Here is a 72089-nt window from a genome sequence, read left to right on the forward strand (position 1 = left end):
CCCAAACCCCAAGCTCTAAACCCTAAACCCTAAAACCCTAAACCCCAAACCCTAAACCCTAAACCCCAAACCCCAAACCCCAAACCCTAAACACTAAACACTAAACCCCAAACCCTAAACCCTAAACCCCAAACCCTAAACCTTAAAACCCAAACCCCAAACCCTAAACCCTAAACTCTAAACCCTAAACCCCAAGCCCTAAACTCTAAAACCCTAAACCTTAAACCTCAAACCCTAAACCCAAAATCCCTAACCCCCTACACCCAAAACCCTAAACCCCCTAAAAACCTTAAACCCTAAATCCTAAAAACGCTCGATATATATTTAACTAAACACTACGTTAAGAATGAGAGAGTTTATCTCTACAAATTTTGGCAAGTATGTTTTGGTACATTAGTAGAAGATACCAAAGATTTTTAGTAACAACAAAGCAGACACTGTGTTAGTCAAAGATACAAAGAATTTAGGTACACTTAGGTAACCACTGAATAATAAACTGGTGGATGAATTGTGAATATAAGTCCTCTAAAGCTCAACTAGTGGCAAATGAGGATGTTAGACACAATTAACAAAAATCATACTATTGGGATTAAAACCCAAAAAGCAAGACATGATGTAACAAAGTTAGATTTAACCATCCCTTTATTATCTCTTTGGTATATTGACATTGATTTAAGCATTCAATCCATGTCTTTTACATTGTACATGAGTTGGGTGTATTAGGAGTTGCATAGAAGATACAAGTCATGGGTTTCTTGTAAGTAGATAAGTTGTCCACTATCAGTTCATGGATTTGGACAATCCAATAAAGACTATAGTACATCACCTCCTAATTGGAGGGATGACTTATCTTGGCCATTGGGATGGGCTTCCCATGGTGACTGTACTAGTGTACGTGATGCACATTTGATAGAACCTACGATGATTCATGACGCAAGACTATCAATTTTCATGATTCATCAAGCTACTATACTGCATGGAAAACTCTCAACCTTGAGAAGATATTGAGCTAGTAAATTGAACGATATAATGTATTTAGATGGAATATATTAAAGAATACAAAAAAAATGTTTATATATATATATATATATGCATTTTATGAAACTAAAAGCGTCACAGGTCTATTGGCAAGGGCCTTAAATTTCATTATGGGCCTTAAATTCCATTTAAAATATCAACATTCAAGTCTTGGTAGTGTGCACTTGGGTTTGTGATTTTTCATATCTTTGTGAAAATGAATCCCGTATCGAAAATGGAGAACAAAATGATGCCATATTTAATAAGGGGTGTTTCTTGCCTATTCACACTTGAGGTTTGGGTTAGGCTTCACCGAAATGAGTTTGTGGTAGAACCAAAGTGTTTTCAACAAATACTGCATGTTGTGAGGTGCACATCTTATTAGTGGAGGGATCTAGACATAAATAGGCACTCTAATAGGTCAAGCAGTTTTGTGCTAGTAAAAAAAGAGACATTAAACAACAAAAACCAATGACTTTTATTGAAAATGCAAGAATTACAATATAGAGTATGAGAAGTAGATAAAACTTGAATATTTTTATGAAATAGTAGATAGTGTAGAGTCTTGCCAAAGGGATGGCCAAGTTGTTTTTTCAATCTTAGAAGGAGACTTGGTATTGATATAGACTAGTAGTTTGGAAATTTGTGTAGAGGAATGCTTAGGCCACTTATATACTTTCTCCTTACTTTAGCCTTTGCACCCCTATGGTCAAATCCCTCACAATAAAATGAAAAAGTAAGAACCTAATAGAGGTATTGTTAGTCTTGTAGAATTGAGAAATGAACACAAGCCTTTTTTTCCATGGATGGAAGACAAAATATTGTGGTTAGTGAGGTGAGAATGTGGAACCTATGTGAGAAATTGGAAGGCTAGTACTATCACTAATGATAATTGAAAAAACAAATATTCTATAATACTTAGAATGGGGTGAATAAGTGTTTTTACTCTTAATAGCCCAAAAGTTGAGATTTTTAATTCAATTAATTCCTATGAGAAAATAGAAAATATTAAAAGCAATCCAACACATAGGACACAATATTTTCTACGTAGAAAACCTCCACATGAAGTGGAGAGATAAAAAACCACAGGGTTAGATACCTCAAGTCAACAATTCACTATATAAAAAAGTAGTACATAGAATTACTTGGTAGATGTTACCCTTAGACTTGTTGTCCAAAACATATATATACTACAATCTACACTTGCGATGCAATACTTTGTGTGCTCTTGTGGATCTTGTCTTAGTGCCTAATGAAATGTAGATCTCCTTCACAACCTAACAAAAGTATGATAATCTTCTTTAAGAACTTTGGTAGCGAGAAGGCAAAGTAGGTTTTTCAAAATTTTTGCATCTAACTAGAAAACCTATTTAGGCAAGGTATTTATAGGATTCAAATACCTAGTGGGCTCAAATTAGGATTCCTAAAATAAATTCAATAATTATTGTAAAATAAATCTAATTACAATTATAAAATTAATTCGATTACAATTGTAAAAAGAAATCCAATTACAATTTTAAAATTAAATCCAATTATAATTGTAAAATTAATTCAATTATAATTATAAAATTAATCCAATTGTGCAAAATTGGAATTCTGTTTTCCATGAGCGCTTGAGTTTGCCTTTAAATTTTTTTAAAAAATATTTTTGGTTAATTAAAAAACCTTAAGTCCACTACAAGCCTTAGATAAATCATATTAACATTTCTAGAACCTTTCTATACTTATCCGTGTCATTCCGATTAATCACGCAACAATCTTAAGTCTTCAATGAAGAGTAAGACACATAATCCAAAAGTCTTATGCAATGAATGAAATAAAATTGCCAACTTAAATTACATAACTTAATGTACCAACAATATTCATTCCCATTGTACTCAAAATGAATTCCTAAGTTGCTATGGTTAGAGGTGATATGGTGAGATGTCATGGAGTTGATCAACCAGTTTTAAGCATTTGACTTGTCTTGCAATATAGTATAATTGGGCTCGTGGTACTTTAGGTGGATATCCTTGAATTTGGTAGCAGTTCTTATGAGTTTGCCGCAAAATCGCCACACCACAATAAATCATGACTTGGAGTAGTTCTGGTTGAAGTTTTGTCGTCCTTATCCATGGTAAGAAGATGAGTTCATGATGCCTTTAGATTGACAAACTGTGTAGCTGTATGGGCACTTAAATATGTTTTTGGTGGGGTGCCCAAATCTTTGAGAGAAATTAGTTGCCAATTGTGAAGGAGGGAGGTGTACTGATTGTGCACAGTCCTTGATCGTCTTAAAGCATCCTTCAACCATATGAGAGAATCAAATACTTATAAGTTATACCTTAGGATTGATGTAAGGACAGGTATACCATGTAAATTCATGCACCTTAGCTGTAACCCCCATCGTGCACACAGTCCTTGATCGTCCTAAAACATCCTTTTAAAGTATTTTTAGTATTTCTTTTAGAGACATATCCGTCTATTTCAGTTTAATATAACATATAAGTGCATCCCATGATACTATGACAAAGTGAATAGAAAAATCTAGGCTAATAAAATAAACAATTGGACAACTATATGCCTATAGTAGGGAGCAATATGGCTACCCAACCATTAGCCATTAATCCAAATGTCTTGGAAAAGACTTGATGAGGACAGTCAACACTAGTTAGGGTGACCCTCATAGCCCCTGTAGTGCAACTAAACGACCAGGTACAGGTCCCATAAGAGAAGCCTAATCCTCAGAAAGACCCCATAAACCCTCCCATGTGCCAAGCAGCTAGGGCTAGCTAGGCCTTCTAGGGGTTGCTAAACTCCTGGAGAAGCCTGAAATTTGAGAGAAAAAAAAATCCAAATAGGTCTATAGCTGGTGGACACATAGAGCATATAAGTAGGAAAGAGATACCCTTCTAATTAATTTTTCTCATGCCCTTATCTTTCCTTCCTTTCTGGGAGAATTGTGTTTTGGGATTAGATGGGCCAAAAATTAATATTTGATCCATATATCATGCATATTTAAGCCCAAGACCCAAATAAAGTATGAAAATTAAGGTGAAGGATATTGTCCTTCATTAATGCTTAAAATGTCATAACCCTTACAAAGGCACAAGTGAGTATGAATTTCAATTTTTTTGTATTTTTTTTTTTCCCTTTTCTATTTTTTATTAAGTATTACTCATTTCTAACTTTTTTTTTTATTCCAATCTATATTTCTATTTTATGTCAAATAAAAAGCAATAATGTTTTTTTTTTTGTTTTTCATTTTTAAAGATATTGAATTTTTTGCTCTTATTATAAGCAATGATAAAAATTTTGGGATTTTTCATACAAATATTTTTTATCTTTTAGTTTAATTTTCAATTTTTATTTTAAATTTATATTACTCTTTCATTTATATTTTTCTCTTATTTTTAATTATTTTTATATTTTCTACATTAACCATATTTTAAAAATTTTAAAAATTGACTATCACTTCACTTTATTATATATATATATATATATATCCTTTTAGCTTTTTAATTTTTAATGTTTTTATTTTAAAATTTTTAAAAATATAAATTTATTGAAAAAAATAACTAAGATATGAAGTTCTAATATTGTATTAATAATTTTTCTTATGTAGATAGACTAATGCAAAGTGTTTTGACTCACAACAAGAAAATTGTCAATACAATTTTTTAGTTAAACTTTAGAAATTAAATTTCAAATAAAATATATTATATAAAATTTTATCTAAAAGTTATTGAAAGTGGTATTTAATTTTTTTTATTGACTTTCAAACTTGTCTAATTTTTTAATTGAAAGGTAATAGAACATGTTTACAAAAAAAAAAAAATTAGTTTTTAATTTTTTAAATAAATGAGTATAAATATATTAAAAGAATTAAAGATAATCTTAGTAAAAAATTTGATAAATATGATTATAATTTTAAATATAGATTCATTTGGATAAAATTTCACAAAAAAAAAAAATAGTGGAAAGAAAGAACATTGCTAAAATTACAAAAACAAAATATGCAATTACAAATTTTGATGATGAAATTTAAAAATAAAATTGTAAGCAATTCTTGAGTGAGAAAATTTGAGTGGCGAAAAAATCTGAGTGGAAAAAATGGGGAAAGTTTTTCAAAATCACTTGAAATCCTTGACAAAAAGTAGTTTTGTATACACTTGTACAATTAGTAAATTTGTCTTGTACAGTTAGTGTAATACCCTTGTACAATAACTCAAATTTCATACATCATCTTATAAATATCTGACAATAGGTCGGTTAACCATGTTTGCATTGGTTTGGTTTTAAAAAAGAAGAAAAATTGTTGTATAATTTTGTTTTACAATCATCATAAGTGAGGTACCTATTCAAATGATCATATACAAGTTAGATAAAGTGTATGAGATGAATGTATGCTTAACCAGTGTAAGGAATGTCATTTATCCTCGGTTAGGGGAAATAAACAAACAAGTTTTTCAAAATCACTTAAAATTCTTCACAAATAATAGTCTTGTACACCCTTGTACAGTTAGTATATTTGTCATGTACACTTAGCGTAAATACCTTGTACAGTGACTCAAATTTCATATACCTCCTACTCAATGTGTAACCATAGGTAGATTAACCATGTTTTCATTGGTTTGTTTCAAAAAATAGTGGAAAATGGAAAAACAAAATTTTCTCTCAAACATCATTAATGGGATAAGTATTCGAATTATCATGTACGAGTTAAATAAAGTGTATAAGATGAGTGTGTAATAGAGGAATGTATACCTTAAGAGTGTGCAATCCTTAGATGACAAGACAAAAAAAAAATGTTCAAAATTGATTAAAATCTTTCACAAAGGATAGCCTTGTATACCCCTTGTATAATTAGAACATTTACCTTATCCAATTGAATATTTACCTTGTACAGTTAGTATAACACCCTTGTACAATGATGCAAATTTCATCCATATGCATACATTATGTGTCACATATGATGTGTGAACCATGTTTCCAATGGTTTGATTTAAAAAATGATATAAAATGTAAAAACAAAATTTTTCCTAAACATCATTATTAAGGTGAGTATTTGAATTGTTATATGCAAGTTAAATAAAGTACATGAAATAAAAGAATTTGTGATAGGAGAATGTATAATCCTTAGATGACAAGAAAAAAAAAATTGTTCAAAATGTATAGTTTTGTACACCCCTTGTACAATTAGTGTAATAACCTTGTATAATGGTATAAATTTCATATATATGTATAAATTATATCCACATAAGTGTGTAAACTATGTTCCCAATAGTTTGACATTTAAAATAATTAAAGCAAATAAAACGTTATTTTATTTTATTTTCAATGCAAAATGTAATTAAAAATAAGACAAAGAAATTACATAAAAATTATTATTTAAGCCAAGTTTATTTATTTATTTCCTTTTATTTTTGGAAATAAAGAAAAAAGAATAAAAAAAAAATATTTAACCATAAGAAATATGAATATAAGATCAATTAGAAAATACCAAATTTATTTATTTATTTTATTTTATTTTTGGAATTGAAGAAAAACAAATAATAAAAAGTTTTAACCTAAAAAATATTGATATAAGATATGTTAAAAAATAGAAATAAACCCAAATTTATTTACTTATTTCATTTTATTTATTTAAATTAGAAAGTAATTTATTTTAATAGATTAAAATGTGCACAATTGATTTATTACTTTGTTAATTATGAATATATTACAATTTTCTATTAGAAAAAAAATAAATAAAGAAAATAAAATTAAAAAGAGTAATAAATATAAATAATTTAGTTATTTAATTATTTTTCATGTAAAAGATAGTCCCACAAAAAACACATAATTGATTAATTTCTTTATTTAATTGTAAACATACTATATATATATTTATATTTATTATTAAAATAACTAATGGAAAAAAAATAAAAATGGATAATCAATTAATGAAATTTAATTCTTTTTATTATTTTCATATAAAAAAAATTGTACTAAACAAGGTTTTCAATTTTATTTTTAAAAATAGTTTTCAATTTTTAATTAAATGTTTTTTCAAAAAGAAAATATAAAAATATAAATCATATTATCATTTGTTTAGAAAGTATTTTTTAAAATAGTTTTTGAACATAATTTTTCTTTATTTATAATTTAAAATAGAAAATAATATTGATTTTCACTTATTTATAAAAAAAATTAAAAACAATGAAAAATCCAAATTGTTAAAATAGAATTATTATGGTTGCATGAATAGTGGTGCAATAAAGACAAAAAAAAACTTATATGAAAGGTCATTGGATATTTTAGTCCATCACTATTTTATATCCTTAAAAGGTAATATATAGAAATTTAAAGGATATATTGGTCTTTTAACATCTTATATCATTTCTATCAATTATGGAAGTTATATAGACCAAATGTTAATTTTTGGGCCCAAAACACAATTCTCCCTTCTTTCTTCTGATGCTAAAAAGACTTAAAAGAATGGACTTAATTATCTCTCGTAAAATCTATGTACTTTGGATTAAGCATCTCCTTTTAGAGAAAGGTCAATGAAAAGTTATATTTGTTTGTTTCTCTAAGTCACTACTCATTTTGTTCATGAAGTATAATCAGTAGTCCAATTCTTATCCACTCAAACTAATGAAAATCAACCCCTTGTAAAAGAAGAAGAAAAAAAAAGACGTTGTGTGTATTTCTTCACTTGTTCAAGAAAAATGAGACTACTTTGGGATTCTCTACATTTGTTTATTACTGAATAAAATAGGTAAATAGTAGAATAATGAAATAAAAAACTTGCTCATTAGCTATCTTAGCCGTTTCATGGTCATAGAGGGTTGCAGTAGCAAAGCCATTGATGTGCCCTATATATGAGTAAATAATGGCTAATTTGGCATTATATATTACTACTATTAAAGAAAATTTACAACATTCAAATGATTAGCTTCGCATATCTGTTTTGCAAGGAAACAAAATGAGAGAAAAAAGTTGATTACCTACTTTCCCTTGGTGATGACACTATTGTACTGTAGCTTCCAGATATATATAGCGAATGTAGTCGATGTCCACATATGATCCGGAAAGATTGTGAAATTAGGAATTGAGTGTTGATTTAGTTCATTGCTCCTATTGTTTCCATTTTTTTTTTTCAAGTTCATTACTTCAAGCTTGTTTATTAAATCAATTTAATAAATTAAAGTGACTTAATTTAACTTATTAAATAGATTAGTATGTTTGGTAAAACAACTTAATATTATAATTTAAAATTAAAAATGACTTTAAGTATTAAGTTAAAATAGTTAACTTGTTTTTAGTTCCAAATTTATTGTCTTATTTGCCTATATCTAATAAGAACATTTCCACAATCATGACTAGGGATGGCAATGGGGTGGGTCATTTCGGGTACCCGCCCTGCCCCGCCTCGCCCCGCCCCGCCTCGCCCCTAATGGGATGGGATATTATTTTCCTAAACGGGTATGGGACGAGTTTGGGATTTTTTTTTAAACCCGGGGCGGGTTCGGGTATTGCTCCGTCCCACCCCGCCCCGCCCCGATTATATATAAAATTAAAATTAAAATTAAATTAAATTTAAATTTTATTTTATTTTAATTTAATTTTTATTTTATTATTTTTAATATATAAATAATAATAAATTATTTTTAATAAAATAAGTTATAAAAAATATAATAATTTAATTATTTATCAAATATATTTATTTTAATATAATTAAAATTTTTAAAAGTAATTTAAAAAAAATTAAAATTAAAATTAAATAAAAAGTTAAATGAGGCGGGTATGGGAATATAGCATACCTGCCCGCCCCGCCTCGCCCCGTTTAATTTTTTAAATGGGACGGGGATGGGAATCGCTTTAAATAAACAGGGCGGGGTTGGCAAGGGGGCGCCCCGCCCCGAACCCACCCCATTGCCATCCCTAAATTCATGACTTCAAACTATGACTCGTTTATTATAATAAATATGTTAAGGTTATCTTATAAATCTACAATACTTTTAAGTATGAAGGTTTATTAAACAAATTCATTATTTAAGATTAATAAAAATAAATATTGTATAAAATTTTCAATAATAAATATCAATTACAACTAATGAAGTAAATCTATCAATTTAATAAATTGAAATAAATTTTAAATTAGTTTTACAAAACAACCTTAATACTTAAAAGGAAAAAATAAGTAATAAATTTTAAGTTAACAATTTAAGAATAATTTAACTTAAAGTCAATTTAAATCATTAAATAATAAACATTAATTTTTACAAAACAACTACTTCATTAACATTGATAAAAGGATTTTATATTGTAAACTAGTGGAAAATGATAGTATATGTCGAAGGGCATCTCCACTGTTTTCTTGTGAGGTCCTCTTCTCAAATACATGCTAAAGAGCACCCATAAAAACATAGGGAAAAAATAAAAGAACACTAAGAAAAATATATTTACCTAAAAAAGAATTAACCGCCTAGTAAAAATGGACATACTAAAAATATTTGTTGAGAATTTCTTAATTGTATGCTGAAACTTTGTGGATAATCTGATGTTAATATAAATTAGTCGTACTTAAAATACTCTTAAATTTTTAAAAAAAAAATTATAATTTCTATACTAATATTTAAAATTTTCTTAGATCAATAAGTAAAATTCAATTGAAAGTAGTTAGATCTTTTACTTAAAAACCAATTATCTATCGTACCATAATAAGAGAGTGACACCTTCAATAACATATCAGTTATCCTCTATGTTAACCTCACAAAACATATCAGCATAGAAATTCATTAAGACCTTGGTGAATTTGTCCCCATGAACAAGTTTTGGCTATCTAATGGAAGTGAAAGTGAAAGTAAAGATGGAGAAGACTAGGAATACTAGAAAAACTAGAAGTTACCACTAGTTTAACGGTTCAGCATTGTTGACAACATTTACTTATATATTTTAATCTTGAATTGATAATCTCTCTTAATATTCTCTTTCCATTGATGAATATCTCTTTGTCTATTATAGTATCAAATTTCATTTATAAATATTTTTGCATGCATGAAAAACCAAGATGGTATTCATAGCAATAACTAGCACATGAAGAAGAGAACCCACCTTTACTAAACAAATCCATACTTTCAAATATCCATAGGAAGGTCTTCCTCCTTTCCGTAATTCATATGGAGTGAGTTATACTTTTTTCATGTGGTATTTTGTTAAGAATGTAATTTTCAAAAAGAATTACTTCCCCATGTTATCAACATAGTTCTTATGTTCAACAAAACCATTTGATTGAGATGAATAAGGAATGATTTTTTTGGTAAATAATACCATGTTATGAACAAAATGCAATAAAAGGTCTTTTACATTCTCCCCCTTTACTTTTTACCATTTTTAATTTTTTTTTCTAAGTTGATTTTCAACCTTGTTATTGTAGTGTTTAAACACTTGTAAGGCCTTGTTTTTGCTTCTTGGTAAATATATATAATATGTCGCACAATCATCAATAAAGTAATGGATTTTTTTTTCTTTCTCTAGTTTCACACAAATTTAAAGTCACAAATATAATTGTGAATTACTTTTAGAGGCTCACTCAATGTTTCTTTCAATAAAATGACTTGATGCTTTAGATAGTTTAGCTTCCATACATTTTTCTTATTTATGATTAGAATCAGTGTAAAAGTTAGGCAAAATATTTAAATTCATTCATTTTCACTTATGATTTTTCCTTAAACTTGATTTATAATCTACGAACTTTGATTTTTTTTATTTTTTTTTCAAGTTAACTATCATCTTTTTTTCCCATAATTCCTTTATAGTCATTATCAAACTATCATCTTTATTATCATAATTTAAAAATACATTTCATCCTTTGTCGCAACAATGCTCCTCTAACTACCTACAATTTAATTTTTTTTCTTTTTTGAATAAAATATAATAGTCATGCTTGTTTGAGAACATGTAATGACTTACTTTAGGTAGCCACTATCATTAGCCATAACCCCCATAAAACATATATTTTGTGACTAGCCACTATCAAATGTTAATTTCTTAACCACATCTTCCTTGGTTGTGCAGTACCTCCGTTTCTTGAAGTCAAGGAGTTTTCAACATGTATCATTCCCTAAGAGCTTAATGTTGATACCAATTGTTGCTCTATCTCCAATTGAAGAAATTCTATCTGTGGAACCAACAATGTTGGAAAACTCAAAAGAACACAATTTTCATCATGAAATTAGCTATAAATAAAATTTTAAAAATATGCATGGGAATGCATTTGAGAAAGGGCATGCATCATGTTAATGTGTTGCACATAATCACATTCTCCTAGGTGGGATTTAATCTAAGAGTTGTGAAACTTACCTGAGCAAAGAAACCCAAAAAGTAGGGAACAACAAGAGGAAATACATTTAGAAATATGAAAAACAATTTCCTCTCTTCTCCACTTGTTGTTTCCAATCAAGGATATTATTTTGATGTTTCCATGCTCCTGAAAATTAATAACATAAAATAAATTTGATATTGTTATGGACAAAGATGTATGAATCAATTACAAAAAAAACAAACAAAAAAAACAAAAAGTGAATGTTTTTACCCATGCTAAATCATTGATTTGATCAAAGGTATCTTTTCGATTCTCTCATTCTCTTCTTTTCTACTTTCATGTTCACCTCCACTTTCGAAGTGTCCCCAAAAGTTACTTATGGTAGTTAAACATATTAGGGCCTTTCCCACCCCCAGGGGATTTAAATAAGTTGTGCATTAAAAATTCCATCCAATCACCTATAAAATGATGAAGGAAAGAATATTGTCTATGCCTAGTCTAATCTATTTACCATTTTAGGACTGTTTTATTTAAAATATTTAATTATAAATTTATTAGTGGCAACATTTCTTTAGTAATTTATTTTGAATTTCCTTTCACTTTTAAAATCAAAATAAATGACTAGCTATATTTATTACCAAAAAGAGGGTATTTACCTTAATTTTCTAGAATCAAAATAAATGACTAGATATGTTTATTACCAAAAAAAATGTATTTACCTTAATTTTCTAGAATCAAAATAAATGTATATTTTGAATTTGTTTCCAACAAGGATAATTATTTTTAAATTTTTTTGTACTTTCTTTAAATTTTTAAAAATTTAAAATAACCCATAACTTACTTTACTTTCAAATTTTATTTGTTTTAATTTTTTTAGAATGAAAAATGCATATTTTGAATTTAATTCTTAGAAAAGCAATTATTTGAAGTTCACAATTTAATATTTCATTTTGTTTGTTTTTTTTAAATTTAGAATCAAATAAATTCATACTTTGGATTTAGATCTAAGAAAAGCATTTCCTTTAATGTTTATAATCAAAATAAATGGAATGTTGAATTTACTTTTAGAAAGTAAATCTAAATGTACTTAAAAGTTTTTAGAATCAACTATTTATGTGTCTTTAGTAAATAAGTTATTTGAAAAACATTAAATTTAATTCCAAGAAAGGTAAAAAATTTTGGTCATCCACTATTTAGTAATTTATCATATATTTTTTTTTTATTTTAAGTAGCAAAAACAAATTTTTCCCATTTTCCCTAACTTATAAATTTTATATTAAGGCAATGTTAGAGAGATTTTACTTTGAACTAGGGAGCAAGAGATAGAATACTTTTAACATTAAATTTATTTTAGGTTATATTTACTTTGAATTAGAAATATAAAAGAGAAAAGATAACTATACATATCTAATCTACTAAATTTATGAAGTATTCAACATTTGTTTGCATTGATCTCTCTTCAAATATATGCATGTATTGGTAAATCCTATTTAAATTTAAAAGAATCATGATCATTGAATAGAGTTTTTGACTTAAAATATATGATTTCCTAACTAATTCAAAGGAAAATTTGGGACCCTACAAGTAGATACAATATTTTTTAGGACTAAGGACTTGGTCATCTCATTGAAAACTAATAACTACCAATGAGGTCAAATTAATTCTCTTTATGTGGTTCAACTTATCTCAAGGTTTATAATGGGGTCAAACCATCTTCATTCTTACACATCCATCTGAGTTATTTTTCAAAATATTATTGCATGTCTAACAATCTTTTCCGCAACATATGGACACAACTTTTGTTAGGACTTAGGATATAACCATCTCATCTTTTCAGCCATTATTTTACATTGTTGCATGCCTAACAATCCCTTCCCCAATATATAGCTCTTATAACTCGAACCATGACCCAACTCTAATACCACTTGTTAGGACCAAGGGCATATGAAAAGCAATTATTTGTCAATAAAGCATCATTAATCATCTTTATATCATTTTATGTTACTCTCATTCACACTCATATTAAGACTTAACCGTTTGAAGGCTAACAATGGAGCTTGAAGCACTCGGATGCTGATAATGGGGCTTTAACCATCCCGCATGCATATTCATCTTGAGGCTTATAATGGGGTCTAACCATCACAATGGGATTTTGGCCATCCCATAACATACCCATCTCGAGGACCTTTACTTATCTTGAGACTTATGGTAGGGTCTAACCATTTTCAACTTTACACACTCATCTTAGAGTAATTTCTTCAACTGTCATTTACATAGAAAGCAGCATTGTTAACAACTTTAGTTAAAAACTCCTACTATAATTAAAATATCTATATCAAACAAATTTAATTTTTTTAACTTTAAAAATTAAAATAAATCCACTATTTTTCATAAATTTCAAACTTTTCATCATGTTTAATAAAGATAAAAAAAATTTAACCAACAAAAATAAATATATTCGTTAAACATCAATCTTCAAATATGGAAGTACCAAATATACAAACTTACTAGTATAAAAGATAAGTCTCAACTTATATATTTCACACAATACTCACCTCACATATTGTCACCTTTTTTTAAAAATATTTGATATTTAAAACCATCTAAAAATCTATATGTCTTCTATCTATATTTTGTTTTAAAAAAATGTTATTCATATCATCTTTTGACTACATGTTTATTAATATTATAGTTTGTTATTAGATTTTAAAAAGTATATAACTATTCTATTAATTAAGTCTTATAACCATTTTTCCTATTATAATTACTTAACTAGTCCTATGACTCATTTATGTAATATAATTGAAAATGATCAATTTCATCCATAAAATAATGTTATATCCATATTTTATGATAATTTCTTTCACTATTTTGATATGAAATATAATCATTTCAATTTTTTATTTTTTTATTTTTTTAGCAAATCATGATTTGAGGTTTTAAAATTTAAATTAATAAAATATCAAAAAGGGATCCTTAACTACTCAAAACACTATCTTATTATTATTATTTTTGTTGTTGTTGTTCATCTCTTTTATCTGACTCATCTTTTCTTAATTTCAAGGGGAAAATGGAAAAATAAAAAGTTCATCTCTTTTATCTGACTAATCTTTTCTCAATTTCAAGGGGAAAATGGAAAAATAAAAAGTAGAAAGTATATTCTAAGCACTAAATATTCCCTTTTTAATGCCCATATATTTATATTTGATTAGCTTGAAATTCAAAAATTTTATTTTTGAATTTAATGTTTTTTCTTCTAACTTTATTTTGATTTTCTTCTTTAATTTCACTTTTATTTTATTTGTTCTTTACACAATTAAATATCTTATTTAACATTAAAAAATTCAATTTATTTGTAAGCTCACCATAATAAATAAATAAATAAATAAAAATATATATTGAAATTATAGTATTTTCAATCATATTTTTTCTTGATTGACACCTAGAAGTGTCACCTTGCACATTATCTTCAATCATATTTTAAATTTAATAGGCACATAAAATATAGTTTTAACTATTTCTTATTTTTTTTAATTCATGATTTTTAACATATTTTTTTCTATTTATATAAAATAATATTTTTGATAATAAGTTTTTTCATACACAGCATGCATTGTCTGTGCATTGTAACTAGTATTAATTAAGTCATTTCTATAACTATCTTGTACATCCTCCAAGCACATTATATACTAATGTGGTAAAAGGAAAAATTAACATGAGTGACATTTCCTTTCTTAAATATTTTATCAACTATTTATATTGAAAATGGCATTATTTTCAATACATGTAAGTATTTTATGAAAAGTACTCAATCTCTATTTTATAATACTATGCATCTTGAACTAAAATATATTGAATTCATATTAATTACTTAATCAATACTTTTCTTTCACATAAACATGCCTAGACATTCCTTTGAGTACAAGGTACGTATGAGCTTTCATTAATTGCACACATGATTAAAACTTTATCATTATATAAATAAATAAATATATATATATATATATGAAAATTTTAATATCTTTTCATTAATTTTTTACTTTTAAAATGGGGGTGTAAAATTAATATATGATTTACTATGGTTTAAAAGGGATATATTTTGCATTCTAAGTAGGTGGAAAGAAGCATTGTTGTGTTGATATGTAATTTTTTTTAAAACTTATGTGTGAAAAGATCACTTAAGAAGCTTAATCCTTGAACAAATACAACAACCACAAATGAATCCAATCATGTTAAAAAAATAAAAAATAAAAAAATAAAAAGACATTTTCTCCATCTAAGTAAAGATCCTCTTTGCTATAAAGCTTAGGATTCTAGAGTTGATTGTGGGTCATTTTTCAAAAAACTATGTTAATTCTTTTAAAGAATGCTTCATGTTTTGTTTATATCATGCAATGTTGAGTTGTTACAAAATATAACTTTATTATTTTAATATTATTAATTTAATGATAAATAAAATATTTATTTATTATATTATATTTATCAATTTATCTTTACTGAAGTAATACTATATTCTTAATTTTAAATATAAATAATTTATTATTAAAGTATTTTTTTTTTTTCAACAATAATTTGTAATTTAATATTTTTTAATTAAAATTTAAAGTTAAAAAAATTAACTGAAACCTCATTTGTCAATTGAGGCTTCAGTTAAAAAATGAAATCTCAATTGAGAATTGCGGCTTCATTTCAAAAATGAAGTCTTAGTTGGCAATTATGGTTTCAACTTAAATTTTGAAAAAAAAAATTATATTTTTTATGACATGACTCCTATATAGCAGTAAAAAGGCTAATTTGAATATAAGTTTTAAAAAGTGGTTAGATCTTATATTTTTTTTTTTCTATAAAAGGATTATTTTGCCCCAAAACTCGTTGAATGTTGCTATTACTTACTAAAGGGCAATATAATTACTTATATCGCTTTGGAATAGCATGATTCACGGTCTATTTTTGATCCATCTAATGAGGATGAATAGTTAAATGTCATATTATTAAGAGATTTTTTCAAATGTTTTAATGGTGCAACACTAACTTTTTCTCAAATTTATGTGTCAGCCTATTGTCTAGTTATTCATCAACGATATAATGTATTGCATGTTTTTACTACATATTAGGATAGATATCCCATTGTAATATAAATAATGTTTATCATCTCAATGACATGCTGATGCATGGTATTTGAACCATCAAACTTAATGGTGGTCAAAGTACCCATTAATGTCCTAGCAAGTGACATATCAACAGAATCAAGCTGAGAGCACTCTTCCACAAACTTCATATATTCCTTAGCACTTTTAGTTTTAGGAATTGTGGACTTGATGTTGTTTGCTACAGTCATTCGCATAAACATTAGCTAGCTTAATCTATTTGATATTTCCCAAGCTTTATAGAAAGACTTTTGTTCATCACTGCTAGAGTCAAGAATAGCAACTGGTTTCATAGTTTGGAGTGCCAAATCAAGACCTAGAACTCCTAAATGAACCTGGACTTATTCACACCAATCAAGAAAGTTAAGCCCATTAAACATTACAACAGATGAAGCTTGTGAATAAAGAGAAACAACAAATGTTGCAATAAATATAAAGTGCTCATACCTTAATGCTTTGAGTTATAAACTTGAACACATAATTCAAATTCAAACAAAAATCATTTAAACATTAATATGCATATTGAAGTTCTCCTTTGGTGATACAACAAAACATAGCATAAACATATTAATGCTTAATTTTAATTTTCACGTAGTTGGCAATTATATACACTCTACATGACATGTCTGCTATCTTTGGATATGTTAAACACATCAAATTAAGCATACTAATTAACCACAACCATGTCCATAAATTATAAAAATAGTTAATCAACCTTTGGGAAATTCTTAAATATTTTATAATAAATGAACTTCAATGTACCCATAATAAAAGTAAATATACATTATCATGCCATCCCATTCATAAGTATCACATAATTATGGGTAATTGAATTTATTCAATTTGATATCCATGAGACATTTTGTCTGATCACATTGGTGAATAAAAACAAACATAATATGAATTTCAAATTAAATAAAATTTCATTCATACTAGACCTTCATATTACCAATATTTGAAAAAAAAATGAAACATACCCAATTAATGACTCAACACAATATTCTTATATATATATATATATATATATATATATATATATATATGCTAGCATGAAATGCCTATTAACCCTTTTCAACCCATAATTCTTATTTAAGGGGTTGAGATAACAAAAGACTCATGCATATAACATGTTATAAGCTGCTTATTTGGTGTTAACATAAATTTTCAAGGCCATAGAAATCAACTCTAAACACTAAGAAACATGATGACATAAGGGCTAAGCACAATAGCTTCTTTTAAGACCAATAAGAGTAAGTCAATATGTTAAAATAAATATAATATATATCTGTACAATAAATCAATATGTTATAGAATGCTAAAAACTAAAATTAAAATATAGTATTTATTTGTAAATTAAATAATTTTATCCGTGAAATGAGTCACTGTGACCTAAGAGTTGTGCTCTATCTCAAATACTCAATTTTACCTTCATGTGGTATAATCCATCAACAATAAAAGTCCCTGTATGTTTAAAATTAATTTTATCTAATAAAACGATAAAACAAAAATAAAACCTTATCTTTCAAAAAGATATTATCTTTAAAGGAAAATCATAAGTTCTTAAACTATAGGCTCTCATACCAAATGTTAGTAATTTATTAAATTATCATCATGCAAAATAAAAACTCTTAACTTTTTCATAAATCATAATATTTGAAGATCTTATAACAATATGATTTTCAAATATTAGTAATTTATTAAATTCTCATAATACAAAACAATAAATATGATTTTCAAATATTAGTAATTTATTAAATTCTCATAATACAAAACAATAAAAACTCAACTTTTCCATAAATCATGATTCCTGAAGATCTTATAACAATATGATTTTCAAATATTAGTAATTTATTAAATTCTCATTATACAAAACAAAAAAAAAACTCTTAACTTTTTCATAAATCATAATGCTTGAATATTGTAGACCAATATGATTTTCACAATAGAAATTTGAGAGAAAACATATCTTGATTCATGAGAGATTTATTGAAGAAAAATCAAATATAAGGGCAAATTGCGTTTCTCTCTCTTGACCCCTTAAGCTTGATGGATGTTTTTTCGATGGAGAGAAAAAAATGACATCTCTTTTTTGGATAGAGAGTGGAGCAATTTTTATTTTATTTTTTAAATATACTCATTATCTCACTTTCCATCAAAGTGGGCAATTAGTTATTAACATTTTCTCAAAGATGACTAGTAGAATTTTAGCAAATGTCATTTATTTATTAAACCATTATTGATATAAAACTAAATGACACGTGGGCCACTTCATTAAAAAAAAAATGCTAACTACAAATGTGATCCTTTCTTATGATAAATTTATGAAAAATGAAAAGAATTAGTTATTTTAATATTGCTCAAAATATTCGACTATAAGAAAACAAATGTATAGCCACTTTTGCTTCAAATGATATAATGATCTATTTTGATGGCAATTAGTCATGAACATCATACTAAAACATTTGATGTTATATGATCCCCACAAAGACATGATCATTGGAGCCGACTTCTCATATTGGGCAGTTGTCATTGCCTAATCCATGCCTGTCGATCTGGTGGTACTGCTCATGAACAATTTATGATAATTAGTAAATAATAATATCATAATTATTAAATGCTAAAATAAGTTTTGTAGGCAACCACACCCTTAATACAACTTTTATATTTATCATTTTCTATTTAGTCAAAGATGTATAAATTTGATAGGCAACAATAAACATAGTTTATTTCTCATATTTTAAATTTGTGATCCTTTAAAATAAATCTATTTTTTATATACCTACTTGAAATTAGACTAGGGTTCTAATACTTCCCAAGAAAAACCTAGAGATTGAAGAACAATGTCTTTTGCTCCTCTGCTGCTTGCTCATGGTTGCTTATAAGTCACCATAAAAGAATAACAAATGAAATTTCGTCCTATTAAGAAGAATGGTCAATAATTCAGTGAGAATATAAAGAAGAAAGATTAATTTCAAAAATGAAAAACCCAATAAAACCGATTTCTCGTTTTCTATTTTTAAAATTAGAAAATAATAGTAACTTTTATATAAGATACAAAAAAATTTAAAAACTTCTATTGAATATTAGTAACCTTTACATAAGATACAAGAATTTTAGAGGCTTATATTAGAAAAGTAATGGTTTAAAAAAAATTATTTAAAAAAGTGAAATATCAAAAAAGAAAAAATTATTATCTCAAATTTTAAAAGACATAAGAAAATCTATACTTATTTTACAAAATGATCTCTGTTTATATAGAAGTTTCTAATTTTAAAAAGAAAAATAGAAAGTGTATTCAAACTGATACTAAATGTCGTTCTTACCAATGCTAAACCATTGACTCGATCACAAGTATCTTTCAGTTTTTTCATACTCTCTTCATCTTCATCTCCATTTTTCATGAGCAATATCCAAAATTGATTCATGGCTTCAAAGCATATAATATCAAATGGCCTTAAATAGCTACAAGGTCACTTGGAAAAAAGATGATACCATTTATGTGAAGGATCCTCTTTCCATTCAATCCAATTAACTTTTCCATGTTTGCATTATTACATTTAAGTAATTTAATTACGGTTTTATTTGTAAAGTACTATTTTCTAGTTTCATATTTACTTGAAAATTTTAAAATTAAAATAAATGCATAATCTTGATTTTAATGCAGACAAAAATTTGTAAATATCACCATTTCTCATGTTAAACCTTTCAAATATTCATATAATCTTTATAATTATTATAAAAATATTTATTATATATATTATGATTATAACGCTATTAAAAAAAAAGTGAGGTTACTCGAAATTTATAACTCCGTAATTCTTTTTCTTTGATTTTTTTTTTTTTTCTCTCCATTTGTTTCTTTACTTTCTTTACTTTTACAATACATTACTAGAAAAAAAAAATTATCCACAAAAATTCTTACTTACCTCATATTTAGAAATTACTTTTGATGGAGGTATTTGCTTGATTAATATTTTATAATGAATGCATGTTCAACCAAAAGCCTTGCCCTTGAGGCCATACCCTAGAAACCTCTTTAATTAATTAGTTTTGGTAAAATAACGCATTATACCCATACCTTCCCCTATATCTCAATTTAGTCCCTACACCCTTTTCTCAAAAACAATTTCAACCTTAAACCATGTACAAATATCAAATAAGTCTTTTGTTAAAATGTTGTAAATAAAAAAAAAAACTCATATGATAAATATGTAAATAAATTAACATATCCAAATATATTATATAAAAAATCATACCAATGTTTATGTAGTTATCACATGAGATTTTTCATCCATTTTGGTCAAAAAATCTTAATCGAATGACTTATTTAACATTTGGGTCTTAATTTAAGATGAAATTACTTAAGAAAAAAGAAAGTTCAGGGAGTAAATTGAAACATTATAGTACTGCAAGAGTGTGGATGTGTTGGCAATTTAAACAGTAATGAATCACTTCATCATGCTGAATTTGGATGAGGAGAAAGGCATCTAGGTAATTGATGAGAAGGATCATCTTGTACCATAATAAATACCACAAAAGACTACACACAACTCACTATTTGAATCCCAATTCATGAACCTCTGATAAAATACACTCTTCCAGCCTTAAAACTAAGATGAGAATAATTTGATTGTTCACAGGCTACAAAAGATTGTGTAACAGATCTGTTCAACTCTCAAGCAGAGAGAACACAGAGATGGGAGTCTAGTCACATGAGAAAATGGGATATTCTAACGATCAGATCTTCATGTATGAATCTGCAAATTGAAGGAGATACCATAGAGAGGTTCTAGATTCCACGCAGCAACTTCAGCATACAATGACTGTCATGAGAAGGTAATAAGAGGTCTTCTTTGTGACCCGACGAGGACCCGCTTTATGATGATATAACAGCACCTTGTATCCTAGCAAATAATGTGACCAAATGGTATAAAGCTTGCAAAAGAGTTGTCACAAGCCACTCTGGAATTGGTTTAGAAGCATCTCTGCTCCATCATCTTCATCTTCATCAATGTCTTTGTCCGCACCAGTTCTATCTTTCTCATTTGACAGTTCATTACCAGTGACAGACCCAGTATGGAGACCGAAAAGAGAAGCATAAGGTTCATCTTCAAGACATCCCATTTGCCTCAACAAGCCCATCAAAGCTTCCTTTGTTGCTGTGTCAGCTTCTTCCTCACAGAGGTCAAGGAAGGCAGACACGTTAACAGGCTTTGGTTTCCAACCATTTGATCCCTCTGCTAAAACAGCTCTCTTGAAGCAAGATAGAGCATCAGAGATCTTCTTCACTCCAGTATTTCCCTCTGCAAGAATCTCCCATGTAGTTGAATTCGGCTTTCCTCCTGCCTCAATCATGTGGTCCAGAAAGCCCTCAGCTTTCTCCAAAAACCCTTCTTTAACATAACAACCCAAGAGAAGATTTCCTATTCTGGGATCATAACTCGACTTAACTGATAGCCATTCTTCATAAATCTTTTCTGCCCCTTCCAAATCACCCACCCTAACTAGAGAAGAGATCAAAGCATGGTAACCCAAATTTGGGATGTTGGGAAATTTTGATTTATAAATGTTCCATGCTCGATAAACCTCTGCTTTGTTACCAGTACTGCCATATAGACTAATGAGATAATGGTAAGGCATCCGATCCCGGTTAGTGATTCTACTCTCAACCTTCTTCAAGCATTCTTCAGCTTTCTCAAACTGCCCTAGCTTAATGTACATTGTAGCCATTGTGCTGAAGGTAGTCCAGTTGGGATTAATGGTTCTCTCCAGTTTCATCTGCTCAAACACTTGTTCCATCCTTTCAGTGGATTCACAAGATGATAACCAGATATTATATGAATAAATATCTAGTTGTATGTTTTTATTCATCATCTCTGAAATCATTGATTGGACTTTATCAAGCTCCTTGAGGTTCATGTATAGTGTCATCATCACGTTAAAAGGGAGAGGAGTTGTGGCATAACCTTTATTTCTCAGTTTTTCAATTAAAATTTCGGCTTTGTCTCTCATTTTTGCCTGCACATAAGCATTCAGAAGAGCCCCATATATTCGCTTGTCCTTCAAGGTATCTGGCAACCTTGAGAAGTAATCTTCAGCACTTGAAACTCCACACACTTTGGCAATTAGATCTAATTGAATAGCAGCGTCACTAGAGGATAATCTAAACCTCTCTCCTCTGTTGTTCATCCACTCATACACCTGCAAAATGTTTGAGAAGTTCATATAAAGTAGAACATGGCAAATGACAAGAAGGGATTAAAAAATAAAAATAAAAATAAATAAATAAATAAATAATAAAAATAAATAAAAAAATAAAAACCTTAAAAAATCATGTTAGATAATGTTCAACTCTGAAATAGAAATACCACAAGATGAGAATAGCACAAAATCCATGAATAAAACATCTATTATACCATAAGCAAACAATTAACACAATCAATAATGATCAACAAAACACTAATCAGGTTGCTCCAAGGTCTAATCCAACCAAAGGTGCTCATGGATGCAAAATCTAGATTGGCATGAGCATCCATTCAGTTCAAAACATTAAGCCCAAGCACATAACGTGAAAAAAAGATTTATCCTAACAAATAACAACTGCTAGGACAAAACATAATTTTTATGTACCTTATCAGATAAATCAGTTGCTCATCATTATTAAAAAGTTTATTCCCTTTGTGGATATTGCTACTCAAGCAATGGAATGTATTCTTATTTATACTAGTAGGTGAAACATGTCATATTATCCTTGCATTCACTATACACATAAAGGCCATTATTATGCCTCAAATAAAAAATAATAATAATAAAAAGAAAATAAATAACAGAAAAAAAGATCAAAAATTTTAGCATAGTAAAATACCACACCCAGAATCATGACAGTGTCTACTAAATGGCCAAACATCAGGGTCCCAACAAATTAAGCAATTCCAGGCAAAATGGCATTGACCTGGACCTTAAAGCTTTAAACCCTATCTTCTTCTTTTCATTGATCTGGTTTTACTATCCTACACTATTTTCTTATATAAAACATGCATTACTTTTCAAGGCTGTAAGGGCACTCTTCTATTTCCTCTGACTCCGTGGGTCAGACAGCTGGGTCTACAACATGTTTATGCTCATTATGCACCCCATAAAAAAAAAAATGTTTCTGATCATTACATTGCAAGTTTAAGCATCACTATTTTAATTAGTTCTATCCCCTCACTTCCCCTTCTAAATACTAACATTGGTCTAACCAACACTGTCACAGAAAGAAGCATTTTGTTGGGCATAACTGCTCTTCGTCTTTACCATTCCAGTAAGAATGTTTGAAATTTGTTTCAAACCATTCTGCATAAGGTATATGTTGGAATGATAAAAGTTGCAATTCAATCCGCAGAATGAAGTTCTACCTTGAGTCTAGAAAATATTTCCTTTTATTAAAAAAAAAAAATCATTTTGTTAAGAAAAAGAGACACCCAAAAGATGGTTGGTGTGGCTGCAACCATTTGAGGAAGATGGCAGTTGGGAAGATTGTTGTCTTTCTGTTGACATTCGGCTAAGCTGAAACCATTATTAAGCTGAAAGCAAGGAAATGGAAGAAGAGAAAACCCTTCTCATTGAACAAAAAAACTAAATTAAAAATATAGAGACAAAATCTATATAAAGAGCTCAGTAACAGCTGTACCATAACGAGCTCAGTAACAGCTGTAACAAAATAACAAAAAAAAAAAACAGTTACAACAAACAAAATATGTACATGACCTAATAACCATGGCTCCAAATTGGGATATAATGCCTGCTCAGGGCAAGAGGTGTGATGCAATATGGTCTGAAGTAGATATCTGCTTGCTTGTCAATTATGTGTACCTAGGTTGACTGCCCCTCCCCCTCCTTCCACAGAAGATTGCAACTATCATTGAAGATGTAAAATTTTATAGGGTGCCCATGCCCTTGTCAATTGGCTATATTGAAGGGGAGCAGGATTCTTCCCACCTTCTCCTGCTAGTTCTGGCAGTACTAATCTACTTCCTGCATCCATGATTCTATATTCGTTTTGATCCAACCAACTTGGGGAGAATCCCAAGACAACAAATGACTTGGGAGACTTTCTGCAAGAGAGCCAGGACTCATGGTTGGTAAAGGTTGATTATATTTGTTTCAAATAAAGAACTTCTGAAGAGGACATCTTCTTTTGAGAAATAAAATCATTTGATAGGACCAGATTTTATTCATACAGACAACCCCAACTTCTGGAAAGATCCTTTTTCCATTGAAAATGAATTAATTTTTATAGGACCAGATTTTATGCATGTTTAGAGCAATTTAATGGAACTTGAAGTAGTCTTGTAGTCAACTTTCTTTTTCCTTCATGTTCTCCTGTTTCTGGTCTCTATTTCATTTATAATTCTGCTGTTGAAAGTGGAGTAATTTCCATTGTATCATTACCAATTATGAGTTACAGTTCATGCCATAGCCTAACACTTCATGCTACTGCAGCAACAAGACTAAACAAGACCTTTTGTCTCTAGTCCTTTCTATGTGGCCTGAACTAAGGATGGAGATTTTCCAGATCCATGACCTAGAACTAATTATTTTGAAGTTTTACACAATCATGGAAAGATTGTAGTTCTATTCTAATGAAGTTGCTAAATAGTCAATTTGTGGCTTTAAAGCTTTTATTTATGATTTAAACCAATTACAAACACCCCCCAAACAACCCCAATAGACCCTTAATCTCATCCACAAAAAGTTCTATTCCATCTATTTCTAATCACCTCTAATCCTTTCCAGAGAAAACCTCCAACCCAATTACCATTGTAGGGATGAACTTCAAATGATTCTGCATCAGTCAGTGGTTGGGTAGCTTTCTCCCTCTTCGTTAGGAGAAGTTTCATCACATGTCATGATCTTGTTTGGATTAACTAGTACAGGAATTTGTGTTTCTTTGCCATAGTCACAAGCAAACTCATTGTCTCCATGTTAATATCTAATTTGGCACAAACAAATGGACCTATAAACATGCATTGTGTCTCCAGGTTGACCATTTTTTTTTCTTTTTTTCTTTTTTTTGTTGATAGGTAAAATAGATGTATATTATAAAAGAAACACCAAAAGAGTGTCCCCAAGTACACAAGGAGTATATAAAGAGCGCCAACAGCGCCATCAAAAAGAAAAAGGGCCTAACAAAAAACAGCACTCCTCAACAAGCCCCTATTCAATCCACAAAATCTACAATAGAGAAAGAGCCTAAAACTATAAACAATTTGGACTAAGCCCACAAATTACAAAGAAAAGCAAGCTTAATTCCCTTATCAGAAAGCTCTTTGTTACCAAACGCCCTATTGTTCCTTTCTTTCTTGACCATCCACAAAAGACACAAAGGAGCAACCCACCAAGCCTTTTCCTTTTCCTACCCACAAAAGACCCATGCCAACTTGAAAGCAACTCTCACACTAAAGAGGGCAGCACCCATAACACGCCAAACAAAGAAAACAGTAGGTGTCAAACAACCCGAGTCTTGTCACAGTGAATGAGAATGTGATTAACTGATTTTTCCTCTTCATGACAAAGAAAGCATTTGGTTGCCACTAACCACCCTCTCCTTTTTAAAAGATCCAATGTTAAGACTTTACCCCAAGTAGCCTCCCAAGCAAATAAGCTCACTTTAGGAGGCACCCAAGAATTCCAAATAATTGCAACTTAGAAATTTGAAGGACCCCCTAGCACCAAAACCTTGTATAGAGCTTCAACAAAAAAGGTTCCACTCTTTTCCCTTGCCCACACCAATCTATCCTCCTTATCACTGCTCACCCTCCATGTTTGCAATCTCAGAAAAAACCTTTCGACCAAATCAATCTCCCAATCATTGAGCCTCTTGGAGAAGTGGGGACCCAACAACCCCTAGCAGAAGAAAGGCTTCAAACATTTGTCATCCAAACCTCCTTCGAAATGGTTAAAGCAAATAGAAAAAGGAAAGAAGATCTTAGCGGTTCATCTCCACAACACTTGTCTAACCAGAATCTCACCCTCCTTCCATTACCCACAGAGAAAGTCACTTTGCTTCCCAAAAGGTCCCAATCCTTCCTTATGGCTTTCCAGAGACCAAACCGATACCCATCTCTCACTTTGCTAGACCTCCACCCACCTTCCTCTTCCCCCACATTTTTTGCTAATGACTTTTTGCCAAAAAGGTCCCCTATCCATTGCAAAACGCCAACTCCACTTACTCAAAAAAGCTTTATTAAGGGACGTCAAGTACCTCACCCCCAACCTTCCCTTGCTTTTATCAGAGTAGATAATAGCCCACTGAACCAAATCAGATTTCTGCTCCAAGGCCCCTTCTCCCCAAAGAATGTCTCTTTGGATTTGCTCTAGCCTCAACCTAACTATTTTTGGGATAAAAAAAAAAGGACAAAAAAAAAATAGGCATGTTGGAGACGATGCTACAAATTAGAGTGAGTCTCCCACCCTAGGACAAGTACTGCCTCTTCCATAAAGCCAGTCTTCTGCGCAACCTTTCCTTCACACCATCTCAAACTGCAACAAACTTAAAACTAGCACCTAACGGAAAACCCAAATAAGTAGAGTGAAAGGCACCAACCTTACACCCAAACTCTTTAGCCAGCTCATCAACATTCTTCACGCTCCCCACTGGAATTAGCTCACTCTTTTCCAAGTTAACCTTTAGCCTAAAAAAGGTCTCGAAACACATAAGCAACCAACACAAGTAGGTCAACTGATCATGAAAAGACTCACAAAAAACTAAGGTGTCATCAACAAACAACAGATACGAGACCTCCACCCCCTTCCCACCTCTGCCATTCACCCACCAACCCAACAAAAAGCCACCGCTCTTAGGCCTTTTCAGCAAACAAATGAGAGCCTCCATGAAAATCACAAATAAGTAAGGTGAGAGAGGATCTCCCTACCTCAAGCCCCGTAAGCTACGAAAGAAACCTGAAGGAGACCCATTAACAAGGACCAAGAAGCTCACAATAGAGACACACCACCTAATCCACCTGATCCACTTATCACCAAATCCCATCTTGTTAAGTATCATCTAAATTCCATCTTGTTAACCTGAACTAGGCAATTATGTAATTGAAGATTCATCTGAATTCCATTTATAAATCACAATTTTACTAAACCTTACTCAAACCAAAAGAACAACCTGGGAACTGATTATAACCTCAACAAGTGCTTGATACCCATTAAAACTATTTGATAACATAGAACCCCTTATTTCTACTACAAGGAGTTGACTACATAAAATCCATCTCTTCAATTCGACTCTAATTTTAGGACCATACTCACCCTCATTTTTTAAAAATAAAATAAAAATCCCCCAAAAAGTAAAATAAAAAACAATTTAATCAGATCTTGCCTTCTTAGACCCCATTTTCTTTTCTTTCTTTCTTTCTTTTTTTTTTTTTTTTTTTGGAAGATGGGCAGTCTTCTTGTACTACATTTAAAGAAAGAAAACAAGCGCACATAAACTCATCACCCTCCTAAGAGGAAACAACCATCCAAGTATCAAAAACCATGAAAAGTGAAGCATAAAACTAAAACTAGATTTGTGGCACATACCCAAAAGTGAGACAGCACTGAACAAAATAAATCCACCAACCTACTGAAGATACTTTATCATTTCAAAAATATTCTCTTGAAGTAGCAGAATTCCCTGAATCAAAATACAGGGGGAAAAACAAAATTGAACCAGCACTAGGTTTACTTCAAGAGTGATCCGTCAGAACATAATCAATTATAAATTAATTCATAACTTTACCAGACCAACATATCAACTGCAATAATTTCTACTACCAGTAATTTAAAAACCCATTAAAATATCCACATGGAAAAACAAAACCTGAAACTAGGCTCACAGGTAACTTTTAACTAGCCGGTTTACAGACCAATAGTTTTTTCCTTTCCAGATGGGTTCCAACTTTGCCCTAATTTGGAACCCATGACCTACTTTAGACAACCAAGATATTCCAATCATTCAACATACGCAAATAGAAGTCATAAAATTTCTGAATTATCCATCCAATTTCCAGCTGAATGTTAAAAGTACTATGAAAAATATACTGAATCAAGAGTAGACAATTCAAGTAAAGTAAGCAATCATAGCAATGTCTAGCAAAAGCACCAAACACCCAAAAACTAAAAAATTAACATAAACTGAAATTTGGTTTACCACCAAACATGATATTATACTGCATGAAACCAATGTGGATAATCCACAAAGAAAATCCAAGCAATTCAAAGCATTTCATACAAAAATAACAACTGCCCATAAAGCAAAATATCAAATAGAAACTGAAATTTGGTTTCTTAAATCAAACATAAGAGTGTACTGCACAGGAAAAAATTTACAAAGAAAAAAAACTGCACAAAACAAACCAAACAATTGAAAGCATTTCAAACAAAAAGACTAAATACCCATGTACCAAAACAGCAAGCATAAATCAGAAACAATGACCTATACCTCAAGAGCCATCTTAAATCGCTTGAATTTCCTCAGTTCTTTGACAACCCTACAAAGCTCCCACTTGGTAAGCCTCTTTCCTTCATTTTCCCACTGGTTCAACACACTAGCAGAACCCATTTCAGGATTCTCCATCAGAGAGATTCTCCTATACACAGCGTTCCACTTCACCAAAGGCCTCCTCTCGTAGTCCACAGTTCCATAGCTATGAATCTGTGAAATTGAGCAAGTGATTGAATGTTTACGATAGTTTACACTTCGAGGCAGAGTGAAACTGGGAAACCCAGAAAGCTGCTGGTGCAGAGGAGGAGATATAGTGAACTGGAGAAGCATTTTTCGATATGGGTTTTGGAGAAGTGTCGAACCCTGTCAACTCTGAATGGGGTTTTGAAATCAAACAGCCTCAAAAGGTTGATGTCGTGAAGAAGATAAGTCTACTACCGAGGCCTGTTTAGATCGAAGGATAATAATAATAATACTATTATTATTATTATTATTATTATTTGTGAAATAGAAAATATAGGAGTATAATTAGTAACCGTTTTTAAAAACAGTTCTAAAAAATAGTTTTTAAAAATTTTTCTCTAATATTTGATAAAATAAAAATTTATTTAAAAATATAAAATATTTTTAATCTATTTTTAATATTTTAAATATACTTTAAAAATAATTTTTATGTCAATTTTTTATTTTTAATTATTTTATATATTTATATAATTATTTTTTTAAACAATCCTAATAAACAAGTAATTACTAAATGTGTTTTCTTTTTTCTTTTTTTAAGATTAGAAGTATGTTCTCCAAAATTATTACCAAAAAAGCCCTAACTTTTGAGAGTGCACTATTAAACCTATTTTTCGTATTTATTTTATTATTTATTTTTTATAAATAAAAAATAATCGTAAGCCAATATTTTTACAATGATGGATGAGGAGAATCATTAACCTTTTCCTCTAAAAGATTTTAAAAAGAATAATAAAATAAAAGTAATTTTTATACTTTGAGAGTGCAAAGTTATGTTTATTTTGCTCCACTATATTGTAATAAAAATGCATTTTTAATTATATAAAATAATTCTCTCTAAGATATTTCAAAATCATTCCATCTTTTCTCACTAATAATTTTTCTTTCCATTTTTCAAAATATATATATTTGATTAATATACAATGTAAAGATTGGATGACAAATTATAGTAGGAGGGTTGCCTCCTTTGAAACTAAAATATTTTTTACAAAAAATGGATATTTGTTTTCTTGCTACTACAAGGTGATTATAGATTAAATTTTTATTTAAATCTAAAAAATATTTTATTAAAAATGACGAGATGATATAATATTTGAAAAAAAATAACATCTATGTATCCATGATTGTGCATGTAACTTTAATATTTTTACCCTTAAACTTTTTATTAGAAATTATATTTGTATCTACCAAATTGATTTTTGTATTCACTCTATTAATATATTCACTGAAAAATAATAATTTTTATTAATACATCCACTTAAAATTGTAAAAGTATTTAAAACATCTCATTGTTCTCTCCTACACTCATCTTCTTCTTCCTTTTGCTCTCAACTTTATTTCTTATCAATCGCAAAACCCTAAGAAAAAATCTTCTTAGGAACAGTTGTTGAAGCAGGATATTAGCATGGATTGTAGACTGAACTGTGGTCAACAATGATAACCACAAGTTAGCATTAAGATGATTAAAGGTTGTAGAACACTTAGGAACAATTGATGATTAAATGTAACATGTTTAGATATATAGACTGTACACTCATCTAAACACTTATATCCTTTATGCATGTGACTGTATCCAACAAATGTACGAGGAACCAAATGAAATTGTATTTATGAGCATTATATGGAAAACGTTGACAACTAAATATCTTTAAGAAAGAGTAATCAGGGCTAGGGTGAAAAAGCCTTTCCAAGGGAGAGTAACCATGAAGAACTGATGTCGGCAACCTATTGATAAGGTAAACACCAATTCCAAAAGCGTTATCCCAAAACTTGAAGGGTAAAGAGGATTGAGGTAGAAGGGTCAAACCAGCCTCTATGATGTACCTATGTTTCCTTTTTATAATACCATTTTGTTTTGAAGTATTTGGATAAGATAATCTATGAGTGACTATTTGATTATAGGAATGAAGCTAGTGATCTAAATTCACCACCCTAGTTAATTTGATGGATTTTGATCTTGTTTAGGAGAAAGCTAATATAATATCAAAAACCAAGTGTACCTTGAATCAACATCAACAAAGCTAATATAATATCAAAAACCATTCCTAGATGTTATTGAAGCAACAACCCAAAGATCATATTCAATTCATTGTAATAGCTCATTATGGACAACTAAGGAATTAGAGAATGACAATTTGTGACTTTTCCCAAGTTGATAGGCAAAACAAAAATGATTTTTCTCATTCATTGAAAACTTCAAGTTACAATTTGATAGGACTTGTTTGACGATAGAGGAAGTTGGGTGTCCTAATTTCCTATGCCACAAACTCAAAATAATAGGTGACTTTCATTTTGATTGGAAGTAAAAGAGTGACACGAATCAAGAACACAACCCCCTATTCTTCTAGATTTAAGAGACAAGACTTGGGATTCTTGGAAACGATAGAGGAAAATTGATTTGAACTAGTTGAAGATGATTAAGCCTTGAACAGGTTCAATTGATATAGCCCTTCATGTAGCCTCCCTTTTAGCAAAGGTGTTCCCCTTTGCTAGATCTTTTGTAATGCAAAGAGATGGATGAAACTCAAAGAACATGTTATTTTCTCTAACAAATTGACTAACACTGATAAGATTGTAGGTGATATGGGGGACATTTAATAAATTAGATAAAAAAAAAAATTTAGGTGAATCAGAAGAACAAAAAAAGGAAAAACCAGTATAAGTGATCATCAAACCTATCTCATTGCCCATGATGATCTTACTTCTACCATGATACTCAAAACCAATGTTTTTAGAATTAGACCAATCATTAAACCGGAAAAGTTAACAGTTCATAATTCAATGGTCGGACAAGTGATCAAATCATGGACGTCATAATATATATATATATATATATATATATAACAATTAAATTATGATATTTCATATTTCATAATAAACATATTTCATCCTTTTATCATTAATATTGATAGATTAAATTATGATAAGAAGAATATAAAGATTTATTAATTTTAGTGTTTTTAATTTTATTAACTATACTTATAATTATTTTTATAAAATAAGATTTTATTATTTAAAGTTGTTTAGATTTTAATAGTTATATGTTTTATTATTTTCAAAATTATTAGTTGTTTTATCTATATTATTTTGAGATTTATTATCCCATAATATTAGATAAATCATAAATCTTTATGTTTACTTTTAAGTTTGAAATTATATTATATATCCTTTAAATGCATTCCCATGCATAGTTATTCACCCCTCTTAGTGGTGCACCCTACATTTTTTCCCACTTGATACCCTAGTACAATTCTCAACCTTCCATTCCCTTTGTTTGTAAGTGGTTTCAATCCTTTTATTTTTATTTTTATTTTAACCTTTCCTAAAAAAAAAAAAAAAACCCCTCTAAACCCACATCGCAAAGTCTAAAATTACTCTATAACAAAAGCCATTCAATGAAGCTTTTGTCAACCCATTAAAATGGTTAGGAGAGGTTATATGTTACGCCTCATCTAAGGCTTTTTAGAAAAAACAAAAGTTAAAAGGCTTTAAACATTAGGCCTAGAACTAAAAGGTGGAAGGGTTGTTGGACCGAACCGCTTAAGCTAGTTCATCAATTCAAATGTTAAACGGCTGGGTTGGCCGGTCTAATGTCGATCCAACTCTATTCGAACATAATTTTGTGAACCAAATTAAATCAAGGCTAGATCGATAATCTGACCAATTGATCTAGTTTGATTTTCAAAACATTGCTCAAAACTGAAATCTAGATTTCTAAGGTCATTTTTAACATGATTAATTTGTTACTCTTAAATCTAGAAACTAGTTGTTATCACTAAGCAATTCTAGAGTAGTTAACATTATAGTCATCAAACCTATGTTTCTAGCAACATTATTGTTTGTAGAGGCTAACACATTTATGAACCTAGAGAAATTTGGGTCAAATTGATGGTAACATTTTTGGATAGTGTGTCCAAAATTTCCACAGAGTTGACATTGTGGCTTAGAACCCCTATTCCATGAGTGACCTTCTCCATGGCTACCATGACCTCGTCCTCTATAGTTTTGAAATTGGTGTGTTATTTGGTAGCTTTGAGAAGCTCCTTGATTAAACTTATGGGTTCCATTGTTGATTTCTTTCTATTGATTTTGAAAAACAAGATTCACGAATGGTTAAGATTTATCAGAATTCATTAAATATTATTGCTCGATTCAACTTTCTTGGGCTAACAACAAACCTTGTACATCTTCCAAAGAGTAAGATTCAACTCTAGAAGTTGTGATTGAAACCACAAGATCATATTCAACACCAAGACCAACAAGAATATAGTGAATCTAGTCTTCTTCCAAGATTTGATGCCCAATCGAAGTAAGAGTATTAGAGTACGTTTTCATTTTGAGAAGATATTCTCTCATTGTCAAGCCTAGTTTCTTCATACTTTGGATCTTTAATTTCCGTTGCATAATCTTGGCTTTGCATCATATTGCAAAGACCTTGTCATGATTTTTCAAATATACATTGTTGGTTGTATTGCAACATACCATATGTGGTAGAATACTCTCACTCATTGAAGAGGGAATCCATGAGACAAGTAATCGATCTTGTCTCTACCAAGTCACATATTTAAGGTTTATTGAATCGGGCCTTCCATTGATACTAGGTCTCATCTCCATTGGACAAATGGAGGTGGCGTAAACAAAACCCTCTAAGCTAAAGCCCCGAATTGCAGCAAGAGCTTGTTGTTTCAAGATGAGAAAATTATCATTAGTAAGTTTCACTATAACTAGCTAATTAGGACTAATGACTAGATTAAAAAGAAAAAAGAGGAATCGAAAGAAAAGAAAAAATAGGTATATTTCTCCCCCTTAATATGACAAATGCAAGTTACAGTGATACAATAAAGAAAAATCAACCCTGACAACCTAACCTATCACAATGCACCATTTGTGAAAGGAATTTTTCTAGAAGGTTCAAAATATTTTATGACTATATATATATATTCAAACAAAAATAATTAATATTAAAACCACTCTCATTTCTTCCCATCATACCATTCTCACTTTTCCCTTTCTTCAATATCTATGGTTCCTTTTGTTTTTCTCTGTTTTTTTAACTTATTTTTCTCTTCTTCTATTCTCCTCCTTTGGTAACTTTTATTTTTAATTTCATTGATTTTCTCATTCTTGTATTTTCGTTTTTATAAGTTTTGCTTTTTAATGTTCTAAATTAGCTTATAATTGGTAGAGATTGGAAAAGTGAAGAAAATAATGAAAATGTGAAAATATACTAATGAAAAAAAAAAAAACAATATGCCTAGAGTTCTAAGGTTAGATACCATGACGGGCCTTGGAACTTAGGACCAAAATTTTCTATTTTGACATGTCTTATAATTTTATTTTATTTTTTTCATGCTTTTCTTCAAAAAAAATTTCTCAAATTTAAATTATTTTTTAATATAAAAACTCTAAAAAAATTTAAAATAAAAGAAAATACATGAAAATAGATGAAATCTCGATCTAACCTTTGAAATGCAAGATGAAATCTCGATCATTAATAAAGGTAAAATAAAATAATATAAAAACACAAATAAATCAAATATGAGTACATAATAAAGATCATTCAATGCATATTAAAAAAAAATCTTTTTATTTCCTTAGCATGAAAAATAAAATGAAAATATGGTCAAATTTTCAATAATATATATTATTACTAGGAAAATCTCAATAAAAAAAGGGGCACATCGTCATTTGGAATTTTTGTTTAAGCTGAAGCCAAAAGCCAAAAATTTTAAATGACAGTATTAATATTGTCATAAAACATAGAATGGCTTTATATATGTCATATGAATCTTGTTTTTTCTTTCTTTGATTGGAAGCCTTTTTGCAAAAGCACTTATTGAACTTAAAAATGGCTTTTAGCCTAAAATTCATAATTTATTTCTCAATGAAAGGACTTCGAAACTCGTACAAAACCCTAAAAATCTAAATTAACAACCATTATTTTTGTTGTGACAAAAGACAAAAATATTGATTTTTACAAAAATTTTGATAAATTTTATTTTGTCACTCCCTTTCCAATGAAACAAATAAATGGTCTAGAGGATCCAAGACATACTTTGTATTATTTTTGTAACAAATAATGAACTCATATTCTCTAAATTCAAGAGATAGAATTTGGAAAATTAGATAAATGAGATGAAAAGTAAGAATCTAAAGGCCCTGTTTGTCCAACATATTCAAAACAATTTTCACCAATAAAATAAAATAAAATTTAAATAAATAAATAGAGAGAACAACTCTTAAGAGAAAAACTCACTCTACAAGGAACATAAAATTTCTCCAAGAAAATTCTCCTAAAAGAACCCTTTCCTCTTTAAAATACCTATGCTATATCATAGTTCAAGGAGGATGTTTAATAAAACTTAATACTTATTTTTTAACAATTTAAGTTAATTTTTAAATTAAATTATTCTTAAATTATTAACTTAAAACTTATCACTTAATTTTTACTTTAAGTATTAATGCTATTTGAAAAAAGTTAATTTAAAATTTATTTTAAATCATCAAATTAATACATTTACCCTCATTAATTTGAACTAATATTTATCATTATTAATTTTTAACTATTATTTATTTTTATTAATCTTAATCAATGAATTTGTTTGTTAAACATTCATATTTAAAGTATCGTAGATACATAAAATGACCATAAAAATATTTTAAATAAAAAATAAGTGGTGTCATGGTTATAAAATGTACCCTCATTAGATGTATATGAATGAGGTGAAAAATATTTGAGATTAAGAATAAGTTAATTATTTTCATTTAATATTTGTTACTTAATGACTTAAATTAACTTAAAATTCTAAATCATCCAATTGAAATATTTACCTTCGTTAATTTCAACTAATATTTATATTTTCACCAATTTTTAAGTAATAAATTTATTTGTTAAATATTCATATTTAAAGCAATGTAGATTCATGAAATAATTACAAAAATATTTACTATAAAAGATGAGTTGTAAATGAAAAGTTATAGTTGTAAAATATATTCTCACTAAATAAGAGTAAATGAAGTAAAAGAGATTTGAAATTAAGATTAAGTTAATTATTTTTATGTAATTCTTAAAAGTTATTTTGGAGTTTAAGTTGTGATATTAAGTTATTTTATTAAACATATTTAATCTACTTAATGACTAAAATTAAGTTATTTAGTCATTAAATTGATTTATCAAATACCTTCTTAGTTTTTGAAATGGAAGTTATGAAATATATGTACATGGACCCACCCTCCCTTACTATAAAGTTTACTAGCCTTGAGAGCCATGATAAATGCTCATCATCTGGGCATTATTATTGAATTCATCTATTCCTTTTCAAATGGGCATTATTATTGACTTAATTTATTTTTGTTTATTAAACTAGTTACACTACAAAATAGCAATTTATTGTATATAACATATTTAATTTCCATTTGTAAAAGAATAATAGAACATGTGTTTTGAAGGAATGAGTGTTGAAATTATAATCCGATTTAAAGTCAAATTAGAATAAGTTTAGGAATGGGATAAATATTAGGAACTATTATTTATTTAGGCTTCCTATGTTAATTAGGACTTTTAGGAATTGAAGTTTGATTACAAGTATAATTAGTTTATTATAAATAGACTTGTTATTAGGTTGAAAAAGAGAATGCAATAAATTTTATATTTTAGTAAAATATTATCAATACCTAATTGTGTGGGTTCTAACAATTGGTATCAAAGCTAAAAGATTAGAAAATGTGAAATGTTAGATTAGAACTAAAATACTAGGGAATGTGCAGAATCACAAGAAAGTTGCAATCTTGTTAATGAAATTATGGCCGCAAATAATAACCCAAGTCATCCTCAACTCCCAAAATTCACAAGTAAGAATTTTGATAATTGGTGTATTCAAATGTGTCTTATTTAGATCTCAAGATTTATGGGATCTAGTGAATATTAGTTACAACAAAGTGATCGATTCAAAAGAATTCCAGGACTATCAAAGAAGCAAAAAAATTGATTGAAAGATTCTAAAAAAAAAAAAAAGAGATCAAAAAACACTCTACGCAATATTCCAAGCATTGGATGAATCCATATATGAGAAAATCTCAAAGGCGGAAATAGCAAAAGAGGCATGGGTTGCTCTACAAAGATTATACAAAGGTGATGAACGTGTCAAGCGAATGAAGTTGCAAACATTAAAAAGTGAATTCGAGTCTCTTCACATGAATGACTCTGAATCTATCTCAAGTTATTTTGATCGAGTACAAACTATTGTTAACTAGATGTGGGTTAATGGTGAGAAGCTTGATGATCAACAAATAGTAGAGTAAATTATGTGATCTTTAAGTGCAAGATTCAACCATGTTGTTGTAGCAATTGAAGAAGGCCTTACTCTATTCCATACTTTTGGTCTGGAATAGCGGCCTTTGATAGGGGTTCTGGAATAAGAAGTCATCCACTGCCACTTTGATGTTTCACCTCCTCTACCTTGGGAATTGCATCTAGGGTATTCCATTTCCCCTAAGTGGACCCCACATGACTAGAAACCACTATTTGATTATTTTTTAATCATTTTTTAGATAATTATTTTTGTAATAAGTGGTCAATGAGAGTGTGCCACATGTTGGGTAATTGATGATATTATATAAACTCTCTTAGTTCTAGGTTTTAGGAAGGAGCAAAGCTCATTTTCCTTTCAGGGTAAAGCGTCGCATAAAAAAGGGTTGGCCCGTCAAAAGTCCGGTTCCTTCGCGAACGAAGTTCAGAATCAACAAGGGTTCGTAGAACGAAGGGAGTGTACAACTGGGGCTCAAAAAAATAATAATTTATTTCATTAAAAATTTTGATATCTACAACAAGTATTGAAGTTAGAAGTATGACAGCTTGGCGAAATGAGAGGCTTACTTATTTATAGCACACAATGAATGATCTGAACCCTGGTTCTAGAGACTATCGAAAGTTTTCTTGCATCTACTAAGCTTGGCACATGTACACGAGGGATCACCAAAGAATAATCTAGTGTCTAGGGTTGTGGAGACTTGAACTTTGTTGCATCCACTTTCTATATATAGATTGGTACACTAAATAATCTTAATAAGCCTATACAACTCTTAAGGACTTTTAGTTTGAAAAATTAGAAGATCTCATAATCTAAAACCACCTAGGAATTCAATTACACTAGAGAAGTATACAAGGGGAATGGAAAGACTAGCACATTGTATAGAAATGAAGAAAGCTAACCGTCAGTATATTATGGCGGTAGTTTTGAAATGCGTGTTGGGTTTAAATAGGTCACGTGTGTTTAATATTGATTTTATGTAATATTTTTAAATTACGTTTAAGAGTGATTCTAGAAAGCGTTTCTAATATTTTTAACATTTGAATAATAAAAAAATTCAAATATTATAAATATTAAAAACATTTCCTAAAGTCACTACCAAATGTATTCTTAAAGTCCATTTAATAGTAATTTTAAGAAATGTTTTCAATATTTTTAACACTTAAATTTTTGTATCATTTAAGTGTTAGAAAAATTTGAAACATTTTCTAAAATCACTATCAAACACATTTTTAGAGTGTGTTTAATAGTGATTGTAGAAAGTGTTTCTAACTTTTATAATACTTGCAAAATAAAATTTTACAAGTCTTAAAAAGTCTATAAAAACACTTCCTAATTCACTATCATATACACTTTTAGTCTAAAAAAAGTTTTTTTTTTTTTTTTTTAAGTATTCAATAAAATTTATGAAACTTTTATAAAAATTTGAAATATCACTTGTAATATTAAAAAAATCATTTATTATGTTTTTTTAGAAAAATATTTAATAGGTAATTCTCCAAAAAAAACACTTCAAAAGAAAACAATAGCCTAAAAACACTTTTAAAGAAAATATTTCCACTAAAAACCCTTCAAGGAAAAACACTATTAAATAAATTTTAAATTTGAACTTATTTTAACCAATTCAAAATTTGAGTCTTCAATTGAGTTCGTCCCATATATTAATCAAAATAAGTTATATTAGTCAGTATATTAGCATAAATAAATAAAAATTGAATATAAGTGGATGATAATTAAAATTTACTCGTATGGTGCTTTTTTTTTAAAAAAAAAAAAATTACTTCTTGTGGCATTTTCCTCTAATTGCCTCCAAATTTAATATTTTCAACATAATGTTAAAATATTTATTTTTTATAGTTTTTAAAGTTTTTTTGAAAATAAAGTGAAACCATTGTTAGCAAAAAATTTAACCATTCAAATACCATATTTTAATTATATAAGTACTATTTTTAATTATCTTAGATATTATCTTTAACAGGTGAGTGAATACATGAAATTTAAATTATTTTTAAAAAGTTTTAATTTTGTAATTATTTTTATAGAAATATGAAAACTCATTTTTTTCTTATATTTTTAAATAATATAAATGAAAATTTTGTAATACTTAATTTTTTAAATATATTTTATTTTTAAAAATAATTAAAATGTTCTCAAAAAATATTTTTAAAAATACTATCAAATTAATCTTTTAATTTTTTTTGTCTTCCCTGTTTACAAAATGTCCTATTTGAATTCAACTAAAATACTATTTTTTGCAAGAGGAAAAAAATTTAAAAATCTCCATCAGTGTGCGAAATTTGATGGAAAAGATTTTTGGAAACTCGTTCGGTTGAGTGAAATTGTATTTGTAGGTGGTTTTTGTTCCTTCAACAAGTAGAGGTGAGATTTTGTGCATATCAACGTGTCATTGTTCTGTGATTTTTCTTTTCTTTTCTTTTCTTTAAATTTTTTTTTTTTTTTTAATAATTTGAAGTCTTGATATTTTTTAAAACCCAAAATGGATTCTCCTGATACTTTCGGGTTTGGAGATTATTGCTATTATTATATATAGGGTTTTTTTTTCCAAAGAATTCTTACTTCCATTGAAGACAGGAACTGAATTTTGGTATTATATTGGGACGAGAAAACCTGATAGGAAAATGGAGAGTGAAAATTGGGAATAAAATTTGCAGACCACCTGTTCGAGTAATTGCCTAAACTGTCATTTTAGCACCATTTTCATTCTGGTCCATGGCATGCAACCTAATTCAAAGTCTGCTTGAAATTCTTGCATTGAAATTCACACAATTTAGGATTAAAATTCATGCATTTTGTCAAGTGGGTTTTTGTTTTCTCTGTGGGTTTGATATAAAAATGACTGGCATAGTTATTATGTGTTGATCAATGTGAGTTAAATGGGTCTATGTGGCTTGAGATTTAGCGGTGTGAATCATGCATACTTGCTTGCACCTTACTTTATAAATTGCCACTGGTGTTGAAATTGAAGTTGAATTACTGCATTTTGAACTGCTAGCTTTCATGGGTTTTCAAGGCTCAAAGTTATTGCTCTGTGGATTTCACTGTTGTTATAATGCCATTGTACTCTTTAGGTGAATAGCATTTTTGTTGTCCCCTCTATGGAAGTTTGAGTGTGGAAAGACGCATAATGCAACCTTGGAAGGCTCTTGTTAAGAATATTACAGTTGAACATTTGGTTGCCTAATGGTGGTGTGGTCATGGGTGATCTTATAATGCTATTCTAGGTGAGTGTCTTTCACATTGTCTCTTATCTTATAGGAAATTTTGAATGATGCGTAATTCAACTTTTCTAGGCTCTTGTTAAGAACAATACATTGGTGAACATTTGGTTTCCCAGTTGATTCTGCCCCAAAGGTTTTGTTCTATAACTTCTTGGTTCTGACACTACACAACTCTTTCACAAACTTGTCCTCTCTGAATTGTCAGAGTATTCTAAAATGCAAAATTGTAAGGTTATACGTTACTTTTATGCATCCATGTTCTATCTACTATATGTAGTTTGTACCCTAAATCTTCTTGCTATTTGTATGTAGTCTTTTAGTTTTTGACAAATTTAGAGCAGTTTCTGTTTAATTCTGAGATAGTGTTAGTATGATGAACTGACATCTGATTACTTTTGATATATAGGGTTCTTTCTTATCAAGCAAATGGTTCATGTGATACACTTGGTGTTGCAGATCATTACATCTTTCTTAATACTCATAAATGTTTGTGCCTTTGCTTGCTTGGAATATTTGCAGTTTTGCATCTTCACTCCATGGTTTTCATCAAATTTGATTATTTATCATGTATTGTCTGTATTGATTTATGTTTAGCCCCTACTGTTTTGGAGAAGTCTGGGTGAGGATGTCCTAGAAGCATGGTGGCAACTTCTGGATTTGGAATTATTAGTGTTTGGAATGATTCAAAATTTGGGAAATCTTATGTAAAACATCAAGAAAAATGGTGTGGAAGCATAACCATGTTAAGTCGTCCATCTCTTGTTCTTGTAAATCTTTCTCTAAGGCCATTTGTTCTCCTTATTCTCTTAACACCTGACCATCACTGGAATGGTTTTCCAAGCCCCACCTAAGGTTGAGACTTTGGCTTGGATGTTTGATCTTAAGAAAGTTAACATGCAAGCTAGAAGGGCTACATCTCCTCATATTTTCCCTTTTTGTCTTCAAGCTATTAAGCTTTGATTTCATGTGGCTTATGCTATTGATTGTAATTTCTTTGATATGGCTAAAAATTTGTTTAGCCCCTCGTAAAAGAGGAAATAAAATAAAATACAATAAAATAAACCCTAGTCCAATTTACTCAAGGATATTTTGGTAATTTTGCTAGATTGTTTTGGAGTCAGAGCTGGTAGCAGTTGGTTGTTTTATTTATTTATTTATTTTTCTATAAGTGTTTGTGTTTGTAAAGGTTTTTATGTCTTATTATACTTTCAAACTTTCAATTTTCTAGAACTGTCTATTTTAATGTTTTAATTTCATTATTTAGAAGGTTTAGGAGCCCTACAAGAAGAACTGGAGCTCTAACAGATTACAATATAAGTTAAGTTGCTCTTTTATAGATTTGGATTTTCAAAACCCTATAATAAGCTAATTGTCGTAAAGTGGAAATACGATGAATTATAATTATATTAGCCAACTATGCAAACTTCATTGTGAGATTCAATTTTTTTCTCTTTTAGGTGGGTTGTGAGACTTCTTGAAGACTTTGATAAGACTCTAAGGTTTAGCTCTAACTCTTTTTTCTCTTTGATGATGAGACTTATTTATTTTCCTTTTTAGTTAAGATTCTTAGAAGGTTTTAATGAGAGCCTAAGGTTTATCATTTTGTTCTTCTTTTTTCTTGAAATTTGCCTTCTTTGTCATTGCCATAAATCCTAATTTCTTATTCCCTTCTTTAAAGCCTAGAAAAGTGAAGTCCTTGTACATCATTATTTGACTTTAGGTAGCAACCATAGGGTTATTTTACATCAATTTTAGTATAACATCAAAAGCTCTGAGCTTGAAGTTCACAGCTAAGAAGTTGAACAATTTGATCAAGAATGAGGCCCAAAAATATTTATAATAACCAAAATACTACTTCAACATGTTTTGGAGAAGATTTTTATGCTCACCAATCATAAGAAGATGTCATGACATAAACCAACAAATTTAATGTGATGGTAAAGTTATTGGAAAGAAGTCACAAACTAACTAATTTGGAATGGGTGTGAGCCATATACTTAAAAACAAATCACCATTAAACTTCATAAAGAGCAAGCTTGTGGATAATAAAGCAAGCAAAACAATGATACATATTCATCAAGGTATGGGCATAGAAAGATTCAAAAGCGAAGAAAGCGAAGAAAGATTCAAAAGCTCCAAACAAGTTGTGATGTTGTGGAAAATTGCATCAAACAAGTATTGATATGCTATTTTTGAAAGTTCAAAGGTTTGTGAAGGACAAATTAAAGGGAGTGACATACTTATGGCAACATAGTATTGAGGATCGACTATGAAAAACAGTAATTCTTTTCATTCATTCAAACATTTAGAAGTACAAAATTTTATACAATTTCTCTATACATGAAAGTAGGATTAGTTTACTATCTACCTACAAATTAGGGATTACATTAAAATATAAATAAACTTTGTACATAACATTATAACTAATTTTGAATCCCTATGGATCTGCCAACACTTCCCCTTAAGTTGGAGAGTAGATATTTTCCATTCCTGGCTTGCTTGTGATTTATTGAAAAGGGTAACTAGTTAGTCCTTTGGTTAAAATGTCAGTTAACTGCTCTCTATTGAAACATTTGGAGTACATATCAAGTCAGTATCTAGTTTTTCCTTGATGAAATGATGGTCCACCTTCATATGCTTAGTTTGGTCATGTTGGGCCAGATTATATGAGATATTGATTGTTGACTTGTTATCATAATACCACTTTGTACTTCTTGTTTGATTCTACAATCACTAAGAATAATCTATAGCCACAACAATTCACATGTTTCATGAGCTATAGATTTAAACCCAAACTCTCTACTTGATCTCGCAACAACTAATTGGTTTTTTCTTCTTCATGTCACTAAATTCCTTCCAAGAAAACAACTGTAACTTGAAGTTCACTTCCTATCCACCACTAATCCTACCCTGTATGCATCAGTGTGCGCCTCTAATGTCATTTTTGTATTTCTTCTAAAAAGAATTCCTTTCTATAGAGTAGCCTTCACATAGCATAGAATCTTGTACACCATCTCTTGATGTATCTCTCTAGGAGAATGCATGAATTGGCTCACCACACTCACTAGATATGATATATTTGGCCGAGAATGTAACAGATGGATTAGTTTACCAACTAAAAATTGGTATTTCCCACGATCTACTATTGCATCCTCCTTGCCTTTTCCAATTTGTGGTTTTGTTCTATTGGAGTTCCAAATGGCTTGCAACTGAGCATCCATGTCTCTTTCACTAGATCAAGTATGTTTTTCTATTAAGAAATAAAGATTCCATCTTTTGAATGAGGTACTTTTATTCCCAAAAAATTCTTGAGCTTGACCAATCTATTTTAGATTTTTTTTAATATTTGGGCAAACTTGAGTATTTTTTTCGGACATAGAAGTAGCTCATTCAAAAGATGCAATTTTCCTTTCTCAATAAAAATACATACTTGATATGTTGAAAGAGACAAAGATTCTTGATAACAAACCAATTCACACTACAATTTAACAGAGCCACAAATTGGAAGAGATTAAGGAGGATGTTGTAGTAGATTGTGGGAAACACCATCATTGAGTTAGTAAACTAATCTATCTATCTCATACTTGATTAGATATAACATATATAATTAGTGTGGTGAGTTAGTTCATGCATTCTCCTATAGAGATACATCTAGAGGCGATGTACAAGATTCTACACTACCTGAAGGTTACTGTAAGGAAAGGAAAGAGATAGAGAATTGACCTTGGAAACATACACAAGTGTAGATTGGGCAAGATCAATGATAGAGATAGAAGGTCAACTTCAAGTTATTGTACTTTTCTTGGAGGGAATTTAGTGACATGGAGAAGTAAGAAGCAATCAATTGTCACAAGATCAAGTGGAAAGGTCAGGTTTAGATCTATGGCTCATGGAACATGTGAGTTGTTTGGCTACAAATTACTCTCAATGATCTTAGAATCAAGAATGAAGTACGGAGTTGTATAGTGATAATAAGTCAACAATCAATATCACTCATAATCATGTCCAACATGACTGAACTAAGCATGTGAAGGTGAATTGCCACTTTATCAAGTCCTTTGGTTAGTAGCTTGATCTGTATTTCATATGTTTCAACAAAAGGGCAATTAGTCAACATTCTAACCAAAGGACTAGCTAGTTACTCTTTTCGAAAAATTACAAGCAAGTTGAGATTGGAAAATATCTACTCTCAAAATCAAGGGGGAGTGTTGGCAGATCCATAGGAATCTGAAATTGGTTACTACTCAAAATCCTAACAATTGTTTGATCATGCAAGTCGTCCACAATCAGTACAGCTTGTATAAGATGTAAATTAGGGCTAAAAATGAGGGATTCCTTCCTTGTTTGTATAGTTGATTAATGGTGTTTATGCTTAATGTATGCTAGGTTGTCAATAGGATTACTTCCCCTTATTGTTTTCCTTGTAAATCCTATATATTCATTGTAAATTCCTCCATTTATACAAAAAATACAATTCCATGATTGTTCACATATAGATTTTAGAAAAACCTAAAAACTTAAATAAGACCATGAAAAAAAACCTAAATTATATTGTAACTTTTTGAGACTCTTATTTTCTTTCCTAAAAATCCTAAAACCTCCAAATAGTGGTATTAATTATTGTTTTTGGAATTATAAAATTAAAATTTTATAAAAACTTCTTGTAATAAGAGTTTATAATAAATGAAACTTTCTAGATTCTAAAAAGGACTCGAATACCAACTACTTACTGGTGATGACTCAGAGTAAATCTAATTAACTAAATCTTGTTTTTCTTCATTTCTTTCATTTCTCGAATACGCCTTGGAAAGAACTCCCTAATTAGCAAAAAGTTTTGTTTCTTCCTTTTCTTCAATAGACCTTAAAGACCTGCATCATTGTGACTCTAAAGAACCACAATCAACAAAATCTTCCTTTCTTAAGCACACCTAGGGAAGAACTCTAGTAAGCAAAGGAAAAAAAAAGGAAGATTTTGCTTATTATCTTTAGAGTCGAAATGTACGTAGTTGATACATGAGTCTATTTTAGAATCTAAAAAACCTTCTTCATTATAAACTTTTATTATAAAAAGTGTCAATAAGTTGTTAAGTTTTCTAACCCTAAAGTTACTATGCTTGGAAGATTTAGGATTACTAGGAAAGAATAAGAACGCTAATAAGTTAGTATATAGGTTTTGTTTTTTCTTTTCTTTTTTTTTTTCCATGCTAATTGCTATAAAACAATTTGTTATGAATAACATTAATTTTTAATAGCATATCTTACACTTTCCAATGGCAAGACTTCGTTTTTTTTTTAGGTAAGACGTCTAGAAAACCTTAGTGAAACTATAAGGTTTTAGGCTAATTTGATCCAAAAGTTTAAGTGTTAGGCCTTTGACCAACAAAATATATCAAAAAATAAATTTAGGCTAAAGTTCTAACACTGTGCCTCACAAATGTGGAAAGTTAATCTCCAGATTTTATTTACTTACTTGATTCTAGGTTGATTGATTGGTAGAATATATTTAGATAGTCTCATAAAAACTATATATATTTAGATAATTTCCTAGTTTGCCTTTTTCTTTATAGAGATTTTTCTTTTTGATTGCTTGATTGTAAGTGTAGAAATTTATAATTGTAAATCTTTCTTTCCTAGGTTATCCCCATTACAAATAATCTATATATATGACATTGTACAACTTTTCAAGATGAAATAAAAAATATATTCAAAATTTGCAAGTCTTATCAAAGCACATTACGTTGTTTAAGAATGGTTTTGCCAGTGGTTTTTTTTGTTGCAAATCATAGGTGTTATCTTGTGGCGCTATTGTTGACCCTGCTATTGGCTAACCTTCACTATTGACATAGGTCTGTGTTTTGTTTTGGTCTTCATTGTTGATAGAGGATTTTGATATTAAAAGGGCGATGATGAGGGGACTGAATATTGAGAATTTAGCCTTGATTTCTATCATATCAGATGAGAAGCAAGAAGCAAATCTCTTTATGAAAAAGTAGAACAACTACTTGGATTTATGAGCCGAGCATAATTCTTCTCTACTTCCTCATTTAACATAGCCTAAAGAGGTAATTTTTTAACTGCTTTCAATGCTACCTCAAGAAATTATATCCTTTGGATCATAGAATCAAGGGCAACCAATCATATCACTACTGTATTAATTTTATTTTATTTTCAACTTATGTCACTTGTTTAGCTATGCAAAATGTTAAGTTTGTTGATGGTCTTTTTCTTCTATTGTTGGAAAGGGTTCTATTACTATTTCTAAACGCCTAGTCCTAACTTCAACGTTACATGTTCAGCAAATTAACAAAATATCTTAGTTGCGTGGCTAAATTTTGTCCTACCCATTGTGAATTTTATAATCCCTATATAGGGAAGAAGATTGGTAGTGCTAGAAAGGTAGATAGATTGTACTACTTTGAGGAAGACCTAAATGTTTCAGAATGTTTGTCTTAAGCTGCTCATATTGCTACTTCTGTGTCCTATGATGATGAAATTAAATATTAGCATCGTAGATTAGAACATCCAAGTGCTTCATATTTGAAAGTTTTATACCTAACTATATTCATGAATAAAAAGTTGCTAATTTGTAATGTGAAATATGTGAATTGTTCAGACATCATCATGCTTATTTTCCTATCTAAATCTATAAACAATCTCAACCTTTTTCACTCGTATATAAAGATATTTAGGGCCCTTCACATGTGATCAATGTATCAGGGCAAGGTGGTTTCTTAATTTTATAGATGATCATACTTGTGAGGTTTGCCTTAAACAAAAATTTGAAACAACCAAAATGTTCCAAACCTTCCATAGAAAGATTGAAAATCAACTTCAAGCTAAACTTCAGGTTTTTTGAACAAATAATGGAGGGGAGTTTTTTTCCTTCTACCATGGTTACCTATTTGAATGAGAGTTGTTCATCAAATATTTTGTGTTTATACCTTTCAATAAAATGGGATAGTTGAGAAGAAAAATAAACAGTTACTTGATGTTGCCTAGGCTTTGTTATTACAAAGGGAGTGCCAAAATATTTATGGGGAGAAGCTACCTCAACAATCACTGGCAGAGCTAGCTTAGGCTAAGAGAGGCACATGCCCCCTTGAAAAATAAAATCGAAGTAGTGGCTTTGATCCCTTGACCTCATGTACAAGGGGAAAATATGTTTTCCATTACACAACATCCTATAAGCAACTTTATTTCTTACCATAGATTAAACTCCTTTTTTAGAGCCTTCACTAATAATCTTAGAAGTGTGTTTATTCCTGAAACTATACAAGAAGCTCTTGCTATTACAAAGTGGAAAAAATTAATTCAAGAGGAGATGATGGTTTTGGATGAAAATGACAGTTGGGAACTAGTGAGTCTTTTGTTTGGGACAGTTGGATGCAAAAAATGCATTTCTTTCTTGAAGAATTAGGGGAAGAAGTGTATATGGATCTCCCACTTGGTGTTGAGGGGATGTGTAATAATGAAAAGGTTTGCAAGCTTAAAAAATCCTTTTAGGGTCTTAAGCAATCACCTAGAGCCTGGATTGAAAGATTCACACGATCTCTTCTCAGATTTGGATACTATCAGAATCAAGATGATCATGCTACATATTTTAGATGCTTTAAGGATTGAAAGGTAACCATTCTTATAGTGTATGTAGATGGTATCATCCTAACAGTAAAACAACTGACATGAGATAGAAAATTTGAAGCAACTTCTAGCTAAAAAGTTTAAGATCAAGGACCTTAAGGTATTGAGGTAATTTCTGGGAATCAAAGTTGTAAGGTTATGAAGTGGGATATTGTTATCACAAGGGATGTATGTGTTAAACCTCCTAAAGGAGGTTGGCATGATGGGGTGCAGATCAAAGCGTACTCTGATTGAGGCAAACCATAGGCTAGGAGCTTGTGTTGAGAGTAAACTAGTTGACAAAAGTTGATATCAAAGATTAGTTGGGAAGCTAATTTATTTATCTCATACCAGGCCTGACATTGCTGGTGTGGTCCGTGTAGTTATCCAATTTATTCACTCACCAATTAAAGCTCATATGGAGGCAATCTTTAATATTCTAAGATACTTGAAGGCACACCTAGAAAAGGTACTTTGTTCTCCAAAAATCACCTATAAGTAAAGGCTTACACAGATGCAAACTAGCTTGAATCCCTTGATGATTGGGGTTTTGCACATTCATTGTGACCTAGATAAGCAAAAAGCATGAAGTGGTGGCTAGGTCAAGTGTTGAACTGATTTTAGAGCAATGACACAAGGGATTTGTGAGTTATTATGGTTGAAAAATTTTCTAGCAGATGAAAAGAAATAGAACCTATGAAACTATGTTGTGACAACAAGGTAGCTATTAATATAGCTCATAATCCAGTTTAACATGATAGGACCAAACATGTTGAAATTGATTGACACTTCACTAAGGAAAAATTAGAGAGTGGTTTGATTTTTATTCCATTTGTGACTACATGAGCAATTGATGGATATTCTTATGATTGTCAAAACTAGTGCTTCAATCTCTAGTAAGCAAGCTTGGTATGATAGACATCTTTGAACCAACTTATGGGGGAGTGTGGAAAGTCAATCTCTAGATTTTTTTTACTTAATTTGAAGCTGATTAGTAGGTTAATTTGTAGACTATATTTAGATAGTTCCTTAGTTCACCTTCAATTTTTTGGTACATATTTTTCTCCTTGATTTCTTGATTGTAATTTAGGTAACTTATAGTTGTAAATCTTCCTTTCACAGGTTGTTCCCATTGTATACATGTAAGTGACATATTCCTTCTTCGGGATTGTATATAGGCTCTTTAGTTTACCATTTTTGTTCATGATGTTTTTGGAAGCATCAGTTGTCTTTATCAATTTTTGTCATTTCATTTCTCAAAATCTGGAAGTAACACTTTGCAACCACTGTCTGAGTATGTTTCAGGTTTGGCCCATCATCTAAAGATGGTTGCAATCAATAACTCGCATGAAATGGTAAACAAACTTGATATCAATTTTTGCTCAACTATGGGAAGGTATTGGAGTAAATGGCAATCATTTGGATGAACACTAAGATAGATTAGGTAGTTCCCACAGGTAGTTGAATTTCCTAAAGATTCCCCAGGTGCTTTTGTATCAATTCCAAAGCATGAGCCATAAAATCCTCTTTGGTTTAAATATGCCAGTAACTTAGATCAACAATTTGATACTGAGGCTGGAGTTTTAATAGTAATGACTCTTCCAAAAAATTCAGTTTTACTAGTAAGTCCCTACTGTACTCTCGGTTACTAGTTCCTGCGGTACGTTAATTCTACCATGTAATGAAATCTGAACCTACCTATAGGTTTTTATTTACTACACACTTCTTACCACAAACTTTTAGGGCTTTGTGAGAAGCCAACTTCAAGTATCAGGCTGAGTTATAAATTTATTCATTTGATATCTGGGTATAAGTGTGGCATCCAATTTACTGTGAAGGGTTGACTTAGTAGGTGTATGTTTGTGGTGTGTGGTTTAATCACCATGTTGTGGCATTGAGTCAGCTTTACTGCAGTCTCACTATATAATAGTGCCTGTATCTGCTGTTATGATGCCTTGTACTTTTTATTGTGGTACTGCTACTACAATTTTGTAATTTCCAGTAATGCATTCTTTTTTCTTTTTTTTTTCCTCTGGCAAAGACTTTGGAGGTATATTGGTAATATTTTATTAGCATATGTTGGTTTCCAATGTTTTGGCAAGATACAGGAGGGAGGACATTTTGCCTATAAAATTCAAGTAGATATCAAAGGATGTGTCAGTTAAGTGAACAAGGTTAAGGTGATAATGTTGAGATGATTGGGCTGCAAGACAAGAAAGAGCCAAAAACAGTGGATGTGTTTCATGAGAACTTGAGGATAGTACTGATTCATGAAAAATTGGAAGTTGATTAATATTTGTGGTTCTTGTTACAAAGCATAGCAACTTAATTGATTAATGTTGTTACTGCCCTCTAGCATCCTAGGGAAATGACAACTCCAACTGAGCAATCTTTTGTGAAGTGCAGGTGAAGGGATGCAGTTTTCATGAATGAATAGGAAGATTAATTGGAAAAGCTCAGATTCTCAGAAGGTACCAATTTGGCTTTCTCCAGTCAATTACTAGAGTTTCTATTCTCACTGGTGTTTCCCAAGATTTGATGTGGGAATATTTGACCCATCTGGGAGTAGGCTTCAGATTTTGGATTTGTGAAACCTTATCTGAATAAATCCTTGTCTTCTCTGTCATTTTGCTGTTTGGATTTTACTGTCTTCATCTGCATTTTTCCGTTTTGGGCCTTGGTTTATTGTTTGCAGAAGTTTTCAACTCAAACCATACACCATGTTTAAGGGGTAGAAGTTAGGTGCTGATAGGTTGTATATGAAGTTGATTATATTTGAATAGAGATTGAATTGTGTTTCTATCAATTTCAGTTAACTACTACATGGGTTTTGCTCCTATCTAAAGAAATATTGATGATGCAATTGAAAATATGAAATGAAGAAAGATACCACATATATATATATATTGTGTCTAATATCTAGGCCCCCATTGAAGTATAATAATAATGTACCAACTGGGGATGTGACATGGGCTTGTCACCCAAATTCAAGGGGGGACCTTCTTCTGTGGGAAACACAAATTGACCAATTCTAAACCATTCCACTCATGTTTCAGAATCTCATATTGGATTCCTTGGTGCCTATGGCTGAAATCATCCCATTCTCACCTTAATGCGACTCACTCACCCCATTGAGCTGATAATGGGACTCAGCCTCTGCTACAACTTCATCATGGGCTCCAAGGAGCTTTTTTCTTTCATTTTGACCTTAGCTTCCCTTTTGTTGTTAGCTTTAGTTGTAAACTAGAGAAAAGTTAGATGCTATTTGTATTATAAAAGTTTTTTGTTGTAACTGCAATTTTAAGGATGTGTTTGGTATGTGGGTAGTGTATGAATGGAAATAGAATGGGAGGTAAGGAGAATCAAAATCCTAGAATTTGGTTTCATAATAATGAATAGGAGATGGAATCGGTTTTTCATTCTCATTTTCTATTCCAGTATTCCAAACATGGTCTAAGAGTGTATTAGTCTAGAATAGAAATCAAAAGGTAAGCTATGAGCCATATGAAACTTGGGGAAAAATCACACAAGAGCTGATGAAAAATTTTAGGGGTGACAGCAAAGTAGTTAAAGGATGGTTAAGTCCCAACTGTAACAACATGATCAACCCACTTCACAATAATATGACCCAAAAAAAAAAACAAAAAATCATAGAGTGGAATAAATATTTAAAGGAGAAGGGGGTTGGAACAAAGTGGGATCCACCAAATATCTGATGCACACTCTACCATCATGAGATGTGGAAGACTTTTGAAATTGATTGAAAGGGTATGATTATTGCATGGAATTCAGTATTATACTTTTGCCTCCCCGCTCTCTCTCCCTCTCTCTGTCTCTCTCTATCTTTTTCTCCCTTATTGCTTCAAATTGTTCTCTTTTTTGGAGAGATGATAATTGCACCTTAGAATGTTGGATTTGGAATTATGAGAATGTCGGGTCCTTAGGCTTGGCTCTCAACTTCCTTTTCTTATTTTTCCATAATGTTTAGGTCCTGTTTGTTGTTGGTTCTTGTGGTTGGTTTAGAGGGTTTGATTAATCTCATTCAACCCTAATAATTACCTCAACTATTCTACTTAATTACAACTAGGGGGTTCAAGGAAATTGTACTCCTTACACCTTCATTCCATTGTGCTCCTCATCATGGGAACACCACATTGAGGTGGGTCCTTCTCTTTTGTACACATGGGCACACCGCATATCCTCGTGTCGCATATATTTACCATCGACACATGATTCACACATTCTCGATACACATTGTCGCATATTTATACGTAGACAATACTTCATCGTCTTTTCTATCATCAGTCACTGTCTATCAGACCATTTCGTCGACACCCAAATGCACGTTTCTTTGAAGAAACATATCGATGATGTATCATTTTATAAACATCTAGGAAGTGATTTTGATATGAAATTTTCTTCTGTCTTGATTTCTTAACCTGGCGGTGGATTCTCGAAGGTTAAAGAAAAGTGGGCTTTGACTCACTGATATGAAAAATATATAGAAAAAAAAAATCTTAAAGTTTTAAATTAATATTATCTTCGTCTATTTAAAATGCACATAAGTTTTTAACGGATCATCTAATTATTTATTAAAATACTCATTTTACTTGTCATGTTATCAGCATCAATTCATATCACAATTTCCATTTTTTTATATTTAGTATTATTATTATTATTATTTGAGATTTTAAACAAACACCTATTAAGAAAAACTAGATTTATTCATTTCTCTATGAACAATCGTTCTATAGCAAAAGACAGGTTGGTTGAAAAGTGGATGTTAGATGCATTAAAAAAAAATCTCAAATAATAATAATAATAAATTTAAAAGAAAGGGAAACATTTACCTAGAAAAGTCTAGTTGTTAATTGATATTATGACATGACAAATAAAAAAGTCATTTTAGGGAATAATTAGATGACTCGTTAAAAAGTGCATATATTTCAAATTATTTTCAAATAGATGAAGATAATACAAATTTAAAAAATTGAAAATTCCTTTTTACATATATTTTTATATTAGTGAATTAAAACGAACTTTTTCCATTTTTACTATCCCGTACAAAATTATTAAGAAAAAAATGGGAAAGAATCCATATTCTCTTGTTTGGCTTTATTTATTTATTTACTTATTTTTAAAATAACATTAAAAAAAATAAGAAAAATTATTCAAATTTTATACTTTTTTATATTAATCAAATATTCTAGTCTATAATTTATTTATTTTTCCAAATGAAGATCAACACGTTTGCTTGTTTTTCATCTTATAATAGACCTTAAGTAATAGTTTTGGATAATCCCTCACGCCTGCAAAGATTTGTAATCATACCAATCTCAAAAGTCATGCAATACCCTCATTCATTCACACTCTCATCATGTGATTTATCTAATTTTTCCAAGGAAAATTTGTGTTTTGTTTGGACGGATAAGAATTTCTCTCCCATGTATGATATGCTTGACTTTGTGACAAGATTTCTTTGAAATTTAACTCATTTTTATACTATTATAAGATCAAAAAGAATGATACTAAATACTAATCTCATGCCAGTCAAACTTCATTAGGGCTCCCAAATTTGGGACATCTGCCCATGTGGGTTGCTTCTATCTTTCATTTGGATCTTGAAATATTATAAAAATGAAAATGAATTTTAAAAATTATTTATTTTAAAATCATTTGGGTTTTGATCTTCAATTTTGCATTTACTAGCCTAAATATTTAATTAAATCAAATCTCTCAAATAAAATTTTAACAGATGATCAGTTCATTATTAACTAATTGGACAGAGATTAAATCTTGCGGAATTCAATTTTTATTTTCAAACCATTAATTTGAGTTTGAAACTTTCTTTGTAACTCTCAAAATTAATTTGTAGTAGTTCTGTTTTATGTCCCGTTTAGTAAGAAACATTAAAGGGATTTTTTATTTTTTAAAAAAAAAATTAAAAGAGAGAGAGAGAGAGAAATATGAAAAGGAAAGATTTATTAAATTTAAAGAAAGAAAGGAAAAATGTTTATTATGTGAAAAATGTGTTGCCTAACTTGAATCATTTGAAAGAGTTTCATGATGTGATTCTTAAATAATTTGTGGGGTCTAATCATGTGCCACCTTACTCAAGTAATGGTGATTGATTTTATTTTTTATTATTATTTTTCCATTTTTGGATAAAAATGAAACTAAACCCAAGTCTAGTAGCTATCCATCTATAAAGTAACATGATATTGTGCTCTCACTTGAAAATAAGGATTGGATGCCTCTGCACTTCATTTTTTAAAAAATAAAAAATAAAATGATAATAATTATTTTTATATAAAATATAAATTCTTACAAACCCATATTGAAAATTTAAAAATTGAAGTTACTACCTCAAATTTTAAATACTTTTAAAATAGGATATAAAGTAAGTCTATATGTTTTTATAAGAGTTTTTACTTTTATATAAATATTTTATTTTTAAAATGAAAAAAAATAAAATATATCCAAGTTTATATTTTTGTTTTCTGTGTTTAAAAATAGAAAATAGCGAAAGCTGTTAAAAAATATAATAATTTTAAATAATATACGGTGAGTTTTTACTCTTTCTACGAGAATCCTATTTTTTGTATAAGAAATATTACTATTTTTTGTTTTTAAAAATAAAAATTAAAAAGTGTATTCAAAGATCATATGAATTGTTCAATACACACTTTCCATTTTTTATAAAACATTTTATATAAAAGGTATAAATTTATCATACGTCTTTAAAATCACTTTAAAAAAATTTTAAACCAGAAGTAGCAAAAATTTTTAAAACCATATTTTTAAACAATTTTTAAAATCATTGTTTTTTTAATCTAAGTCTTTAAAATTTTCAATGTCTTATATAAAAGTTACTATTATTTTTTATCTTAAATTAAAAAACAAAAAACAAAAAGTATATTCATATGAACGCTTAATTTTTTATTTTTTATTTAATTAATTTTAAATAAGTAAATATTTGATATGTTTAATTTGGATTATAACAAACTTCATAAAAATTAGGCATTTTCCATAAATAAAATTAAGTACCATTTTTTCATAAATAAAATTAAGTATCATAAATAAAAATGGTACAAATTAAAGTGATAATATATATATATACATATACATGCATCTCGAGGCGGTCCGAGACATGATGGGTGCAATGATGTATAAAATCTTATTACCTTGTTAAGGGTTATATTATTGACCCTCAATCCTTGTAGTTCTGCATTTCAAAGAGTCAAAATTGTTGGAACTAAACTCTAAACCTTATAACCTAAACCATAAATTGAGGTAGTTTCGAGCATGCATCCTCAAAACAGTTCAATGCGTGTCTCGAACCACCTCGGGACCAAATTGTCTTAGGATGTGTGCTATATATATATATATATATATATATCAAAGAATTATTAGAATTTGTGTGTGATAGAGGAGGGGAGATAACCTCCAAAACAAAACTTAGTTGGTTCTCATAGATTATGAATGAAATGTGAAGGGATGGTGCAAAGAGTCATTTTCATTACCAATATTTCATAATCTAATTTCAATACCACCTAATCTCCTCATCATTATTCTATAATCCTTAAGCTATTCTATATGCTTCCAACATTTATAATATTCTAATCTCATCATCATCATTCTATAATCCTCGAGCTATTGCGCATGCTTCCAACATTTATTATTATTATTATTATTATTATTGACAAAAATTCTTTAAAAAAAGGGTATAATTTATGAATTTTAGTTTTAAAAAGTTAAAATTGGAGTTAAAATTATAATTTTTTTTAAATAATATTAGTATTGTAAAATTTTTAATCAGTATAAAAAAACTTTTTGCATAAATCATAATAAAACATTTATAAATTTTTTTTTTTAACTTTTATATTAAACCCTTGTTTAAGTTGTATGTTCTTTGAACAAAATTAGTCAAATAAGCAATAAAAAAATTCTTATTAAGCTTTAGAAAAAAATACTTTTAACTTCTTGGCAATGAATCTTATCACAATTACATATGGATTTTTGTAAATATTAATTAATTTTAAAAAAGTAAATGGATGGAATTTGCAAGTGTGGTGAAAGTATAATGACCTTTTTGTCATTTTACTAAACTGAAAATGCTTTTTCTTAAGAGTTAAATTCTACCAAACACAACCTAACTTTTGTTAATTTGTCATGGAGTACAAACAAATCTTTTCATGTCATGACAAATCCTCCGAAACTACAATTCTTATCCTTATTCAGGTAGGAAAATGACCAATTTACCCCTATCTCTCTACATTAGAATTTTTTTTTATATGATTAATGATGTTAAATTCATGATTTTATTTTCGTAGGACAAAAAGCAGATAAAAGGTCTCTGTAATATTCTTTTTTCCCAATATGAAGGGATGGACTCATATCTTTTTTAGATTTATTTTTATTTTTAGGTTTATTTTTATTTTTTTAATTTCTTATTATAATTTCAAATATGTGGATGCCTATATGGCCATTTTGTACTTTCAAAACTGATATTCCATTTGTTTTTTTGTCTCCAACTCATATTAATTTTGACGTCAATAATAAGGTGAGATCAACTTCTAAGAAGTCAAAAACTGTTTTTTAAGCTTAATAAAAAAATTTATGCTTGTTTGATTAATTTTGATCAAATAACTTATGATTTTAAAACAAAATTAATATGAAAGTTAGAAAAATATTACTTCTCGTAAAAACTTTGTTTTGATTTAAATAAGAAATTCTTTTATGTTTAATGAAACTTTTACAATATCAATACCTTTAAAAATCCTGGCTTTAACTTTAGTTTCGATTTTTAGTTAAAAGTAAAAGTAAGAATTCATCCTGAATACTATACGATTGAAGTGAACGGTTATAAATAAATAAATAAAACTAGAAAAAAAAAAGTTTTATGGTTGAGAATAATTTTTTTTATAGAATTAAAGAAGTTTGTTGATTATTATGGACTTACTCTCTTTTTTTTTCATATTTTTTAAAAAATAATTTTAAAGACAATTCTTGTAAATGTGTTTTTTCATATTATTTTTATTTTCTTTTTTTTTCAAAAAGAATATGAGAAATAAAAAACTATTCTTGTGGCAAGAGCATATTTGATGAAATAATATCACCAACCAAGTTGTCAACCTACTATTAAATACCCGAATTGCCCTCATGGTAAATTAATTGTAGGAAAAAAAATTTACTTCTTATATTTTTATTTTTACTTTTATTTTATTGTTAATCAAATTATCATTTTTTTATTTTTGAACTTTTTTGTCAAGAAAAATGCAGGACAAGATATTGATATGGGATCTTAGTATAATAGATTATCAAGAATAAATATTTTAAGGTCTAAAAAACAAAGTTTGAGGTTTGTTATAGGAGATAGGGATTTTAAGGGGGATAAATTTTTTTTTAAGTTAAAATTATGATTTTATAGAGGTAATCTTATTTTTAATTAAACACGAAAATATTATTATATAAGATACAAAGAGCTAATATTGTTTTAATTTTTATATTAAGTTCCCTTGGATACACTTTTTATTTTTTGTTATAAAAAGTAGAAAATTTTATACAAAATCAATATACTTACTTTATGTCCTCAAAAATTATTTAAAACAAATTAAATCCAAAATAATAAAAAATTTAATGTCTCAATTTTTTAATCACTTTTTATACAAGTTTATAAGAGTTTTTATATTTTATAAGAAATTATTACTTTTTTTTTTAAAAGAAAAAATAAGAAGTGTAGAGTGTGTACTAGCTTTCTTACCTTTCTTTACTAATTTTGGAATAAGAAATTGAAGAAAAGCACCAAAGTTTATTTGTCTTGTCTTTAGGAGCATTGTTTCCTCTATTGGAAAGTGTGCCAACCAAATCTCCTATTAGTATAGTTTTTTTTTAAAAAAAAAAATATTATATAGAATATTTTTAAGTTAATATATTGTTATAATATTATATTTTCTTGTAAAATAAGAAAAGTTGTATAGAATTTCTCCATAAAAATTATGAAATAGCAATGAGTTTGTAAAGATTACATAAGATAGATATAGGTGTGAGGAATGATGTGAGATACTCAATGAAGCGAGTAACTTGTGATTACAGTGAGGAAATATGATATATTTTAAGAACCTAATAGTTGTATCTAGTTTTGTCATCTTTAATATTTTCTATGGTATAGTAAAATGATTCTCTCTTATCTATAAATTTAGACGTGGTAGGCTAAACCACATTAAAACATTGTATAACTTTGTGTGGATTATTATATCTTTGTGTTCTTTTAACTAACATTATTTGCATTAAAGTTTTCATTGACACAACAAGTTGGTATTAAAGCTTCTGCATACTTAAGAAACCGATATCAAAGCTTGGGTTGAAGATTTTTAGAGAAGTTAAAGAAATAAAACGCACATGATGATAAAAAGAATTTTAGTTGAAGGTGGGGTAAATTGTTCTCTCGTCATGATGTGATACAAAAAGTGTGTATCAAATTTAATGAGAAGATTGTTGAAAAGTGTTCCAAATTCCAAATTAATATAAATTCTTTTTTGTAAAGAATATTATATGAAATATTTCCTAAGTTCATATATTATTATAACATTAGATTTTCGTGTAGAATAAAAGCAAAGTTGTTAAGAATATCTCCATGAATGTTTTAAATCATGAGACGAAAAAGTTATGAGATGGAGATAAGCTTGTAAACACCATATAAAGTGGCTAGAAATAGAGATGTAAAGAGAATGAAAGATACTCGATGAAGTAAACCATGAAATGTTTTGAAAACTTAATAGTTTTGCCATTGTAATATTCTCTATGGTATAGTAGAAAGATTCTCTCTCATTCTTGGATTTAGGCATAGTTGCCTCAATCATATTAAAACCTTGTGTGCTTTTGTGTGAATTATTATATCTTTATGTTCTTAAACTAGTATTGTTTGCGTTAAAGCTTTCGTTGAGACATCTTCAAATATTATATAAGTAATGGTGTGCTAAGGAGTAATTTAGAAAGGATTAAAAACATTTTTTAAAATGTTGGAAAATACCTTTCTTACATGTTTGACAAAAATTAAATATTAAAATTCCATAATAAATTTGTATTCCTATTTTCCCTGTTAGGATGTAACATTTCCATGTTCTCTTAGCTAGGGTGTAATAATGTCAAATATCACAATATCACTCATAAGTTCGAGGATAAATCATCTTAATGATGATAATATCAAAAATCATAAATAGTGAAACATATCAATCCCAAAAACTATTAAAGAAAGAAAAAAATGGGTAAGAAAAATAATTTTCTCATATTTGATTTTACTATGAAAAATATGAAAGTAAAATATAATTAAAATTATTAAGAGATTAATATATTTTAAAATTATTCAATTTTTATATAAAAGATTTAAATAGGTGAAAAAAGTTTGAAGTAGTATATAAAAATTATTTATTGATTTTAAATCTATTTTTTATTTTCCTTTATTTTTTCTTTCCTTTTACTTTTCCATTATATTTTCTTTCTCTAACATTTTCCTTCAAATTTTTTGAGAACTAAACACAGTCTAATTAGTTTTCAAATGAGATGATCAAAACTTGGTTCAGTAATTCGGGTCATGGGAGTATCCCACATTTTGTTGAGAATTCCTTAAAAATTTGAAATTATTTTTATATTTTATATTTTTAAGAAAAATACTAAGGTACTAGCATTTACCAAACTTACAATTTAAAATCTATTTCATTAAACATAAGTACAAATATATCGATGAGATCTCATATGTACAAACAAATAAGATTCAAATACAAAACAATGAGACTTGAATTATATAAGTGGTCGCACCTTCATTGGTGATATCTTTTTATAAGAAAAAAAACCTTACATTTCAATAGTATGACAAGACAAGACTCTTTTTTTAAATTTAAAAAGATTATAGAATATGATTATGGAGAGAACTAAGTTATAGAGGGTATAATAATTTAGGTTATGGTAGGCGTTAGGATCATGAAAGGGTGAATGTGACAGTATGTAGTGATCGATGGTTACTAAATATTTTGGAGCCCATAAAGCAGTTGAAAATTGGGGCAAATCCTACTTCATATTCCTTACTTTAGCTCAGAGAATATCTTTCAATGAATCAAATCAAAAATCAAAGGTGGGCTTTTTTTTTTCAAACTTTTTGAAGCCCTTTTGTGAGGAAATCCATCCAAAATGTGGAAAGGAAAAGAAAAATAATTCCAGGAAAAAATTTGTTTGGACCGACCAAAGTGAGCGGTGCCCCCCCCTTTTGTCCATCCGCTTTCATTTCGGCGGCTATCTACTCACCAGCTCTCAAGTTGACGTATTCTAATTTTCTACATATTTTACATAAAAATAATAATAATTATTATTATCATTGGACTAGTAGCATGTATAACACATTAATGGTATGTTAAGAAAATATAGAAGAAAAATGAAAAAAATAAAAATGAAATAGGTTGAAAATTAATAACACATTAATTGAAGTTTATTTATTTATTTTTTTATTCTATATAAAGATTAAATAATTTTAAAATATAAAAATTTTGATTAATTTTAATTATATATATATATTTGTATTTTTACGATGAAACTAAATATAATAAAATTATTTTTTCTAATATTTTTTCTAATTTTTAATTTCTTTTTATTTTTTTAAAACCAAACATAACCTAAATTTGTTTGTATAAATTAGACTTTATTTGAAAGTGATTATTATAGAGACATTTTTTTAAATATTTAATAGATTATAAGAATTTATTTGGTAACTGTTTTTAAAAATAGTTTTAAAGAACAACTTTTGAAAACTGTTCTCTACATTTTATAGACTAAAAGTCTATTTGAAAACATAAAATGTTTTTAACCTATTTTTAATATTTTAAATATGTTTTAAAAATAATTTTTATATGTAATGTTTTATTTTTAATTATTTTATATATTTGTATAATTATTTTTTTAAACAATAAAAAAAACAAGTAAAATTTAAAATAAAAATTAAAAAATAATTTTTGATTATCAATAGTTTTTTTTCTTCTAAATAACATAAATTTGTTTTCGAAAATAGTTATCAAATCGACCTAAATCATGAAAGTATTTTTTTATAGTAATTTTTGTAATATTTTCTGTAATAGAAAAAAGATATTTGGAAAACACAATCAATCTAATTTCAAAATAATTATCATAAAAACATTTTTAATTAATAATGGTTTGTATCTCAAATGAATAGTTAGATATTAAAAAAAAAAATTTAAAACACAAACTTTAAGCATAATTTTTAATAAGGAAAATAATAATTCTAACTTTTACTTCCATTTCTTAGCATTTAAAAATCAAATGATTACCAAATAAGACAAACATTTTATTTTGTTAAAAACAATATTTAGAAGACATCGCACCAATATTATAGAACTGACTCATTTAGGTGAAATGAACTAGTAACCTAATATCCACGGACAAAAGCATAATAACTTGAAAATTAAGACTTGTAGCACTAAAACCTCAATTTCATTACATATGACCAGGCAAGGAGGTATTTATTTATTTTTGTGCATTGTTAGATGGAGTTGTTGGTGTTGTGGGGGCTGTTGGGAGGGTCTTTTCATGAGAGAGAGAGAGAGAGAGAGAGAGAAAACTGTGGATGAAGTAACAGGTAAGAGTGAGTGGAGAGAGGGCGGGGGAGAGAGAGAAAGATAATGATGGTGATATTGCAGAGGAAGGAGGAGAGTGGGACAATGGAGAAATGCATGGTATTGGGAATGGATTTGGAAGGATTTGAGAGGCAACTTCTCATCATTTTCAAACTCCTCATTTTCATATTCCATGACCCCCCTCCACTCATCACCCCCATGACCCCCTTCTCTCTCTCTCTCTCCCTTTATTACTATTTCCTTTTTTGTCTTCATGTGAAATTTATTTTTCATTACTATTGACTATTTTTTCCTTGCTATTATTTAACTTCATTTCCAAAATATTTTTCCTTTTCTCTCACTCTCTCACTCTCTCTCTCTCTCTCTATTACTATTTCCTTTTTTTTTTGTCTTCATGTGAAATTATTTTTCATTACTATTGACTACTTTTTCCTTGCTATTTAACTTCATTTCCAAAATATTTTTCCCTTTTTTTTGTCTTTTATGTTAAATTTATTTTTCATTGCTATTACTATTTTTTTCCTTTATTATTTAATTTATTTTCAAAAATATTTTTTAGTAAACATAATAAAGTATAATTATAATTTCAAAAACAGTTGAGAATACAAATATATAAAAACTTAACTCTGAATCTTCATTTAAAAATTATTTAATACAATAAGAGCCCGTTTGGTAGTGATTCTAGTGGAAGTGTTTTTATTTGAAGTGTTTTTTGCTATAGTGTTTCTGTGAAAAACACTTTTATGATAATCAGAAAAAATGATTCTAAAGTGTTTTTGATAATATATTGTATAAATATAAAAACACTTTTAATATTAATAAATTACCAAAAAGGACATACAATTTTAATAAAAAAAAATGGTATGATAAACAAAAAAAACCTTTTATTAATGAAAAAACATCTAAATCACTAAAAAACTAACATTGAATAAAAGATAATTTTAAATTTAAAACAATATATGATTACCTATTAATTTCTAAAAAAAAAAAAAGGACTTTTCTAATTAAAAATAATAATTTTTTTATCACTATACTAAAATTTTAAAAAATATTTACAAAAAACATCTAAATCAATAAATAAAAAAAAAGAACATTGAATAAAAGATAATTTTAAAAGTAAAACAATATATGACCACCTATTAATTTCTAAAAAAAAAAAAAGATTTTTCTAATTGATTTATCAGTGAGGGGCATTTTTTGAATATTTCAAAAAAATTGAAGTGTTTTTTTTAAAAAAACACCTGTCAAGTGATTCTCTAAAAACCACTTCAAGTGTTTTTCCAGATTTTCAAAAGTGTTTTTTAAAATTTGCCAAACACTTTATTTTCATCCCAAAAACACTTAAAAGTGTTTTTAAGGGTAGAAACACTTTTAAAAATCACTGCCAAACGGGCTCTAAATTTCATAGATCTTTCTAAGCCCTTTACATATTTCTTATAATTAAATTACATTAAATTCTTCATAATATTTAGTCATTTTAAAAATAAATTTGACCAAAAAAACCATTTTTATAAATTTTTAATATTGGATAAGTGATTTTGAATTTTAATTTAACAATAAAAATTAATTTACTTTCCTTATGATTCATAAAATTAAAGTATGGTAGTAAGAAGTTTTTTTAAATAATTATTTATTTTGTATTCTTAGATATAATAAAAATTGAGGATCATGTGAGCATGTCATAAGAGTTAAAATTGAATGATTAAAATTAAGTTTTAAATATTTGATGATGGTGGAAACATCAAAATGATGAGACGAATTTTTTTATAAAAAAATAATTAATAGACATTAAAAAAATAGAAACAAAGAAAAAACCCATTAATTTAAAGTTTTTTTAAAATTATATTATTTTACTTTGATTTATTTTCTTCATATTTTAATCAATTATCTTATTTTATTTTCACTCTAATTTTTTAATGTTAGATCCCATTTGATATAGGTTTTTTTTTTTTTTTTTTAATTATAGTGAGGCCTAAAGTTAAAATCTTATAAAATTTTTATTAAATATGAAATAACTCCTTAGACAAATTAAACCTAGATTTTTTTTTATTTATAATATATATATTAAATTGACTTTTTTTTGAAAAAATTAATCAACACATAAATAATGTTTCAAAAACTAATCCAAATAGGCTTTGGATAATTTTTTGATAATTAAAGCGTAACATAGAAGAAAAAGGAAAAAAAATGTCTTATTAATAAAATATTAAAATCATAATCATGAAAATGGATAGAGCTCATATTGAATGAAACTTCCAAATTAGGCTTATAATATTTGTCACATTCATCTTGTGCTAACAAATCTTTTGTATGGTGAACTTGTTTTTAATACAAGGAAATGAACATATAATTTCATGTAACTAAAACAATTTGAATTCTCTCTCCCCCTCTCTCTCTCTATATATATATATATTGCAAAAATAAATAAATAGTATGTTAATTTAGATTCTAGAATGAGTGAGTGGCAACATGAAGTTTGTCCTCATTACTTTTTGGTAGGGTCCACATTTGGATGATAGATTGATGATGATGGAAAAACCCGCTCTTGATTCCTAATCTTTTATTACCGTCAGGTTATTAATTAAAAGTTTATTTATATATAAATGCTTAAAATGATAAATAATATTTATATAAAAAAAATTAGTTATTTTTTAAGTAAAAACATAATAAGAGTTAAATTCATTTAAAAATTATTTCATCCATTTAATCAATTAATTTTTAAAATTATCATTGTCATTCCCTTCTTCTTCTACTCGCTTTGCTTATATTTTTTGTTTTTTTTATTTTTTTTCTACTTAAAAAAGAAAAAGGGTGTTTGGATTGAAGTTTAATTTGTACTCACATATTCAAATTGCTTCTTAGCTTTCAACCCATAAAAGTGTTTCAAGACCTCTTATTTTCTCTTGGGCATAATTTGGAATGGTGAAATAAGGAATAAGAATAAGAAAATTATTTTAATTTTCATATTTAGATTACAATTAGAGATGGAAAAAGAAATAAACTTTTTTTTTTTTACAAAAACTGAACCTAGTTTTAAGAAGATCTTGATTCCTCCATTGTATATTATTCATAATAATTTTGTGATTTTTATTACATTTATGCCCCAAAATTTCACAAAATAAAAGCTTCTTTCATGAGGTTTCACTCTTTTTTGTCCCTTGAAAATAAATTAGTATTCTAAACTTTATTTTCAAACTCCATCACCATTTGTGATGAATAAAAAATAGAATGAGTTTTCGATTCTCATTTCTTGCTCTAGTGTTCTGCACATGTTATTATAAAATAAATGAGAATGGAGATAAATCATGAGATTCGAAGAAAAAGATGAATACGTGAAAATGAAGATAAATAGTAAGATTAAAAAAAATTGAAACTTTTAATAATAATGAGTTTTGTCTTTTATAAGAACGAGATTTCTTATTCATATTCTTATGTTTAATAAAGAATCCAAATAATAATAAGTGAGAAATAGAAATAATCGATTTTTCATTCTGCGTTTTAAACATGTCTTCTTGCTTGCAAGATATGGGAATTATTAAATTAGGCTGATAAAGAAAACAAAATAATAATTATTTTTCATAAAAAAATATAAAAATAAATTTTTAAAAGATATTTTATTTATCTTTCAAATAAAAGGAACCAACAAATTGAATTTTTAATGGTTAAATTATTTTTCATATTTTCTTAAACGTGAAAAATACAGTTTTTAATATATTTTAAAGGTTATATATATATGGCACCATTTAATTTAACAAAAAAGTAATTGTATTTCTTTTCCTTTGACCCTTAAATCCGATTGAAGGAAAAATATGATTACCCTGCAAACTAAAAACATATTTTCCTGGAAAATTATGGGAAAAATGATTCCCACGTTGTGAAGTACACATACATGCAACTTTGTATGAAAAAACAAAAAGGTGGTAAAAAATATTCCTCTCTCTTTTTTAGGTGCATGATACTAGGATTCAACTTGAATGTGTTTAAATTACTTTTGAAAAGTTAACCTTTTTTTTTCAAATTTAATAAATTCTTTAACATCAATTTGATTGACTTAAGTAAAAAAGTTAACAAATTAAGAATTTAATATAAAAATAAATAATTAATTGTGGTACAATTTTTTTTAATTATTTTATAATTAAATAATATTTTACAATATCATTTTTGTACTTTGGAAATGATAACTTTGCCTTGAGCTTTACTTTTAATTTGAGCCAAAAAAACAAAATGCTATTCCTAGGAGGGTCTAACATCATAACATCCAAATAATTATTTTTTATTTATTTTTCAAAATAAATTAATAAATTAATTCCATTAGCATGAGCTTAAATCTTTTAAAAATAACTCGAGTTTTAGTCATAATTGTTAAGGTGGTTAAAGAATTAAACCCACAACTACATATATCATACCCACCTATAATCAATTTATGAAATGGGATGTGCTTTTCAAAGATTGAATGAGATTGGAATAATTGTTCCTTGAATGAAAGAGCAGAAGACTTGAAAATTTTAATTATTTAAGTGTTAAAAATGTTAGAAATATTTTTTAAAATTATTATCAAATGTATTCTTAAAAAAATATCAAAAACACTTTTTAAAATCACTCATAAACATACTTTTAGAGTGCGCTTAATAATAATTCTAAGAAGTGTTTTTAGTTATTCTAATACTTGAAAATTTTTATTTTTCAATTATTATAAATATTAAAAATATTTCTTAAAATCACTATTAGACGTATTCTTAATGTTTGTTTGATAGTGATTTTAAAAAGTATTTATGATCTTTCTAACATTTAAAAATTGTTATTTTTTTAGTATTAGAAAAACTAGAAACACTTCTTAGAATTACTGTTAAATGTACTCTTAAAGTATGCTTGGTAATGCTTTTATTCGAAGTGTTTTTAATGAAAGTATTTTATTTAAAAGTGTTTTTATAAATATGTTTGACAGTGATTTTAAAAAACATTTATACATTTTTTAACATTCTAATTATCAAAAATTTTAAATACCATAAATATTAAAAACTCTTTTTAAAATTACTATTAAACATATTCTAAATATTTCTTTCAAAAATAATGTAAATGATTTTTAATAAAAATATTAAAAGGTTTTCTTTTTTTTTTTTTTTTTTTTCAAAAACACTTTTCAAGATAAAATTGTTTCATGACTGCCAAATGGACTCTTATATGCTGATAATTATCGGGGAAGCAAATCGAAAAATAATTCAGAGAATGCATGATTGCTCTGAACAAAAATGATAACAATAGAGATAAGAGATGAAGGAGAAAATGATAGTAAAATTATTAAAATAGTAATAGAATATACAAAGACAAGTAATTAGGGATAGGGACCTACTCTCTCTCTCTCTCTCTCTCTCTCCTGTGGAGTGAGTTTCTGTAAATTATTTGATGTGAATGTGATAGAAACAGTAGAGAGACTGTGGAGAAGGTTAAGAAGGAGGAGAGAAGGGGGGAATATTAATAAGTTTTCTCAGGAAACATTCTCTCTAGCGTTTACTGGTTGACCAAACTGCACCATGTGAAGCGCATACCCTTCTTGACAACTGTACGGACACATGCAACTCATGAGCTGGTTGAAGAAGATCTAAGAAGAAGATCACACATGCACCACCCAGCTGTAGCTTTGGAAGGTGAAGGCCAAGGAGGAAGAAGGAAGAAGAAAGAGAGAAGGATATAAAAGAGAGGTTTTGTATAAATTGATTGGAATTATATCAGAGAAATTAATTGAGGATGGATCATCATCATCATCAAGGAGAAAGATCTGGGGTTCCAAATTATGAGCTTCAGGTGTCTTATTCTACTACTCCTCAAGGCATCCATGAAATGGGGTTTGTGCAGTTTGAGGAGAACCAGGTGCTGAGTTTCTTGGCACCATCACAGTCTGCTCAGATGTCTCAGCCTCTCAACACTGCTAGCACATCCACACCCACACCCACACCCACCAACACCACTACTAATACAACCATGGGCTTTACTCACAATGATCTTCTCACCAGACCTTCTTGGAATAATGAGCAGGTGATGATATATATGATGATAAGAAAGTCTGAAAATTGTTGTTTAAGATGGGGTTTCATTCTCTCTTTTTTTTTTAATCTTTTTTTGCCTTATAAATTAATGTTTTTTTTTCTTGTTTATTACTGGTATTTAGATTTGGGAGTTGGGGTTGTTGATACTCTCCCCTTTGTGTATTTTTATATGTTTTTGGCGAATAAACACTAGGTGGGGACATTGGATCCGAAGGCTGTGAATGAAGAGAATTGCACTGGTAATGCCAACGATGGAAGCAATTCATGGTAACCCTTTGCTTTCTTCCTTTGTTTCTTCTTCTGGGTGTTTCTACTCTTGATTTCTCTCCATCCATACATGCCTTCTCTCTCTCTCCCTCTCCCTCTCGCCCTCTCTCCCTCTCTGTGCTTGACACTCCCTAGAAAAAAAAAGCTTCTTGAAGGTCTCCCACAGAATCTAGAGGAGATCTAGCCATACATGGAGGATAGACAGCCTAATGAATTTGATTGCAGACTAGCATACATAAATATATATATATGCCTTTTCGTACACCATCCTATAACCTCTCTCCTTCTTTCTCTCTGAATCTCTCGTGTTTGAGGGAATAAGTACTTGATCCACAAGAGTCTTGATACACATCGATGCTCAAATCCAAACCCACATCCACATGTCCATCAACAGATTAAATTACTCTTTTCTTTCCCAATTACTGACTCCTCTCTGCAAAACAGGAAAAAAGAAAAGAAAAGAAAATTAAAGAGGAATTATTTGTATATGTGTGATATATATATATAATTGGGTATTTTGAATTTGGCAGGTGGAGGAGCTCATCCTCAGAAAAGACCAAAGTGAAGGCGAGGAGAAAGCTTAGAGAGCCAAGGTTCTGTTTTCAAACTAGAAGCGAGGTGGATGTGCTCGACGATGGTTACAAATGGAGAAAATATGGCCAGAAAGTCGTCAAGAATAGCCTTCATCCAAGGTAACATTACTGCCTCCAAAAATAATTAAATTGCCTCATAAATTTTCTTATACTAACATCATACATAGGGCATAGAATTTCCCCTCTGGAGGTGGACAATATGAAGAATTATAATACAATATTTTGTAAGCAAAAAGGGGTTATATAACAAGTACATTCAAGGCATGCACATAATCATTTCCTAAAGATTCGAGAGCTACCAGCAGGAGAATATTGATAGTACACTGTCACAGCCATTGAGGCCTCTTTTTTCTCAATGCACAAAACCAAAAAACAAAGAAAAAAGTGCTAGTTTGGTCATTGGTTTCATGTTCTAGTCTTCTAGATGCATATACATGTAATGCAAAGTTGAAACAATGTGTTGGCCATTGATGAGGGCATCAGAAATGGTGGGTTGGCCTCCCTTTATATTCAAGCAACCATCAATCTTCATGTTGCAAAAACCCCACATTCTTTTGAAATTTTCATTCATATGCTTTGCTTATATATACATATGTATGTATGTACGTATGTATGTATATGTATCTTCCATTTTGTGAGCTTTATTGTTAGTTCTGCACTGAGACTGACGATATTTGATTAGGCGGACATGGTTCCCACAACATAGATTTTGTGTCCTTAGTGTCTGTGGCAAGTACTTCTATATTTCCCAGTGGAAATCTCTTCAAAAGTATTCCATCCTTATAATTTTGGCAGAGAATTTTTCTCTAACAGTAGGTCAGAAGCTCTATACCATCCACCGACAATTTATGCTGGCCTTTGATAGCCAAGAAGGTGATTAGTTTCCTTCATTTTCCTGGTACCCAATCAGTTTATTTTAATCCTTTGTAGAGAGATATATCTTATAGAACTTCATAGAGAAATTTAATCAAATTATCCTCATGTTAATTTGTATGCATATTTAACCAAAACAACTCTCAACTTCAGCACAGTACTGCACATACTTGTGGAAAATATTCATCCATCTAAGTTTGACCATGGACACAAAATTCATTCTTTATGCAAATCATCCAACTTCTTTATCAGAATGGTGTGATCCATGAATATTGCATAAAGTTAGTGAATGAAAAATAAGTAGAAGGTCCTGAAAATGGCGAAAATTTCACAATTCAGTCAGTAGAATTGAAAATCAGCAATTTCTTATTTGAAGAAGGAAGATGGTTAGATTAAGATAGCATAGATCCATGCACCAGTTATCATCTAAATGCCACGAGATTATTTACAGGATATTAGCCAAGAATATATATGCATATATTGCAGAATTCTCATTGAATTATTGGCTACTGTTGTGAGATTTCATTTGGAAATCATATTTCTAAATTTAATATCTAGTACTAGGAACATACAATTATGAATATTTGATTTCTTCATATATACAGTACTTGTGCTTTATTGATGATCATGATTTGACATACTTTTGTTTGTCTACTTGTGTATAGTGATATTCCTTCACATTACCTCACTTAACTTCATCAATCTGCCCCCCGTTTCTTAAACATACTAATGAAATGTCTCTTCTGAGAACTGAATTATTTTGGAAGCATTGTATCCTAACTTTCTTTCTTCCATCCCCCCCCCCCCCCCCCCCCCAAAAAAAAAAAAAAACCCAGAAAATAATCAAGGTTTGAGATTTGAGAAACGTTTAAATAGAATCATCAAAAGATACAGTTTGATTTTTATCGGGGAGTCAGGAAACGATATAGGAGAAGGTCTGTGTATGGAATGCTTTAGGAGAAAAGGATGTTACAGTTTGCAGTCTCACTTGGTTTTGTACTAGAAAAACTCACTTAGATCTTTATATAGAGAATCATATACAACAAAAGTCACTTAGATTTTTCTCTGCTAACTTAGAGAGTCGGTGTATTAGGGCTATAGAATCATCCAAGCCAAAGAGAAAATGGTTGCCTATCAATAAGATGGAATGCATGTAGAATTTTATTTTGTATGCTGCTTACCAACTTAAGAAAAGGCTTTAAAAATATATATATATATATATATATAGAGGCTATGTTTGGTTCCTAAAAAAATTCTAAGAAAAGAAAAAAAAATGCTACAAAAAACTGTTTTTTCATGTTTGATTTCACTATGGAAAATATGAAAAAAAAAAAAAGAAGAAGTTAAATATAATTAAAATTAGTCATAAATTTATGCATTTTAAAATTATTTGATTTTTATATAATTGAGAAAAATAAGTTTAAAGAGTCATGTAAAAATAATGTATTGACTTTAAACTTATTTTTTATTTTGCTTGATCTTTTTTTTTCCTTTCATTTTTCCTTTTTATTTTCTTTCCTTCAAAATTTTTCAGTGTATATATATATGTAATAATTAGGTGGTTTTTCTCTCCTGATCATAATAAATAATCAGAATTTATTGTTTATCAACCCATTTTTGTGATTAGGTGGCATTGGAAGTCCACTTGTCTACTTTATGAGGGTGATTTAGTACTATTTGTCTAAGATGTCAATTATGATTAATTTTCTTTTTTTATAAGCAAAGTTGAATTATATATATATATATATATATATATATATATATATATATATAGACAATATAATTATCTATAATATATTGAACAATTTGTCTATAATATAAAGTTTTGAACAATTTATTATAGGTACCAATGTAAAAGTTGGTCCAATGGACCGACAAAGAAGCCCAAAGAGATTGTCATCATAACTATTACCACAAAAAGTAATTAAAGTGAGTGGCACACGTGCACACTTAAAAGAAATTGTCAAAATCTTCAATCATGCATGGCTGAAATATAATTCTTTCATAATGAAAGTTCAACCAAATTATTATGATTCTTATTCAGCACATCAACATTATTAAATAATTGGTACCATGTCATTCTTGTGACATGATTAAAATTTGAAAACATTGTTTTCATTTTTAATGTTTTGAATGGTGTAAGTATTTGGGGATTGTTTTGTGACCAAAGTAGAAATAATTTTTTTTATAAATATTTTTACTTTTAGTAAATGAAAACAAGTTTTTTAAGTGTAAATGACATAAATAGCTTATAAAATGAAAATATTATTAATATAGCCAAATATTTGATGTCTTAGATAGGACCATGGTTATGTTTCTATGACTTTGTTTTTT

General features: G+C 28.8%; 2 protein-coding genes and 1 long non-coding RNA gene across 12 annotated transcripts in view; 2 read left to right on the top strand and 1 right to left on the bottom strand.

Annotated features, from left to right (window-relative positions):
- Positions 1–20950: 20950 nt before the first annotated feature.
- On the bottom strand, positions 20951–29398 carry LOC100259772 (pentatricopeptide repeat-containing protein At1g02150). Its single transcript, XM_002270456.5, has 2 exons — positions 28931–29398; positions 20951–22656 (listed from the first exon to the last, which is right to left on the bottom strand). The coding sequence occupies exons 1-2, from the start codon at positions 29261–29263 to the stop codon at positions 21406–21408; spliced, it is 1584 nt and encodes a 527-aa protein (XP_002270492.1). The 5' UTR covers positions 29264–29398; the 3' UTR covers positions 20951–21405.
- A 10327-nt stretch (positions 29399–39725) lies between these two features.
- Positions 39726–51160, top strand: LOC104881811 (uncharacterized). Of its 10 annotated transcripts, XR_787746.2 has the most exons (7): positions 39726–39861; positions 40572–40724; positions 41986–42220; positions 46602–46783; positions 49461–49480; positions 49644–49693; positions 50745–51160. It is a non-coding gene; the product is annotated as an uncharacterized LOC104881811 (long non-coding RNA). The 10 variants fall into 10 exon arrangements; XR_002031902.1 differs by having other exon boundaries at positions 49461–49734; XR_009467871.1 differs by having other exon boundaries at positions 49461–49693.
- Positions 51161–67353: 16193 nt separating this feature from the next.
- Positions 67354–72089, top strand: part of LOC100254670 (probable WRKY transcription factor 12) — a 5922-nt gene continuing 1186 nt past the window's right edge. Inside the window, exons 1-3 of the mRNA XM_002270491.4 lie at positions 67354–68011; positions 68216–68289; positions 68820–68981. Of these exons, the coding sequence (XP_002270527.1) occupies positions 67724–68011; positions 68216–68289; positions 68820–68981 (524 nt within the window). The 5' untranslated portion in view covers positions 67354–67723. The remainder of the gene's footprint in view (positions 68012–68215; positions 68290–68819; positions 68982–72089) is intronic.

The sequence above is a fragment of the Vitis vinifera genome, chromosome 15 (genome assembly GCF_030704535.1).
Source record: "Vitis vinifera cultivar Pinot Noir 40024 chromosome 15, ASM3070453v1".
Classification (NCBI taxonomy): domain Eukaryota; kingdom Viridiplantae; phylum Streptophyta; class Magnoliopsida; order Vitales; family Vitaceae; genus Vitis; species Vitis vinifera.

Bases quoted from the DNA above. Each gene is read 5' to 3' on its own strand.
- LOC100259772 (XM_002270456.5), bottom strand. From the start codon at position 29,263: ATGCTTCTCCAGTTCACTATATCTCCTCCTCTGCACCAGCAGCTTTCT. The intron at 22,657-28,930 runs GTATAGGTCATT...AACATTTTGCAG, and splicing joins GATTTAAGATGGCTCTTGAG to GTGTATGAGTGGATGAACAA.